The sequence below is a fragment of the Podarcis raffonei genome, chromosome 5, assembly GCF_027172205.1.
Source record: "Podarcis raffonei isolate rPodRaf1 chromosome 5, rPodRaf1.pri, whole genome shotgun sequence".
NCBI classification, from domain to species: Eukaryota; Metazoa; Chordata; class Lepidosauria; order Squamata; family Lacertidae; genus Podarcis; species Podarcis raffonei.
This window is the reverse complement of record NC_070606.1, coordinates 101,725,657-101,794,926: the sequence shown is the minus strand read 5'-3', so window position 1 is coordinate 101,794,926 and position 69,270 is coordinate 101,725,657. Positions and strand designations below refer to the sequence as shown.

Here is a 69,270-nt window from a genome sequence, read left to right as displayed (position 1 = left end):
TGTTCTTAACCTGAAACTGTTCTTAACCTGAAGCACTACTTTAGCTCATGGCACCTCCCGCCGTGTGATTTTTGTTCTCATCCTGAAGCAAAGTTCTTAACCCAAGGTACTACTTCTGGGTTAGCAGAGTCTGTAACCTGAAGCATCTGTAACCCAAGGTTCCACTGTACCCAGAACAAACTAATTTGGTCTCTAAGGTGCTATTGGACAATTTTTTTATTTATTTCGACTGTGTCAGACCAACATGGCTACCTACCTGTCAGAATGTTCTTCCTGATGTTTAGTTGGAATCTCCTTCCTTGTAACTTGAAGCCATGAGTTCGAGTCCTACCCTCCGGAGCAGGAGAAAACAAGCTTGCTCCCTCTTCCATGTGACAGCTTTTGAGAGATTTGAAGATGCGTCTTCTATCTCCTCTTAGTTTCTTCTTTTCCAGACTAAACATACCCAGTTCCTAGATCACCTTGGTTGCCCTCCTCTGTATACCTTCCAACTTGTCAACCTCCTCCTTAAATTGTGGTGCCCAGAACTGGACACAATATTCCAGGTGTGGCCTCACCCCGCAGAATGGGGGTGACTGTTAGTTTCCTTGATCTAACCTCCTGAAAAACAGGCCTCTGTGCCTCCTTGCTGACCTGGACTCTGAATGTTCCCACTGGAGATGGGAAGAAGGTTCTGAAGCCCCCTTCTGCAGATCCAGGGGATCCACAATGAAGGCCTGCCCCTCGCGCTCCCCACTTCCTCTTCCAGCTGGGGCTCCCCAGGCAGGCTCTGCCCCTGAAGGGGGTGTGTGCATGTACAGAAGCTGGTTTGTTCCAGGGGAGCCTGGCTGGGGCAGAGCTCCACACCTGCGCAATGGCAAAATGGAGCTTTGCTTGGGGGGGGGCAGAGCTGGCCCAGGGTGTGCTGGTGCCAGTGATGTGCAATTGGGGAGGTGGACAAGTCAGCCAGCCGCTCTTGCACGGGGAGGCCAGAAGGGGCCCTGTTCCCCTCCCCAGCCCAGAAGGGCCCCTTTTGATGCTGGACAGCCTGGAAGGATTACGATCTGATCTCACTGCTGGCCCAGCCGCATCTCGACAGGGGTCTTATCAGCTCTGCAAGGCTGGTGATAACTCACCCCCCCAAGCCTGTGGCCTCAGGCCATTGTGTCTGCCCACTGGACAATGGGGCCGAGGGAGCCAAGGGAGGGGTCCCTGGTTTGCCCTCTCTGAGAGTCCACACGGCTCCTGCCCAGGGGAGGGGATGCACATGGCCCAGGACAATAAGCAGTTCTTGGGGGGGGGCAGCTGCTGAGAAGTCACATGCTGTGCTGCAGTCCGCTTTGTCTCCCCTTTTGTCTCCCCTTTGTGGGGTGGTTTGTTTCCCTCCTGATAAGATACAGGCCTGGGAGCCAGATAATGTTTTCCATGAGACAATGCTCACCCCCCCTCTTGTCTTTGCCCTTTGCAGAGTCCAGTGGGGACTTGAGGCTGTTGGGATCCGGAGGCAGGGCTCCTGGGCTGGGGGGTCCCCGTGAGATCCCAGAAGAAAGAAATAGGCAAGGAAGCAGCCGGCTGTCCCCCAATTCCCTGAGCAAGAGGAGAGGAGGAATAGATGAGTCCCTGAAGTCCAGTGGGGCGAAAACAAATTGGGAGCTGGGGACAATCTAAGGAAAATACTTGATCAAATTCTCCTAACCCAAAGTTATCAGCAGAGTGTTGAATTTGGAGAAAGAGCTATAACTCTGTCTGTCTGTCAGCAGCTGGTTCCCCCATCAACTACTCCGCTATGGGGTGAGAGGCCCCCCAGCTCTGATGTTTGCTCCACTGCAGGAGAAGCTGGCTCTGCATCAGGGCAAGGCAGGCAAAGGGGAGGGATCCACCAGATCCTGGCAGATCCCTTGCGGCACTTGCTAAATGCAGAAACCGGCACTGTTATGCTCTGAAGGATACATGGACCTGTGTGTTATCAATGAGTGAAGCATGAATGGCTACAGATTATTTTTAAAAAGGGGAATAAAAATACATTTCACACACCCCACCCCCAACTGAGAATGAGAGCTGCCTTGGATGCAAGAGCCTCACAGCCTTTCTTGGCTGGGGCCCTGGAGGCCGTGGCAAGAGGGAGCCACCTTGGAAGCCCAGGGCTTGAGGGCATTGGCTTCTTCGCTTTGCCACGGCTTCCTCCTCTGCCTCCCCCTCCCTCCAGCTGCTGCTTCTTTGGGCAGGGGTCTGCTGAGACACAGCAGGCAGTTCCTCAACCAAGCCCGGATCCTGAACCCAGAGCTGCTTAGGAGGAGCAATGGCAGAGCGTGTGTCTCTCGCCTGTTCCTGGATCCGTCTCTTGGCAGGTGGCCAGAAAAGACAGTGGGTGGGCGAGGCGGTGGGAGCTCCGAGGTGCCATGGTCTGCCTCTCCCCTCTGAGAGGAGGGCATCCTACCCTTGGCTGGGAAGTGGCATGGCCCTGAACACCTACAGCAAGGGGCCCAGAGGCAACCGGTGGGCCTGATCCAGCTGCTGCTGCTGCTGCTGTAGGGTCCTCCTTGTCCTCCGGAGCCTTCGGGCAGGCAGCACCCAAGTTGCTGCTGGTGCCCCCACAGCTTCCATCCCTGTGCCACGGGGCAAGGGGGCAGCAGCTGTCCATCAGCACTGGCAGAAAACCGACCCACTGCTTGCTGTGGCTTCTTCTCCCTTTCCCTCTTGGGGCCAAACTGCGCAGGGAGCAGCCCAGTTGGTGGCTGGGCACAAGGGGCGGAAAAGCCCGCAGGGGGAGTTTGCAGGCCACATCGCAAGGGAACGTGCGTGAGATGCGTCCCTGCTTGGAGTCGCCTTCATTGCAAATACATTTCAAGGGAGACTTGGCGTAGAATAAGAAAGCCGCTGTTTGTTATTGGAAGTGCGTTCTCGGCTAGGCAAGAGGACCAGGCTGGCTAACGGGTTGGAGAAACAAAGGCCGCTGTGTTTGCCCACTTCGTTCCCCGAGGGAAAGGGATCCAAGGTGACCTCCTTGCCACTGGTTCTCCAGAAGAGAGCAGGAGGCGGAAGGGAGAGGATGCCCCTCAGCCCACCAGCCTCAACTTTGCAGGACAGGTCAGCGCAGAGACCGAGGAATCGGAGTTCCCTCCTCCAGCTGCTATTTCACCCAACCTTCCCCCGCAAGCCGAGTTTGCTTCTCACTTTCAGGAGAAAACCCCCGCTTGGGACGCAGCACCACTTTAATTCTGAAAGGTCGGGTGCAGAAGCGCCACTTGTGGACCCAGTAGGAGATTTTCTCATGCTCTGAGGTCCCTTTTTATTTCTCTGTGAGAAAAAGACGGCATCAAGGAGCCCCTTCACAGAGAGTTTGGAACATCAATTAGCAGCCCAGCAACAAGGATGTTGTTTGTCCAACTCCTCTTTGCCGCTGAAAGACTTGGAGGGGAAGCAAAGAACAGCCCTGGAAAAGGAAAAAAACCACCCCGGATTTGCTGGTTGTAACACATCAATGGCCAGAACTATGTGAGTAAATATTGAAGCTCCCCATGGAAAGCAGGCCCTGCAGGGGGCTGGGGGTGGCACTCACAGCCCACTTGGATGCCCCTGGGGGAATCCTTCCCGGGGCTTTTTAAAGGGTCCCTCCCTGGAGGGATGCCAGGCAAGAGGCCAGAGAGAAAACATGACTCTCCTGAAGACCCCGGGGGGGGGGCGGGAGAAGGAGGCAGTGGCTGGAGGGGGGGGGAGGTCTTGCTCCAGGGGACAGGAGTCCATCCGGGGAACTGGGGCAATGATGCAGGCCGAGCGGGAGGGATCCAGCCTTAAGCAGCTCAATAGGCAAATTAATTCTCCACTGCTGCTTAACCTGCACATCATTTCCCTACACAGTTTTAATTGCACATTACCTTCTTTGCTGTCAGACTGATTTAGGGATTTGTGTATTCTTTATTTAAAAGATTAAGATATCACCCTCTCCTATGCACGAGATTGCTTAAAACAATTACCGTATTTTTTGCTCTATAAGACTCACTTTTTCCCTCCTAAAAAGTAAGGGGAAATGTGTGTGCGTCTTATGGAGCGAATGCAGGCTGCACAACCATCCCAGAAGCCAGAACAGCAAGAGGGATTGCTGCTTTCACTGCGCAGCGATCCCTCTTGCTGTTCTGGCTTCTGAGATTCAGAATATTTTTATTCTTGTTTTCCTCCTGCAAAAACTAGGTGCGTCTTGTGGTCTGGTGCGTCTTATAGAGCGAAAAATACGGTAAGTTCACAACCAACAGTAACACTCGGAAAATGCCCAGATCTTCCAGGATATCTCTTGGCAAGTGTGAAGTTTGAATGGAGGCCTCCAGAGGCGAACGTGATCCCTGTCTCCTTGCCTGAATTCCCAGGACGAGAGAAGAAAGGAGGGCCTGTTGTCTTTTCTTGCTGGGCATCAGGTTCCCTGGAAGAGGAGGTGCCTGATCTTCAACTGGTGTTCACCCTGGTCTCAGTTGTTTAGTCATTTAGTCATGTCCGACTCTTTTTGACCTCCTGGACCAGAGCATGCCAGGCCCTCCTGTCTTCCACTGCCTCCTGCAGTTTGGTCAAACTCATGTTGGTAGCTTCAAGAACACTGTCCCACCACCTCGTCCTCTGTCGTCCCCTTCTCCTTGCGCCCTCCATCTTCCCCAACATCAAGGTCTTTTCCAGGGAGTCTTCTCTTCTCAGGAGGTGGCCAAAGTACTGGAGCCTCAGCTTCAGGATCTGTCCTTCCAGTGAGCACTCAGGGCTGATTTCCTTGAGAATGTGTAGGTTTCATCTTCTTGCAGTCCATGGAAGCTAATCTGGAGCAATTCCAGCATCCTGTTCTCACAGGGGCCTGTGGGAGACCAGCAAGCAGGATTTGAACTCAAGAGCAACTGGTTTTTGGAAGCCTTGCTGCCTCCAACTGGGCAGGCAGAGCAGAGCCATCCTGGCTAGTAGCCCTCTCTTCCTCCAGGAATCTGTCTAATCCGCTTTTAATGCCATCCCAGTTGGTGCCCACAGTTAAACTATGTGCTGTGTGGAAAAGTCCTGTCTTTTATCTTCCCTGAATCTCCTGACATCCAGCTTCATTGGACGTCCGCCAGGTGTGCGGTCCAAGATTTGAAGGTGGAGAGTGGGAATGGGATGGACCGCTTTGTCTTGGCTGCCCTCGGAATTGGCTTGCTGAACCCAACGGCTATTTTCATGGAGCTGCTCTCGACCTGCCTGCCCCAGGAGCCTTGGCAGAAAGAAAGGAGGCCCTTGTGAGACGGGCGATGCCCTCCTTCCGACGCCAAGGACATCTGATTAACGGGAAGCGGCTCCCATTCATCAGGCTGGATTCTGTTTTGCCCCAAGGAGAGATCTGAGAGCTAACCTGGTCAAGAGGAGCCGATGATGGCAGAAGGCGGAAAGCCTTTGAGACTGGTGCCCCCCCATAAGTTGGGTCCCAGGCTGCCCGATGAGGATGCAGTCAGGCATCTCTTATAGTGTGGGTTTCTATTGTTAATGGAGAAATCTGAGGGCTCCCTCGGACAAAAAAGCAAGGACACCAACCAGGAAAATTGGAACAAAACAGCAGCCAGTAGGCTTGGTTCTTTATTGAAACTGTCGCGACAGGACTCCAACTCACTGCAAGACGAAGCAAGATGGAAGCCCCAAACAAAAGAGCCCCCAAACATTTATTAGCTGCTACTCCCCATGTTACACCCCCCAAACTACATCACTCATACATCACAGTTACATCATGAAAGGGGAGGTCTGGTGGCAGGAATCTGAGCATCCTGGACCCTGCCCCATGGTTCCCCTTGCCCTCCACCAAACACCCATCAAGTGTCACAAAAGAGACATTTACATTTCCCTGTTTCCCAGCCAAGTTACCAGGTAATCGCACCCTTTTGTCTTCATCTGGGTTTGTTCTTTCTGGAATGGCTACCTGTCTGGCACTCAGGTATCAGGAGGCCAGGGATTATCCCTCAGGCAGAGGGGCTGCTGAGGAGCTGAGCTCACATGTCTAGATGAATTTCTGAAGTTTTCCCTGTGAGCCAGTACATAGATACATTTATCATTTGGTATCGTGCAGCAGAGGCCCTTTGAATAGATAGGAAGAAACTGTGACAAAGTGTTTTGTGGGGACAAATCACAAAAGTCACAAAAGTGATGGTGCTGGTTTTGGTAGTGGGCTGCATGTGCATGATATCTGCTGGAGGGGCACCCCCCCCAACCTATACATGAATTCCTGCAACACTATCCTGTCAGCTGAGCAAGGGGCTGGGTGGGCATTTGGGTGGGTTGGTGCAGATCTGCCACTGGGTGAGCCCTGGCAGAGGGAATGCCAGCCCACCCTCAGAGCCCAGAGATCTCCCCCCATGGAAACAGGAGTTTGCAGCTGGCGGGAAGCTGGTTGGACTCCGTGACTCCGGGGTTGGCATCCATTATTCTGCGATTCTGCGTACCATGGTTGCTGTTGTGCCAGCGAGAAAGGAAGCATTCCGTGATCCCTTTCATCTACTCCATAAAGCTGCTTATGCAAGGACCTGTTTATGTGACCTGCTTAGCACAAGGACAGTCCGTTCTTCTGGGTCAGACCACAGCAGGCCCTCCCAGCCCATTGTCCCGTTTCCAAGATTCCTGCCGGGCGTCCCAAATCTTCACCAGATGCTGCACATGGAGCTCCATGTTTGGAGAGCACAGGGAACTCGCGTGGGATCAGACCAAGGCAGGTCCACCCAGCCGGGCAGCCTATCGCCTCCAGCCCCCCGCCTGATACTTCCAGGGAGCCTGCAAGGCGGACGAGGCCACAGCGCTTGCCCTGCACATGGCTGGTGTGCAGAGGGACAGGCCGTTCCTGAACATGGAGGATGCACTGGCTCACGGCTGAGAGCTGCCACCTCTTCCTCCTCGGAGAGTTTGTCTCATGCCCCTTCCAAGCCCTCCAGGGCATCCTTAGGCCAATATTGTGGTGGCAGCAACTTGTTGAAGCCTGTGGGGCAGTGGCATAGTGTGGGTTGCCAGGACCCTGGGGAGGCCAACGGACAGGGCGGCTCATGCACCCCCAACTGCCGGACAGTGACTGATTCACGCAGGAGGCGGCAGCCTTCATGGGAGAGGCCGCCTGTTGTCCGGAGATGCCACTTCCTGGTTTGTGTGGAGAAGCTGTGGTTGTGTGGAGGCATCTTAAGGATGTAAAAAGGAGTACTTAAATTGTAAAACAGAAAATTTAATTGAGGTAGGTGGCCGTGTTGGTCTGACGCAGTCGAAATGAATAAAAAAATAAGAAAATTGTCCAGTAGCACCTTAGAGACCAACTAAGTTTGTTCTGGGTATAAGCTTTTGTGTGCATGCGCACTTCCTCATCTGAAAGCTTATACAGTCATACCTCATGTTACGTTTGCTTCAGGTTGCGCGTTTTCAGGTTGCGTCCTGCGGCAACCCAGAAGTACTGAAAAGGGTTACTTTTGGATTTCACCGCTCGTGCATGCGCAGACATGCAAAATGATGTCACACGCATGCGCAGAAGCGGCGAATCGTGACCCACATGTGTGCAGGTTGTCTTCTTTTCATGTTGCGAATGGGCCTCCGGAACGGATCCCGTTCACAACCAGAGGTACCACTGTACCCAGAACAAACTTAGTTGGTCTCTATGGTGCTACTGGACAAATTTCTTATTATTTTTAGAATATTTAATAGAAATTACACACACACACACACACACACACACACAGTAATACCTCCGCGAACATCCGCCTTGTCTAGCATCCATTCCGGCGAACGTCCGGGACAAACCAGGAAGTACCGGAATGGGTTACTTCTGGGTTTGCTGCTCATGCATGCACAGAAGCACAAACTGCTCCATGTCTGCACACAGATGTGGCACTTTGCCCTGGGTCCTTTTCAGCTAGTGGCTGGGGCTCCAGAACAGATCCTGGTCGCAAAACAAGGTATGACTGTGTATAGCCATGTTCAAATATATAAAAGGATGTCACATAGAGGAGGGAGAAAGGTTGTTTTCTGCTGCTCCAGAGAAGCGGACACGGAGCAATGGTTCCAAACTACAAGAAAGAAGATTCCACCTAAACATTAGGAAGAACTTCCTGACAGTAAGAGCTGTTTGACAGTGGAATTTGCTGCCAAGGAGTGTGGTGGAGTCTCCTTCTTTGGAGGTCTTTAAGCAGAGGCTTGACGACCATATGTCAGGAGTGCTCTGATGGTGTTTCCTGCTTGGCAGGGGGTTGGACTCGATGGCCCTTGTGGTCTCTTCCAACTCTATGATTCTATGATTCTATGATTCTATGTGTGTGGGTGTGTGCATACACACACACACACACACACACGTATATTTATACACACACACACACACATATATATATATATATTGTTGTTTAGTGGTGTCCGCCTCTTTGTGACCCCCTGGACCAGATCACGCCAGGCACTCCTGTCTTCCACTGCCTCCCGCAGTTTGGTCAAACTCATGCTGGTCTCTTCATGAACACTGTCCCACCATCTCGTCCTCTGTCGTCCCCTTCTCCTTGTGCCCTCCATCTTTCCCAGCATCAGGGTCTTCTCCAGGGAGTCTTCTCTTCTCCTGAGGTGGCCAAAGTCTTGGAGCCTCAGCTTCAGGATCTGTCCTTCCAGTGAGCACTCAGGGCTGATTTCCTTCAGAATGGAGAGGTTTGATCTTCTTGCAGTCCATGGGACTCTCAAGAGTCTCCTCCAGCACCAGAATTCAAAAGCATCAATTCTTCGGCGATCAGCCTTCTTTATGGTCCAGCTCTCACTTCCATACATCACTACTGGACATATATATATATTTTACCTATATATATATATATATATATATATACATGTATATATATATATATATATATATATATATATATATATATATATATATATATATGTAAAATACCCCCGTCAGTCCAGCCCAGTCGCCGCCGACTCCCTTGCGCGGTCCGACTGGCTGCCCCCCGGGCTCCTTCCGGCTCCGCCATTCCGGGGCGGGGCGGGCGTGGGCGTTGCCGGGCAACAGCGAGGGGGCCGCGCGCCTCGCTCCTCCCCGCCGCCGGCCGGCGAGCGGAAGTGGGCGGGGCCGGGCGACGTCGCATCCGGCGCGGCGGGGCTGAGGCGCTTCCGGCGGCCGGGGGCGCAGGCGGAGAGCTGAGGCGAGCCCCCCCCCGCCGGTCCCTCCCTCCGTCGCCGAAGGGGAGCCAGGAGAGGCGGAGGCGGAGGAGGCCCGGCAGGGAGGCGGCGGCGGCGGCGCCTGCGCAGAGAGGACCCGGCCGGCGGCGGGCGTCGCGTGGGAAGCGGCTGACACGTGGAGGCCGCAGGTGGGTGTCGCGGGGCGGGGAGGGCCGGGCGGGGGTCCTGGCCGGGGCTTCCCTCCCGGGGCGCCTGTCTCGCGCGTGGCCCCGCTCGGGGACCTGAGTTCGGACGCCGCCGCTTCCTTCCCTCGACCTTCGCCTCCTCGACCGCTGCCTTTCGAAGGAGGAGGAGGCGGCGGGGAAGGGGCCGCGGCCTCGGGGGGAAGCGGCTTGGACAGGCGCCCCTCGGGCTCTCCGCCTCGGCTCCCCGCTTGGCTCTCGGCCGCGTTTCCCGTTGCCCCACGTGCCCGAGCAGGCGAGGAAATCTAGCCCGAGGCCAGACCGGAAGATGGCTGCGTGTTCCAAATACCTGGCCTCATCTCCTGTACTCACATTCTTAGTCGATTGCGCAGGTGGCAGGAAAATGAATTAATAGATAGACAGACAGATAGATAGATGGAGAACCCGGGAGGGGCACCGTCGGAGAGTTTCTCCTGCACAGAGGATTTTTGAGGGGATGTTTGCCGAGACCTTTTGTGGGGTTTGGCGAGTTCGCCCTGCCCTAGTGTGTTTGCCCCCTGGGCACGGAAGGATATACAACATTGCACAACTTAGCTGGCACAGATCTCCTGCTTTCTCTAGATCTTGCCGTGTTGGGAACTCAGAGATCTTCGTATGCAGAGTGTGCACAATGAAATTGCAGTTAAACTGCATGATGGTAAGATGTGGGAGCACCAGTGGCTAAAAATACCTGGGTAGAGAGCCCAGAGTTGTCGCTGCTGGTCCCCATGAAGGGCCTGCATGGAGGGGGGAATTGTGGTGGCCCTTCAGACATGGCCAGAGGGCAGCTCCCATCATCCTTAGCCATTGACCACCCAGGCTGGGAGTTGGGAATCCAGCCACACCTCTGAGTGACATCTTTCTCTCCCCCCTTGGCTTCAGGGGGAAGGGCAGTAGCTCAGTGGCAGAGCTCCTCCCTGCTCAAGGTGTGAAGGGCGCCAGGCTCCCCGGTATAGCGTGAGGAGACCCCCAGCTGAAAGTCCAGGCATCCCAGAGGTAGCCGGACCAATATAGAAAGAAGGCTGTTTCCTTCTCTCCTTGTGTTTAGATGGGCAGCTGAGGAACCTAGCAGGTCTCCCCAAAGAGGGTCTTCCACAACCCGGGTGCCACCAGAGGTTGGCACCGCTAATGAAGAGGGCACTTCCAGAACCAAGGTGGGCATCAAATACTCTGTTTCATCCAGGAACACTTGTGCCTGGGCTGCCACAACAGGCTTGATCACCTTGACCTAAAGCGGCCTGTTTGGCACCAGAAAACCGGAATTCACAGAGGTCCATTTGGAGCAATTCTGTTTCCCCCCACTGCAGGAGGGGGTCTTACTAGGATCCTTCCTGTGGTTTCAGGAAGTGGCCCTTCCCTTAGGGAGGTGCTGTCTGCTCCCACCACCCACAAGAGCCAAGGGTACCCATGGCCAGCCTCTCGCCCCAAAGGATTCTGTAGCCAGGCTGCGCAAGAACCTTGACCAGGATCTGTGGTCTTGGTCAACGCGTGTTTGAGCTGCTTTATTTGCAGAGTGTTTGCAGTGGGTCGCAGAGGGGAAGGGCCCCCGCCTTGCACACGAAAGGTCCAGTGTTCAGGCCCCAGTGGCAGCATCCCCAGGCAGGGCTGGGAAAAGACTCCCTGGCTGAAATCCTGGAGAGCTGCTACCAGTCAGTGTAGGCAGTACTGAGCTAGATTGTCAGTGCATCTGCCTGTGCTGATTTGCAAGAGATTTCAGAAGTATGGTGTGTTTATTTTGCTCTTTATGACACCGTGAGCTGCCTCTGGCAGGCCCTGTCCAAAAAGGTGGCAGCATAAATGATTTTGTACATATATAAAACGTTTCAGTCAATGGAGGTGCAGTTTGGATAGACTACCAAGATTCCTCGCAGCTTTGCATGTACGCCTTGGGTGGTTGTCTCAGCGCCAGAATAATCAGCACCAGCCCTCCAAGCAGCCGCTGTGGAAAAAGCTGCTCAGAGAGGCTTTGGAATCTCTTCCTTAACCCTTTCAGAGGCTGGGGGAGAGAGGCTTCAGGATCTTGGGGATTGTGTTCCTGAGCACACGGCTGGCCTAGGTGGGTTCGTGAGTCCCCCACAAGAGAAGCGTCCCTCCCTTGGCTCCCACCCTCCCACCAGCCTTCTTTGCGCATGCACGATGGCGCAGGGCTTTCCTTTTCGCTTGCTTTCTGCCAAAATGCACTTGCAGCAATTAGAGGTGCTTGTTAGGGGCGGCCGCTGGGATCCTGTCCAACGGGCTCTACTGGGAGCTTGCAGATCCTTGCCAAACTCCCTGGAGATTTTCCTCATTATGGGAGTTAAATTTACAAGGAATGGCAAAATGCAGAGGGAGTGATGACATACTGGGAGCAGGGACATTCCATTAGGCTCTGTGAGAACTTCCCCCTGTTGCTAAAAGACCTGCTAGTTCTCAGGGTGGGGGTCAAGTTATTAAATAACTTCTGAAGCCGATCAAAGTTTACTGGATTTCGGTGACTCACAAGTGCTAAGTGCTGCTTGGCCTTGAGTTGAACCTGCCTAGGAATAACCAGGGGTAAAGTGCGGGCTGAGGGACGCGGGTGGCGCTGTGGTCTAAACCACAGAGCCTAGGACTTGCCGATCAGAAGGTTGGCGGTTCGAATCCCCTCGACGGGGTGAGCTCCCATTGCTCAGTCCCTGCTACTGCCCACCTTGCAGTTCGAAAGCATGTCAAAGTGCAAGTAGATAAATAGGTACCGCTCCAGCGGGAAGGTAAACGGCATTTCCGTGCGCTGCTCTGGTTCACCAGAAGCGACTTAGTCATGCTGGCCACGTGACCCGGAGGCTGTCTGCGGACAAATGCCGGCTCCCTCGGCCTATAGAGCGAGATGAGTGCTGCAACCCCAGAGTTGTCCGCGACTGGACCTAACGGTCAGGGGGTACCTTTACCTTTAAAGTGCGGGCTGAGTGCAAAAGTTTGGGTTGCCTTCCTGCAGAGCATTCACAGTGCTGGACCACAAGCAGCTTTCTTTTTAAAAAGGACCAGACAGATTCATGGAAGAGGAGGGATGTCTGGCCTAGTGTACGCCGTGCGTATGATGCCTGCCAGACATCGTTGTGGGTGAAGAGGATGTGGCAACACACCTGCATAAGAGCTTCCGAGCGCATCTGCTTGCTGGAGTTGGATCTGGGGCAGGATGGGCCTCCTGGGTCCGTCCAGCAAGGCGGCTGTTGCACAGGTCAGCAAGGCAAGCGCTGGTGTGCCTGTTGGTCACATGTGGCTAGCAGATGGTGCAGAGGACATTTCTGTGGCTCCCTGGAGTGTAAGTAGAAAGGGGCATTATGCTGTAGTTATAATTTGCGTGGGAAAACATGGTGAGGACACCCTGTTAGGTTTTGGGGGCCTGCTGGGGCTGTCGAGTCAACCCTTCAGCGGTAAGCAAAGAGGGTCTCCTTCGCACATGAGCAATTCCATCCTTGGGTGTGTCATTGTGCAGAAAAAGGTCCAGTCAAAAATCTCTGTGGTTTTTTTCTTGGTGTGCCCGTCAGAAGTGAGTTAGAAGTGAGCCCTGCCAAGTCCAACGAGGACTTGCTCCCAAGTGTCTGCTGGACTGCAGCCGTAACGCGTGACCAAGAATCACAGATCTAGGCACCAGCAGTTCCTGGGATTGTCACAATCTTTGCTTTCAAATCCAGCTCGGTCAACCACCAAATGCGGCATGCTTTTCGCAACAGAACATATATTTATGTAAAGAATCCACTTTTTACGAATGTAAATACCATTTTGGTTTGGTGCTTGCTAGATACAATGGTCTTCCTTAAGCCTAAACTCTGAAACAAAAGCCCGCATTATACCAGAAAGCCCAAGATGGGAAGTGATAAAATGGGCATTGAGAGGAGGGCTTTGTTGAACCGATCTGGTATGCTTGCAAGATTTCCAGGTATTCACTGAGCAGTGATGTCATGCTTATTGTACCAGGTTTGTTAGTGGAGTAAAGTGTGAAGCTTTGTTTGCTGTTCAGCAACTGTCTAGCAGCAGAAGTAGTTTCTTGGGAGGAGGGTGGGGGGCTTGTCTGTACCAAGGCCAGGCAGAGAGTCGGGGAGTATAAAGTTGGACGGGGGTGGGATGGGGGCTGGAAGCCCAGGCTGGGAGCGGCAGCAGCAGCACCTCCAATTTGGCTAGCTAGACTCCAGCTGGAGGAGCCCCAGGCGCTGGGAGGTCACTTGCCCCAGGCATGAGCTCCTTTGCACCTTCTGTCCACAGGAGCCTCTTCAAAGGGCACTGGAATTAATCTTTGTTCGCAGGTACAAATAGTAACTTTTCAGAGACGTGCTTGGGTGGAAATTCAGTAGTCTCTTTGTATATACTGTACAGGAACAATATTTGACATTTCAGGCAAAGCAGAAATCCCGAATAGCAGCACCTGGAGGCACCAGTTGGGTGATCTGCTTAAACTGGAAAGGTCCACCACCCTTTCCCCTCGTTCCTGCACTCTCAGCATCACGAGGCCTCCTGACGACCTGGGCAGGTGCCTGCTCAGATGGCCATGCGTCTTCCCAGGGGGTTTGTCCCCGTGCCTTCCAGCACTCTGGGTGGAGGTGGAGCTGTTGGTTCCTCCTGGAGCGTTCTTTTTGGAGAAGAACCACAGGAAGAATAATATCAGTTATTACACAGCGAGATGGACAAAGCCTTTTGGGCCAACAGCTAGCATAGCAGAACGAGGGAGGAGGAGGAGAGAGGCACCAGCCGGGTAGAGGGGGGTGGCATCCTGCAGCAAGCCCCATGGGGTGTTTCAGAAAGGCCATCTCCCTTGGTGGCACCACGTCACTTCTGTGAGCGGAGCATTGCTGCGTTGGAGCATGACTTGCACACGGATGAAACTTGTAGTGGTGTTCAGGGAGCTTGGAGCCAAACTAGCTGTTGAAAAGCAGAACCGAAGATCCAGGCCATATTTCAACTCATCCCCAAACGGTTCTAGTTGTTGGCTGGCTGACTGCAGTAGCAGAAAAAGTGCTTATGGAGTTAATCCGGGCTGGACTCTTGATGCTCTTTCCTCCTCTTGACCAGGCGATGGAGTTGACCACCTGAAAGGGATCTGACCAGGGAGCCAGTGGCTGCTCAAGGAGGATAAGGAGATTGTGGAAAGCTGCGTCTGTCTTCACAGCAGAAGATAAAGGGCAGCTCCCAGTTGTGAACTTGCTTTTGCAGGAAGGGAGTCTGAGGAACTGGAGAAGGTGGTGGTTCAGGCTAGTGGTGAGCTGGGGAGGACAGGTGTAAAAATTGGGTTTGTGTGTGGGGGAGAAGTGTGCTTCTTGTGTTATAATAACCCACTTGGTGTGTCATTCAGTGAAGCTGAATGTGGGGAGATTCAAAAGAACGGGACTCATTCATGCACAGGACCTGCAAGATCACTTAGATCACCTGGGGAGAGTCTGCTTGCAGTACTGCACCCCACGAAAGGTCACAGAGTGATGACTCCAAAACAGGCATTTTGTGCTATTGCCCATTTTCCTTCCTCTTCCCCTTCAAGTGCCTTGTAGAGACAGCTGTTTCCCCCCAGGCCCTGTTTTAATCTGTAGGAATTCCCTGAATTCCTGTTTCTGTGTGCTTTTGCACAACCTCTTTACTGGTTTTGTCTTTTTTTGTTTTATTGGTGATGTTTCCTACTTTTACGCTGTATACTTCTTAGAGATACTAAGCCATTTAGAAATGTTTTAAGTAAATAAATACAGGACGTAGCTGAACTACCAAGAAGTGTGATGATGTACACTAACTTGAAAGCGGCTTTCGCAGAAGTTTAGACAAGTTCATGAAGGAGGAGGAGGAGGCTATCCATGACTGCCAGTTATGACGACTCCACCTGACCCCCTGCGCCAGAGCCGCTTTTCTGGGGAGTGTGAACAGGATGGAGCTGTTGTTCGGATGTGTGTCCTTGCTGTGGCCTTGGCTTCTGGCTGGTTGTGGTGGGAGATGCAGCGCTGGACCAGTTGGGCCTCCTTGCGTCTGGCCCCCTCGCCAGACTCTTCTTTCTTAATGTGCTTGTATCACGTCCCTGTTTATGTGACTCCCCGTAACAGTGAGGTCTAGAAAGATTGCAAATTCTAGAGATATTGCAAATGGAGACCCTGGAATCCTCGTGGCTCTCTTCTTTCTCCTGAAAGTCACGAGTCCAGGCCCTCGGTTCAAGTTCCTTGCCACCGTTGACTCTTGGCCTCTTCCAGGAGGGTTGGTTCTCCAGCACTGACCGTGCAGGGCTTCATATTTATTCCACAGAGCAAATGATAACGGACAGTCGGGCTGACTTCATCTGCGAAGTGCTGGCGCCCGTTTCACCATTTTTGTGTCTTGCATTGTGTGTTTACTCCGGTTCCGAGCACAAAGCTGCCCATTGTGTGAGCGAGGAAGGGTTTGGTCGGCTGCATAATATCCTCAATGCTTTTGGCGATGGAGATAACATCGGGGCGAATGTGCCTTGTGCCGGGGCCGGGGGCTTGGCCCCTCACGGGCCGTTAGGGCACTTTGAATAGAGGGGGCTGCGCCGTCCGTCTGGGGGCCGCAGACACGTCCTCCACCCCAGCCCCAGACCGCCTTGCAATTGTTGTGGGGGATGTTTTCCTTTTTCCAAACAACCCTCCGGGGCGAGGGGTGCCAAAAGCGCTCTTGATAAAGCAGCCAAAGCTGCCCTCTGGATGCTTTCTTATTTAAGGGTTGAGACAAAATAGTTCATTGGCGGGGCTTCCCTTGTAGATAGGGGCTGGCTGTTAAGAAGGGCTTCACGCAAGCCCCACTGATAAAAGCAGCTGCAGCTCCAGTGAGGCCAGTCCTGTCTCCTCTGGCTGCTGGTCCAGCGAGGTGCCGCCTGCCTGCCTCTGGCCCATCTTCTCCCTGGCAGGTGCTGTCCGGATGCTGCCCAAGAGAGGGAGGGCCCTGCTGGAGGCAAGAGAGGCAGACAGGTGTGTGTTGTGTCTTCTAGACCTGGAAGCAGCGGGAAGCGTACCAGCAAACTCGGGGGCTGCCGGGAAGGGGGTGGCCATGTGCTCTTGCTTCACCCTGAAGGTCTCGTGAGGTTTCTCCCACCTTGTTGTGCAAAGGGCCTGGCTGTTGGCCAACAGCGGCTCCTGGGTTTCTGAGGTCCAAGAGGTGGTGGGATTGTCTTCGGTTTTGGGAGTGGACTGTTTTCTTCCAGAGCTCAAGCTTACAGGGAAACTTCGTTTTCATTTCTCCCCTTCAGCCTTTCAAGTTCACAATTTCAAAAGTTGGTGCACAATTTAAGAATACTCAGCAGTGAAGCCCTGTTGCTTATGAGGCAAGTGTAACGTTATTTCAGGAGGGGATTGAAGTATTATTAATTTCCAAGTATTTTCTCTCCTTTCTCTACCAGATGGTGATGATGATGATGATTTTTAACTTCCTCGTTGCTTTCTGACTTGTCTTCTGCTGGGAGCTTGTGGTTCTCTTACCTTTGAGTGGATCTGGGGAAATGGCATTCTGCGTTACGGGACAAAGCAGGGCTGGCAACAAGACCCTGCCTCATGGAATTCCCCTCTTCCCTGTGCCAGCCAGTGAACTGCGCCCTCCTTCATTCCATTCCCATCTGACAGTCAGCCAGAAATCTGTGGTTCATCCTTCTTGGGCCGCTTTGGGGGCATTCTTAAAAATACCTTTTGTCCTTCTGCAAACCTTGGGGTTCTCCTCCACCCGCTGGCGCCTCTTGCCATTCTAGATTCATAAGGCTCAATTGCCACTTATGCCGGAGGAGGACATTGTTGGCCTCGTGTGGCCTGAGGTGGGAGCCTCTGTCTGTTCTTAAGCACTTTGTCTTTCCTTTTCCGGTTCTCCCCTTTTAAGGGGTCAGGGGAACTCATATTCTTCATTCCCTGTTCCGTTAATGCTCTTGTCAGCCTTTGCAAACAGCTGTGCTGGCTGGGGCTGATGGAACTGCAGCCCATGCACCTCTGGCTGGGGGCACCAGGCGGGTGAAGGCTGCTTGGGGAATTCTCCGTCCTCCATGCAGTGAAGCTGCTGCTCTCTGGCTGGCTTTATGGGTGACCTCCGCAGGGTGCAGAGTGAGGCCAGGAGTGCTGCTGCTGCTGCTGCTACCTGTCATTTGTGTGGTTGCAGCGCCAGTGGCTGTTGCTCTCCTGGAGCGGCTGGCATCCGTGAGAGATGCGGGCTCCTCTTGGGCTCACGATGCCCCTTTGCTCCAACAGTCTTTCCTCCTCTTTCTCCTAGCCAGTGTTAGAAATGAGCCAGATGCCAGGCACGTCTACTGACTGGCGCGGGTCCACTTGCTGCGCCCAGGTGGAGGTCTCTGGATGCCTGGTTGGCAACTGGGGAAGGCCAAAAGTCACTGAGAAATTTCCCTCAAAGCTTTGGAATGGTTGTCTTCTGGACCGTTTGGCTTGATGTTTTCATGTGCTGTAAACCGCTTTGAGATTTCTTCTTTAAAATAGAAAGTGCTATTGAAATGAAATGAATAATAATAATAACTCCATCATTCCACTGTGGTGACAGCAACCTGGGTTTAAGGTCATTTGGGGATTAGGTTATATATCTGAGTTTCTAGCCCTGCTGCTTGGTCCCGTGGCCTCACCTCGGCTGTGCTGGAAAAGGAGCAGCCGAGCTGTGGCCGTGTGCAGAATAGTTGGTGGGTGTGAACCCTTGGCAGCCGGGAGGGAGGGCGTCTGGTTGGGAGTTTGTGCCCCTCTGGAGGCCCTGCTCTCATTCTCTTGAAGAACTTCTGAGGGTGGGGATGTTCAAAGAGCTGTGGGCAACTTGGGAACGGAAGCGGAGATGTTCTCCTGCCAGCTCTGTGAGTCCTGCAGATGTTCTCAGTGAGGTTTGCCCAGGAAGGCATCGCTGGGCGCGCAAACATACCCAGGGATGGAATGGGTTGATTCTGGTGCCCTTCTTTGAGCTGGCTGCAAACTTTGATGTCGCTCTTGATTCTTGAGGCATCTGAAGCCTTTGATTTGCAGAGTGAAGAAGAGAGGGACATTTGCCTTGGCTGGGCGTTTGAGCCCAAAGGGCGGCAACTCACGCATCCTGTGCAAAAAACCCTTTCATAAATTTAGGGCAGTCAGCAAGATTTATAGAGCTATTTCATCTGGTGGGGAGAGAGGACCGTGTGACCCTTTGATTCCAGTGCAAATGCCTGGTGACAAGATGACTTCACTCTCAAAAGGCAAGACCCACGTTGACTATAGAGCGTAGTACACCCTCCCTTTTATAACATCACCTGCAAAGAAACTCTGCACTGTTTTGAAGCTAACAGTTAAACTCTGGAGGCTTCCTTCAAGGGGGCGGCACCTTGGTCACTTGAAAACACTCAGCCATAGGTAAGTAAGCACAGGAAGTCAGCTATTTCCCATGGAGGCATTTTTTGCCCTTTGGATCAGCTTGTGGACGCTGTGCCAGGTTTCATTCTGAAAACTCTTGTCTTTCGCAGGAGAGGAAGTTGTAGCCTAAAATGAAGGTATGGGTGCCCTTAGGCCTGTTCAGCATTTTGTACATATTCTGAGCTTGGTTTTGTGGTGTAGCAGAAAGTGGTCATCCCAGGGATTTCTGTGCACCGATGGTGGCTGGTCTGATATATTCGTAAGATAGAAAGAAATTCAGCATGCGTTGTGGAAAAACTGTATGAAAGCAACTCTCTCTGTCTCCCCCCCCCCCACCCCGCTTGCAGCTCCAAGTATATGTGGAGCCAAGCTGAACTCTTGAGATGTTTCCAGAGGGAGGAGTGAGAACAGGGATTTGGCTGAGTGTCTCTCAGGGCAGTCTCAAGTTCTTCATAACTTTATTATTTATAAAGCACCTGAGATTAGGAGGCCCTATACAAGAAATTAAAATACAGCAGCCCCTGCCTGCAGGTTCCTCATTCTCCTCTGCCTGGGAACAGCTTTCTGCTCTTCTGGAAGCGTTGTGCTGCTTAGCGTTAGCCGGTTTGTGATGGGGGTGCATAGTTAAACTCTGGAATTCACTCCCCCAGGACCACCATCTCAGGGGGCTGGAAAAGAGTTTTGGCAAATGCATGGAGGATAAGGCTGGCTGAGGCTTCCAGGCCCGGTGGCTGTGCTCTGGCTCCCTAGTCAGGGCAGAGGACTCTTGTGCTCACTCCTGCTTGCAGGTTTCACGCACGGTTAGAGCAGGATGTGGGCCTAAGTGGGCCACGGGCTTGATCCAACCCCAGAGCTCTTCGGATGCTCTTGCGAAGATCGCTCATGCAGTGGGGATGCAGAGCTATGCAACGTTTATGGACAGATGTGAAAATAATTCAAGAGGTTATAGGAAATGTTTGCCACAGGTGGAAAGATTAACTGAGGTGTTGATGGGGAATTTGCTAGGCGAGCTGGAATCCACGGTGACAAGAAACAGGAAAAGTCCTGTGAAACCCTCAGCTGAAGAACTCAGGCATTAAAATGTGGAGAGTCTGGGTTCTGCTTCATTAGCAGGGTGGTTAAGGCATGTGTGGGTCAAGAAGGAACATGCTGGCCACTCTTGTGTAACAGCTCTGGGTGGGTGGAGAGGAGGAGAGTTTGAGCTGCTTTGCCTCGTTGGAAACAGCGCTGGCTAATATTTCACCTCTTGGTGTATCTATCTATATATCTATAGACAGATAAAGATATATAGATATAGAAATATTTGAAGAAATGCTCATAAGGAAAGCATTACAAGAACACACAGAATTCAAGGTTTGCTTAGGAGTTTCACTCTCAAATTCTGCTGCATCTGTTCTGTTGGGATCTAGCTATAAACCTCCGTTTCTCCTGCCATGGTTTTCCTTCTGGTTGGGGCTGCAGTTGGCAGCTGACACTTAAGCAGACTTGTGCACAGAGCTTTCCGCAGTGTGTCACACAAGCGCTCCTCCAGGGTCTGGAAAGGAGTTAGTTTAACCTCTGGTTTGCTTGTAAAACTGAATTGCTGTGTCGTGAAATGATTCATGTCTGCAAAGTTAGGGAAGCTGTGCTTGTGCTTGGTGTGCGCCCTTTGGTCTGGGGGGGGGGGCGTCCTTGGAGAAAGTGTTGGCAGTGGCTGCAGGCTCCCCAAATCTTGGCGATATGTTTCCTAAAGGCTTCTTTCTCCCTTTCTTTCTCAGCGCAGGTCCACTGGTGTCTGATCCCGTCACGCTGAACATGGAGAATGAGGAAAAGCTGGTCAACAAAGGCGAGGAAGATGAGATGGTAATTGGCTTTATGGTTTAGTTGCTTCCTTTTCAAACAGGGAGCGGAGCCTTTCCTTGCTCTCTGGAGTCCTCCTTGTGAGGCTTCTCTGTCTGCAAGCCCAGGACCTCTGAGGACAGAAGGGCTTTTTTTCCTTGACTGAGAAGATGCCAGGAGCCCCCTGCACAGAAGACTGGCTGCCAAGCTGTGGTGTAGTGGTTAAGAGCAGTGGACTCGTAATCTGGTGACCCGGGTTCGCTTCCCCGCTCCTCCACATGCAGCTGCCGGGTGACCTTGGGCCAGTCACACTTCTCTGAAGTCTCTCAGCCTCACTCACCTCATAGAGTGTATGTTGTGGGGAGGAAGGGAAAGGAGATTGTGAGCCACTTTGAGACTCCTCAAGGGGAGTGAAAGGCTGGGTATCAAGTCCAAACTCTTCTCCTTCTCCTTCTTCTCCTGGTTCCCTCGAGGGTCTGGGGCATGGCGCCCGCAGGGTCCCACCCCCTGCCCCTCCCTCCACGGAAAGAAGCCTCTTTTCACCATAGACAACTTTAGCTTGCTTTTGGCGTGTGTGATTTTGGGGTCGGCTGGGGTTATTGGCTGGTGGGGGGAGAAGGTTGTAGCATGTGCGTGTTTGTTCCCATAGCAGTTTCCCTGGTTTGCAAATGTGCCCACAGATCCCACAGGGTTGTTGACCCCTGGTGTGGGGTCTTCGCAGCAGCTTTGCCCACACAGAAGTACTCCCCCTGCCTCTTTCCTCTCCTGACTTTGGTGTTGGGATCTGAAGGATCTGGCCAAGCAGGGAGGGAGGCGATGACAAGGCCAGGGAGGGAACCCAGTCAGATGGGCAGCGTATAAGTAACATGGTGGTGTTGCTGTGAGCAGGTGAGAAATGATGTCTTTAGTGTGGCTGACCAGGAAAGGGATGGCAATGTCAATCCCGGCTGCGGCAGCTGCAGGAAAGGCAGATTCCATCTCCTGGATCTTTAGGGAAAGGGGCCGGAAATCAGGCTGCCAATGTCATAATGTCGTTGTGCGCATCTGTGGTGTGGCCCCCCTTGGAGTGCCATTCATTGCGCCTCAAAAAGGAAACTGTAGAGCAGGAGGAGCTTTTGAGCAGGGCAGCTGAGAGGGGCTGGAGCAGCCGCTCTAGGAGGAAGCTTATGGCACGTTGGGCTTTGGGGTGTTGAAAGAAGGAAGGGGGGCCTGGCACAAGTTTATAAAATGAAGCCTGGTATGGAGAAAGTGGGCAGGGGGATTCCCAGGACGCCTTCTGGTCGGTATTGAGGGTTTGCTTTGTCAGGACTGCCCCACCTTTCCCACCCCCTCTGTTGCTGTCGGAGCTCACAGAGCCTCCCTGCAGCTGCTCCGGACAGAGTTCTGGCCCCGATTTCTTTCCATCTTCCTGTGGGCTCCCGCTGCTTCCGTTTCCTCTGCCGTGTGACAGTGGAAAGAAGCATCTGGCCGCCCTCCAAGTACCTGCCTGCTTGCCTCCCTTCCCTGCCACTCCCCCCCCCACAGCTCTTCCAGACAGTAAAATTCTGCCCAAGTTGAAGAGAGGAGGGTCAGATTCATTTTCGTCGTCATCTAGCGTGTTTCATTTCAGCTGGGCCTGATCCAGAAGTTTCAAGTGGGCTCCTCTTCTGAGGCTCAAGGTAGCCAGGCCAAGGCAGCCCCCTCTGTTCTGCCGTCCATCTTGGCCTCTTGCTGTGTGGAGGGGCCTGGAAGCTGCTCAGGGCCTCCTCGCTGGCTTCCAGTGTCCTTGGATTTTCTGGCGGTGGAGAGCAAACCAGAGATGTGGAATTTAAATACAGAATTGCAGAGTTGGAAGGGAACCCCAAGGGTAATCTAATCCAGCCCCCTGGCAGTTACGCCCTGTGCCTTTACTGCATGTATCTCATGCACAGAAGTGTTTCACTGGCCTGGTGTCACAGCCCTTGGCAGAAAGCTCACTGTCTTCTGACACTCTGTCCATCTGTGGGTTTCTGGGGTTGAGCGCACCAGCTGGAGCTTGCGAGTGAGTAGGTGGGCGCTTAGAAACACAGCTGGTGGAGAAATCTTGAGGGCCTTTCCCCCCGGGGAATCAGCATCACTCGAGCACAAAAGCAAACTCCCTTCTTTTGCCAGAAGAGATTTTTCCAAAATGTTCTCAGTTGCCCCCCAATAACTCTGCTTTGGAACTCAGACGTAGGCTGGAGAGGACTCACTAGGGACATGTTCCTGGTCACATTTCCCCCCCGGCTGTTTTTCTGCCCTCCTCTCACCCTGGGTGTTTTCCCCGCTGTCACTTGGTCAGCAGCCGGACAGGGTGACGTGTGGCTTCTTTGTCCTGCTCTCCAGTGGCCAGCAAGAGTCTGATAGGACCTGCAGCTCTTGCAGCAGACGGTGTCCGTGTGTTTCGCAGTTGCCCTTTCTCCTTGGCACAGATAGGTGGCTGCCCCTGGGCTCCTGCCGTGAAGCGAGCGACCTCCAGGAACCTCCCTGGTCCTGCCACAGGGAGGGAAAGCCAAGCAGACCAGAGTGGAGGCATCCTGAGGCTCTTTCTGCCCACGCTGCCAGCTGTGCCATTGCCTTGGTCTCATTTGTTCCCCTTCTTCCCTGCAGAAGATCTATGGCTACACGTTTTGCCGGTGGAAGATGGTCCTGGTGGCTGTGGGGGTGCTGTGCACGGGCGGCTTCCTCCTCCTCCTCCTCTACTGGATGCCTCAGTGGCGGGTGAAGGCGACGTGCAGGAGGACTTCCCTCCGAGGCAGCAAAGTGGTTCTGCTGCGGACAACAGTGAGTGCCGCCCTCTTTGGGAGGGGGGGTCCCCAGGGGGATGTGGAGGACCAGGCTGGCCGTGGCCTCTGGACAGGACAGGCTTCTCCCACAAAGCTTTCTTTGCATGGCAGGAGGAGCGTCTGATCCAGAGGCTCATCTCCCTGGTTTCTGCCTCCCCGCCTGGCTTAAAAACTGGCAGGAACTATTTAATTCTTGTGGAAGCTTCCGAGGGGTCAAACGGGCTTGCTCTTCAAAAGGACCCTGGGCTTTGGACTTCACATGTGATCTGTGCAGAGATCTCCTCAGCTTAGGGACTGGCCACCACCCAGAAATGACCAGTTGCATGTCTGTCCAACTTCGTACAGTTCTGCAGTCTGGCCAAGCGGTGCCTTCGCGGGCCGTATTCACAGCCTGGAGCTGGTTTTAGAGAAGCGCCGGGTGTTGTAGAAACACAGAGTGGCCTGGCCCCTCCTTGCAGGCTCAAGAGGAGAGGGGAAAGGGGCAGACTTTGCTGGGGGAGATGGGAAGAAAGCAGAAAGTAAATTCTATGCAGAAGCCTGCCAGAGGTGCTAAAAGGCACCTCATTATTAAATCTCATAAAATCACAGAAATGTAGAGGGGACAGCAAAGGTTGCACATGCGCAGAATGTCCCTTTGCCTTCTGCATGTGTTTGGGTCCCTACAAGGTGTGGAGGAAGCTGGAAGCAAGAGTCCCTGCGTCTGTATCATAGGGTCTTGGTGAACTCTTAGCGCCTGAGGACAGTCATCTCCTGAAAGTGCCCCCCCTTTGCTTAGCCCAGTGGTGTCATCCTGCCCCCCCTTGAGAGGTGTAGTCTGCCCCCCACTTCTGGGCTGGGGCTCCCTTTACACACCTGCCTAGAGTCATGTATAGTTAAGCACCTGCTTCGCAGATATCAAATTGCCAGCGATGTTTGTCAGATCATCCGAAGGCGCAGAAGCTCACTGTTTTGTTCTGAAAGCGCTCTCTCTCTCTCTCTCTTAAAGGATGAATTCCAGACATGGTTTTGTGCAAAGGTTCGCATTGTGCTTTCTTTGGGGCCCAATCTGTTGCAGACTCCAAAATATGCATTGGAGAAGATGACAAATGGCTGCAGTGGTCATTTGGACATCAACCTGGCTGAAGAGGGCGAAAATGATTTGAACAGACGATCCCAGGCTCACCTACAGGAGGTAGGAAAGTTGTGGGATCGACCTCTGCATGGCAGCCTCCAATGGGCAGCCTTTATCCATGTGCCTTTGCCTCCGCCTAGTGGTTCCTTGGGAATGGCTGCTATGCACAAAGGCAGCTTGGGGGGAGGTGGTGGGGCTCTGGTGCGGGAGCAGACCCTGAAGAGGCCTCATCCTTCCCCTCCTCTCAGCGGCTCTGAGTGGAATGCCAGCATGCTGCAAGGGGGAGCAATGAGCCCCAGGCAGGTTTGTGGCCGCAGGCGTGTGAGGACCTCTGATTTGAGAGCCAATGCAGTGGGCATAATTAGATTATTAAGCAACAAAAGTGGCAGTCTGGGGCAGCTGGGACTGCAGACATGTTTTTCATTTGACTTCCAAAATGGTCAGCATCTCAGTTTGCTTTTATGAACAGTCACTGTCAAGTCACAGACGCTGACGGCCTCCTTGTATTTATGCGTCTTCCAGATCCGTTATTTCACCCACCACAGCGTGAAGTATTTCTGGAATGACGCCATGCAGAACTTCAGCTCCATAAAGTAAGAGCCGCCGGCTGTTTTTCATGCCTCTTTGCCGAAAGGACTTTGGCTGGTGATACCTGTGTGTGTGTGTGTGTGTGTGTGTGTGTGCATGCGCGCTCATGCTCCGTTTGATATTCTCCCTTTCCTTTAGGGGTCTGGATGACTCCACTTCCTGTTCGTCAATCCATAATGAACACAGCGCAGGGCTGACCAAGGGGATGCGAGATTACAGGTACACTCAAACAGAAAAGTTGGGGGGGGGGGAGGTGTACAGGAGCCTCTCAGGCAGCTATTTCTTGAAAATTGAGCAGTTACTCTCAGTAGTGGTTTTGTGTATGGCAGTGCACTGTGTAGTGGTTAAGGGCGGTAGTCTCGTAATCTGGTGAACCGGGTTTGCGTCTCCGCTCCTCCACCTGCAGCTGCCGGGTGACCTTGGGCCAGTCACACTTTTCTGAAGCCTCTCAGCCCCACTCACATCACAGAGTGTTTGTTGTGGGGGGGGGGGAGGGAAAGGAGAATGTTAGCCGCTTTGAGACTCCTTAGGGTAAGTGATAAAGTGGGATATCAAATCCAAACTCTTCTTCTTCTTCTTTGAAGTGCAAAAGGGGTGTGTGTGTGGAATGTTTGCAATTCAATCTCTTCCCCCGCCCCGATGCAAGGCCTGCCTTGCCTTGAGCCCCTGGGTCTGGGGGCCTCCCTGCCTGCCCTTCAGCTGGGGCTGGGGGAGCCATTCTGGGTCGCTGGGTTTTGCAAAACACCAAGCTGCCTTCTCACCATTCTCCCCCCAGCTGCTGCCGCCGCTGCCCCCTTCTTAGTAATTTATAGATTGCTGTTCATGTTAGCAAGCAAAACACTTCTGTTTTTTAGAAATATTATTTTTATTTATTTGGCTTCTGTTTTTCATACAGAAAATTATTCTACGGAGTAAATGAAATTGCCGTGAAAGTGCCTTCCGTTTTTAAACTTTTGATTAAGGAGGTAAGAATTACATGTGTCTTTGTTTGCGAGAGAGAAGGAGAAGGGGGCTCCCACCTGCTGCTCTGTGGGATCTGGCCTGGGGATTAACTGTGCATGAAAGGGTTAAAGGCTATGGAGGGGAAACCTGCCTGGATTTCCCCTCTGGTTCTGGAGACTTGCAAGTGCAGCTCTAGGTTTCACCAGATAGGTTGGAGCAATTGTGGCAGTTTGTCTGCCTTGGGGGGGGGGTGGTCTGTCTGTTTCTGTGCTTTACGTGGGCCCTTTCCTTCTCAACTGGCAAGTGTCACGTCCGTTCTCCATGAGCCGCAAGCCTCTTAAGGAAAGCCAAGCAGACGGCAAGGCTGTTCTCTTGCCCAGGCCTGACATTATGCCAGGGCATTCAAGTGGCAGATGGTTGTGTGCTGCAGTCGCCAGGCCTTGATGCCACGGAAGACCCAGGGCAGGTGGTGGGGATGGGCAGTGTTGGAGTGGCACCATTTGACCGAGGTGGAAACTCTCTTGGGGGCCTCGGAGAGATAGGAACCAGCAGGTGAAATAGAAATAGAAATATCTTTATTGTCATTGCCCCCTCTCAGGGACAACAAAATTACTTGACTGCTCCATAAAAACACTAATTAAAACAATACAGTATAATACAGCAAGGAAGATTAGATGACTTTCAAAGTCCAGGCTTCCCATTCAGGGCCGAGATCGCTCTGGAGAAGAAGCTGTTCTTAAGACGGCTCGTTCTTGTCTTCATCGTCCTGTATCTCCGTCCCGACGGCAGGAGCTCAAAGAGACAGTGACCAGGATGCGATGGATCTTTTACTATGTCCAGTGCCTTCCTATGGCACCTTGTGGCATAAATCTGCTCTAAGGTGGAGAGTGGGCAGCCAACAATGCTCTCTGCTGCCTTAACAACTCTGCACAACCCCATCCTGTCCTGGGTAGTACAGCTTCCGTACCACACACATAAGCCATAAGTGAGCACGCTCTCAATGGCACAGTGATAGAAGGCAAGCAGCAGTTTCTGCGGAAGATGGTTTTTCCTTAGAATTCTCAAAAAGTACAGTCTCTGCTGCGCCTTCTTCACAAGCCCCCTTGTGTTGACACTCCAGGACAGATCCTCTTGTAATTCAATGCCCAAAAATCTGAACGTTGTTACCCTCTCCACACAGACCCCATCAATCAAAAGTGGCTGGATATTGCTCTTCTGTCTCCTGAAGTCCACCACAAGCTCCTTTGTCTTCCTTGTATTTATGAGCAAGTTGTTAGCTCTGCACCACTCTGTCAGCCGCTCCACCTCATCTCTATAGTCCGTTTCACCCTCCCTTTCAGGGATGAGCCCAATCACGGTTGTGTCATCTGCAAATTTGACAACCCTATTACTAGGGTGAGCAGCGACACAATCGTAGGTGGCGCCAGGTGCTTGGCCCCTTCTTAGACCACTCCTGTGCCCCCTCTGTGGCTTGTGGGGCCCACTTGCCCACCCTCCACTCCTTAGTTGGGGACACATTTGAAGGGCAGTCAGAGCCCCGCTTGCACAACGACGCTTCTCCTCCTCCTGTCCCTGTGTGGCCCCCAAATCTGCTCCAGAGAAACCCTCAACCCCTGGAGCAGATTTTGATGGGTCTGCAGGACAATCGAGGGGGAAGTTCCATTGCACAAGCGGAACAGCCACGTTGAACGCAGCCTTTCGATCTTTGCATGCGAGCAGAGGTGTGTGTGAAAGTCAGATCCAGTCAAATTATCCTGAACCTCAAAAGAGGATGTTCCTCTTCCAACTTCCTTCTTGGGTCCTACGTGCTTTTCAAGGGAGAAGCACCACCTGATGGCCAAGGGGAGAGCAAGGGGGCGCAGAGGCTTCTCGGGTGAAGTCCTCAAGGGCACCATTAGCGTCCACTGAGCTGGCCCGCCCTGCCAGGAGAGGAGGGGAGCTCTGAATCCTTGCCATGTGCTCTTCTGGCACATTTTTCACTCCCCTCCCACGCAGACCAGGATGGGTCTGAATTCTAAAAATGTATGTAATAGGAGGCCATGAAATTCTTGACCTTCAGCACCAGAGAGAGGAGGGCGGCTCCTTCGTGCAAGAGGCATAATCCGTTGCTTTGTTTTGTTTTCTCTCTCTCCCCAGGTCCTCAACCCTTTTTACATTTTCCAGCTGTTCAGTGTGATCTTGTGGAGCACAGATGAATATTACTACTATGCAGCAGCCATTGTGATAATGTCTCTGATCTCTGTTGTTAGCTCACTGTATACCATCCGGAAGGTGAGTTCCAGGGCTGTTTTTGAGCGCCTGCCTGCCTGCTTACCTGTGGCAGGTGAGCTGCTGCCTCGGTACTCCCCTGGGGCTGGCATCCCAGCGTCAAACTTCCGCTTCTGTGGCCTGTTAAGGTTTGCTGCTCTTGAGTGCAACTTGACCCCCAGCGGGTGGGGCTGTAGTCGGATGTTGACTCTTCTCCTTCCCAGCTGAGGGTGCGGCTCTGGAAACGCTTTGCAGCCTGCAGAGCTGAACCGGCGTAGCTTGAAATCTCCTCACGTGTTGTGACAGCTGCACATGGCGACTAGCGGAGGGTGGGAGGGGGGCGGTCAGAAGGGCAGCCGGGTCTTCTGAAAGATGTGTGACTCTGGTGGTGCAAAGTGCTGGCTGGGGGTGAACTAAGGGGCAGAGGAGGCCTTGCCCAATTCTGCCCAGCCCTCTCAGAGGGCGGCATCCAGGAAACTAGATCCGTCAGTGCAAGGATATAGGTGGGTGCTGTGGAACGCCCCCCCACTCCTTTCCTGGTGTAACCCCCCCCACGCCTGCCCCAGTCCTGCTCTGGGAGGTTAGGGGAGGAAGAGGAGAGGGAGGAGACGTTCCATGGGGCAGGCAAAAGCCCTTGCACTGATGGAGCTATTTCGTTGGGGGCTGCCCAGAGTCCTTTGGTTGGGAGGAGAGAAGATTTGGAACTAGATTCCAGCACACAAAAATGGTGAAGGTACCCACGTTGGCCCTAAGAAAAATGTCAAAATCCATAGCTGGGCAATACATCTGTTAGGGCAACCAAAATAGGGCGGGAGCTTTTGAGGGTCCCAGAATGGAGCCGGGGGGAGGAGGAGGAGGAGGCAGGTGCCACTCGATGGCACCCTGGGCTCTGCAAGCCACTCTGTGACGTTTGGGTTGGCCTAGTGCTGGCAAGGCTCTGGCGAGTGTGTGGCAGAGGCGAGGGGGCTGGAGACTGAGCCAGCGACTCCTGGGGTTCAGGGCAGGGGGCAGTGCTGACTGGCGGGGGTTCAGGAGGCAGGACCACTCGGAGATGGAGGGAGAGGCTGATCAGGTGGGGGGGGGGACCACTGCTTCAGGGGAAGGGGCATTGGCCCCTTCCAGAACAGGCTGACCTCCTGCGACTTGCTTGGCATTTCTGCCAGCCACAAGTCTCTTGCCTGGATAGGCCTCCTGTTTCTTGCTGCTGCTGCTGCTGCTGCTGCCTGCAGGCTGCTTTCTTGCTCCGGGGCTCCACTTCCTCCACAGTGCTTGAGGGGTGGGGGGCAGGGATGCAGCTGGGAGTCACTGGCCCATCCCCTTAGTGCCCCTTGTGCTGCTGACTAACGCCCCCTCCTCTTCTCTCCCCAGCAATACATGATGCTTCATGACTTGGTAGCTGCTCACAGCGTCATCCGGGTGTCGGTCAGCAGAGCAAACCAAGGTAGGTTGGGGGGGGGGGCTGTGCTTATTTGAAAGGGAAAGTGGATCTGCCGCCTTCCTTGTGGGGAGGGGGCTTCCTTGGAGGGAGGGGCAAGTTCTCGCCGGACTTCTCTCCCAGGGGACTGTCCTGGCTGGGCCCAGGGGTGGGGTCTGGCCATAGTGGACCCTCCAGGAAGCACCAGTGGAGTCCAGCAGACCCATTTCTCCCTGTATAGGGAAGTTTTTAATGTGCGATGTTTTGCTGTGGTTTTACCATATTTTGGAAGCTGCTCAGAGCGGCTGGGGCAACGCAGTAAGGTGGGCGGCAAGTAAATAAGTAAGACTGCAATCAGCTAAGTTTCACTTGCTGGTAATGCATTGAAATGACTAAGCAGGGCTAAGTTAGGTCTGCTAATAGCAGGAGGTCTCTTCTGAGTAATACTTCCTTGCTCACCGGCCGGGGTCTCCAGAGAGAGGCTCTGCAGCGCCCCCTCCTGCGAAGGTGTTTTCAGTCTGCAGCCCTTTCAGACTACAGTCTCTCTCTCTTGCATGGTCCCCTGGGCCCCTCCTTCTGTCACTCGGTCTCTCCTGCCCCTTCTCCTAGCTGGGGTGTGTCTTGCACTCCAACCTTGGATAGCTCTCCCTGTCCCAATCCCTGAGGGCTCTCCCGTGGGCCAGGGGTCGCTCTCCTAGAAAGTAGCTCCCTTGGAGAGACGCCAGCCAGCCAGCCACTCTGGGCCGAGCAGAAGAGCAGCCAGAGCAGCTGCCGGGCCAGGATCTCACCCTTTGCTTCTCCCCGGCCTCCAGGCGTGGAGGAGATCCTTTCCACGGAGCTGGTGCCTGGGGACGTCATTGTGGTCCCTCTGAACGGGATGATCATGCCTTGCGATGCGGTGCTCCTCAGCGGGACCTGCATCGTGAACGAGAGCATGCTGACAGGTAACGGGGAGGGCCTGGCGGGGCCACGATCCGCAGCTGGGACCTGGGCGGTGCTTCTGGGGCTTGGGATCTCCGCCCTGTCAGCTGTGCCCTTGTCTCGTTGAAGGCGAAAGCGTTCCCGTCACAAAGACCAACCTGCCAAACCCGACTCAGGAGCCCAAGGGGGGCCTGGCGGACGAGGTGTACAGTCCCGAGGGGCACCGGAGGCACACCTTGTTCTGCGGCACGACCGTCATCCAGACCCGCTTCTACACCGGGGAGCTGGTCAAAGCCATCGTGGTCAGGACAGGTGAGACAGAGCCTTCTGCACAGGCAGCAAGTGTGTGTTTCCCCTCCGTCATGTTCCCTGGGGATCTCTGCAAATATGCTGCACGGCATCTGTAGGAGGCCATCCTGGGCACGGGGCCCAGCTCTTTATTTGATTGATTTTGGGGTTTCTCTCTCTCTCTCTCTTGCTAAGCTGTGATGGCTCATAACAAGTTGCAGCATCTGACCTAGTCTGGTGCTGGCAGCTTTGTGCAGTGCTGAGGCTGAGGTGTCCCTCTAGCCTCCTCCCTCCTGCCTCTCCGATGCTGCCCTCAGGGAGTCTGTGCAAACACCAAAAGCAGCCTTTTATTGGCCCGTGAGCTCAGGGTTGCCTGCCCTGAACGTAAGAAGGTGCTGCAGGATCAGGCCCACAGTGGCCCATCTAGTCTGTAGCAAGCAGGATCCGAGCCCAAGAGGCCTGTCCCCTCCTGCAACCAGTTGGCAGAAGCACCGCTGCCTCCGACCGTTGTGGCTGGCAGCCAGCCCTCGCCCTCTCCTCCATGGAAGCTGGCAGCAGGGTCTCCCCAGGGCTTCAGACTTGGAGGTCTCTTCCAGCCCTACCTGCAGGTGCTATTCGGGACCAAAGCTGGGACCTTGGGCCTGATCCCTCCAGAGGGCACTTGCTTTCTCCCTCCCTCGCCTCCTCACCTTTGGAAGATCTGCATGTCTCCGTTGATGAAGCCCTTTCTCCTCCCTTGTAGCTCTGAGTGACTTGCTTGTCCTTGAAGGTGGGCTTCTGCTGCCTGCCCAGAGACAGTCATAAACAAAATGCTGCATTGGCTTTCTCGCTCCTGGGACTTGTAGGTTTGCGCTTCCGACCCCATCTCTGAAAGCCTCCTTGCTTCCTCCTAGGCTTCAGTACTTCTAAAGGGCAGCTGGTCCGCTCCATCTTGTACCCGAAGCCCACGGATTTCAAGCTCTACCGAGATGCCTACATGTTCCTGCTCTGCCTGGTGGGGGTGGCAGGGGTCGGCTTCCTCTACACCATTGTCATCAGCATTCTCCACAAGGTAGGAGGAGGAGTCCCACCCCTTTCGTCTCCTTGCCAGATCCATCACAGGCTGGGGGGTGTGTGTGTGTGGTTGCTTCAGCCCCCCCTCCTTCACGGTCTCTAGGCAGAGCCACATCTGGGCAAACGCCAAGTGAAGCTGTCTGGGGACGTGGATGTTCTTTCCCCTTGCCCAGCCCCAGATGCAGCACACCTGCCTGCCGCATGGTCTTCTTGACCCAATCCGGAAAGCTCTCTGAGGAAATTGCCAACTCACATAGTTCCCACTTGGTTGTGCTCAGCATGGATTGTCAGTTGTTAGTTTTGCTAGGGCTTCCTTTTGAAATACGGTGGTACCTTGGTTCCCAAACAAAAACAAAACAGCTCCCAAAGGCTGCAAACCCAGAAGTGTTCTGGTTTGCGAACGTTTTTCAGAAGCTGAACGTCCAACGCAGCTTCCGCTTGAGTGCAGGAAGCTCCTGCAGCCAATCAGAAGTCATGCCTTGCTTTTTGAATGGTTTCGGGAGGTGAATGGACTCCCAGAATGGATTCAGTTCTAGAACCAATGTTCCACTGTACCAGAAAGCAGTGCTACAGCCCCTGGTCCTCGGATGTCTCTGGTGTGCGCAATGCTTGTTGCAAAACCTGCATCTCAGGAGCATGAAAAATGGCCTTCTCCCAGGTTTGCATAGCTGCCTGTCTGCTCTGGCAGACGGTGCTTCCACAGGACCTCTGGCAGAGAGAGGAAAGTGGGGGGGGGCTTTGTGCCAGCAGCTGCCTGGTTCTGGGACATTCCACGCTTAAAGGAATGCTCCCCATCCCAGCTCCCAGTTCCCCTCCTTCCCCTGGTACAAGGTCTTGCCAGGGTGAAACGGTGCTGCTAGATCAGCAGGCTGCAGGTGTCCAAAGGCAAGGCAAAAGCATTTCTCGGAAATGCCTCTGGCGAAAGACGTGGGTGCTTCCCACAGCACCTGCTGCAGGAATCTCTCAGCGCAGGCGTTTGAAGGGCTGGCTGAACTGGACCCAGCCTGGCCTCTGGGCAGCCAGCGGTGAGTGACCCTCTCCCTCATGGGTAGGCAAACTAAGGCCCGGGAGCTGGAGCTGGCCCAATTGCCTTCTCAATCCGGCCCGCGGACGGTCCAGGAATCGGTGTGTTTTTACATGTGTAGAATGTGTCCTTTTATTTAAAATGCATCTCTGAGTTATTTGTGAGGCATAGGAATTTGTCCCTCCCCCCCAAAAAATAGTCTGGCCCCCCACAAGGTCTGAGGGACAGTGGACCATCCCCCTTTCCTGGCCCCTGCTCTCACTCATCTTCCTCCTCTCCTCTCGCAGGTCTCAGCCGACATCATCATCATCGAGTCTCTGGACATCATCACCATCACGGTGCCGCCCGCTCTTCCTGCCGCCATGACGGCGGGGATCGTTTATGCACAACGGCGGCTGAGGAAGATTGGCATCTTCTGCATCAGTCCTCAGAGGATCAACATTTGCGGCCAGCTGAACCTCGTGTGCTTTGACAAGGTGCAGATCATTTGCCATTTTCCCTTGAGAAATTCTGAGCTGAGTTCGGGATGAGGCTTCTGAGAGCCTCCTGCCACAGACTTCAAGGGGGCGCTTGTGATGCTCAGTTGTGCGGAGTGACGCAGACGGGTGTGTTGTCCTGAGCTGAGGCCAGACCCAGGAAGGGACAAATGTTGGACCCTGGCGTTTTTCTGCTTGCTTAGTGCCCCTCGGGAAGGTTCTGGGCAGGAGATTAATTCAGTAAGATACCTGCAAAGAAGCAAGTCACAGAGAGAACGCACTTGTGTTGGGCGGGGATTAGAAGGGTTTTTTCAGCTTCATTGCCCAACAGATGTGAAAATCTTTTAATAAGCATCAGGAGAGTGTTGATAACTTTTTAGGAAGCTTGTGCATAAAGTAGCCAGGGAATTCTGATGTCACCCAGTGAAGAATTCCTTAGTGCATGTCTTTGGCCAGTGCCCAGATTCCCTCACAGCCTGTAGATGCCTGGTTCTGCTGAGGTGGGTGTTCTGTGAAGCTGCTGGGGGGCGCGAAAGGCTGGAATGGGAGGAAGGAAGGAGGAGTTGCTGGTCTCTGGTGGAGAGGCCCTGCAGGCCTGTGACTTCCTCTGGGATGGCTGCTGGAGGCGACTGGAGGGGAGGAGCCTAAGCAAAAGAACCAGCCAATAAGAGCCTGAATAGCTATTGCATGTAGAATGGCAGCGTGGGAAGGGACCCCGAGGGCCATCTAGACTGACCCTCTGCAGCGCAAGCGCTCCTTCCCCGCTGTATCCGCATGAGCTTGCCTTTGTGGGGGTTGCCACGTATGCAGTCACTCAGAGTCAGCCCTCCCCTTTCCCTGGGGCCTGCAGGTGTTTGGCCTTCTCCTCTTCCCCTTTAAGCCCAATCCTTCATTCCGCTTGAGCGCGCAGGCGGAGTGGGAGGAGGACGGAGAGACCACAGAGCCATCTTCCTTTTTGCTGGGGGGAAAGAAGAGCGGAGTTTGAAGTGGCACAGCTTAGAGGGAAAGGTTTTCGGTGCTTTTGTAAAACTCTTTGATGACTCCTCCTCTGAGGCTATTATAGCCACAAAAGCATGGCTTTATTTTTACTTTTTGGTTTTCTTCCAGGGCCCGGTGATCCTACCCTGCACCCCTTCCCTGCAGGGTCAGAACAAAGCAGGAGCAGCCAGCCCTCTAATCTCTGAATGCCTTGCCTTTTGCTTCTAAAATTGTTTTTCCTCCAGAGCTGATCACAGACCTCCTTTGATTTAGGAAAAAACAACAAAGCGAGTCGAGAGGCAGGAGATGAGGGAGCCTTGGAAAGCAAATCCTGCAGGGAGCTTGAATTCCTCTGGCTCTTCTTACGCGGCTAATTAATTTTAATGAATTGCACTTGCGTGTTCTGAGGGGCTTAGAGCTGGGCAGGTTGCCTGGGGCGAGTGCGGCGATTTCAAGGAAAGCCTTCCCTTCTGCTCTGCAGAACCTCTCCCTTCCACCCGCGGCTGCTTTTAGGGGTGGGAGGGAGGGGCAGGCATTGCCAGGCTGACAAATTCACTGCCCACCGGTGCCAGGCGGCCAGACCTTTGCCACAGTCCTGCTCTTGGCCTTCTGTAGTTGCACAGGGATAGCATTTAGAAATTCAGCTGCTGCTGTTGGCATAGATTGTGATCCCTCTGAGCCCAACTTGACTGGACAGAGGGGCGTCTGTCTGGCTCCCTCCCCTCCGAGGGTCCTGGCTAGTAGTTTCACAGCCTTGCAGCAGGGTGCGAAAATAATTGAAACGGAGGTGTGAGGAAGGTGAAGTATTTGCAGAAGCTCCCCTCTTCCTTCTCTTTTGGCCTCCCGCTAGGTTAGCACACGGGGCCAGGGGCTCCCTTCTGGTTCCCAGGTCGGCCTGCTCCCTGTGGGGTTAGTCCTGTGCCTCTAGACACATTTTGAGACTGCGCTGCCTGTTCTTAGGCCAGTGGCCAAATACTTTGCTCAGTATCTCTGGCTCTGCTTTTCACGTGTTCCTTCTCCCCTCCACAGACAGGCACCCTTACCGAAGACGGCCTGGATCTCTGGGGAATCCAGAGGGTTGAAAACGCTCGGTAAGCTTCTTCCGTGGAACGTCGTCCGCCATGGGGGCTTTCTTACTGTTAAAATAGGGCCATCTGGCCAAACCAAAAGGGACCGCGTGCGCTCTCCTCTTGGCAAGCACCCAGTTCCTCTCCCAGGCTCCTCAGCTGGTCCTTCTATGCTCTGCCACCAGGTGCCAGGGCTGCCCATCAGAGGATGCCAGGGGAGCCCCGTGAAATTGTAGGATACAAGGCAGTTTGCAACATAAAAAAACAAAATGAATACACAGAATATGTAATGTAGTAACAAAAAAGCAACACCCCCCCCGCCAAAAAACCCCACAATTAAAAAGCCATAGATTATTTAACCAGCCCAAGGCCTGGGAGAAGAAAAACGTTTTCACCTTGCTCCTAGACATGTAGTGCAGACTCCAGGCAAGCCTCCCTGGGGAGAGCATCTCACAAGTGGGGAGCCACTGCAGAAAAGGCCTCCTCTGCCACCCCATGGCCCCTTGTATCCATACCAGCGGTGCCCATAGGGGATGACAGTTCTTCCTGGGGTGGGATTCCCTAGGGGGCGCTAAGCGGCTGGAGGTGTAAATGACTCTCAGACCTTGAAAAGCTGGCAACCCTAGATCTGTTGAGTTTCTGTTAATTGGTTCTCATGGGAAACTTACAGATTCTGGCTTCACACAATTAACTCAAGGCAGTGTCAATTTACTCTTGGCAGAAAGCCAAGGTCAGCTTGACCTAGAAACTACTTACTCTGATTGGTTAACGACCAGCACTCAACTATGTTATCTAGGGATTGCTAGCACAGTGTGATGTTAGGTGTGTTAGGTGTGTTAGGAGTAGGAGTGCTGTGTATGGTTAAGAGAGAGAGAGAAAGAAAGGATTTATTTTGCTTTGTTTTGTATGCAGAAACTCTGCTGGTTTTATTTTTCCTTTTAATAAATCCTGTAAATAGTTATTCTGAGTCTAGCTGACTAGTCATTTCCACCTCAACTAGCTTCTTCGCTGTGCAGGAAAACTCTGCTACGTTTGGGCTAAAGCCATTAGAGCTATGCCTGACACTTCAAAGTTCCATGAGGTTATGGGTATTGTGCTGCCAGCCTGAGTTGTGGTGGTGTCAGCATCAACAGCGTTGGTTCCAGTAGTTCCAGAAGTTGTTGTTCCTGTTGGTGCAGCAGATGGACACTGGCTGGTTCCTGACTGTGGTGAGCTGGTGACGCAGTGGACACAAGGACAACAGCTGCAGCGTGTGAGTGCTGGGTGCTGTGGTTCCTGTTTTCTCTCTCGGTGATCGTGAGTAGCTGGTTCCGGGTTCCAGGGACATCGCTCTCAAGATGGCCTCACAACCAGTTCAGATGGCTTTTGAGCGTCTGAATGACTCCAATTACTTGCTGTGGTCGGAACGCATGCAGGCAGTGCTGCAGAGGGATCGTCTCTGGCAAGTGGTGAGTAAGTTTCCTGCAAAGCCTGATGATGAAGACCTCGATAAAGACCAAAGAGCAAGGGCCACAATTGTCTTGGGGCTGGAAGATTCCCAGTTGCCGTATGTGAGGGGAATCAAGTCAGCTAGAGGTGTGTGGCAAGCACTTAAAGAACTCCATGTGCGTGAGACAGCGGTTTCCAAGCTGTTCATTCGCAAGGCATTGTACAAGGCAATGTTACAGCCTGGGGTTACAATGCAGGAACACCTACACAGTTTACAGTTAAAGTTTGCTGCGCTACAGGAAAGAGACTGTGCATTAGACCAGCAGGAGAAGGTGGCTATTATTTTGAGTTCTCTCCCGGAAAGCTGGGATAATTTAGTTTTGTCTCTAGAAGGCATACAGGAGCGTGATTTATCAATCAGTTACGTTACTGGGCGTTTGATTGAAGAGTGGCAGAAGAGGCAAGAAAGGTCGTTGGCTGCAGAGGCTTCTACAGGCGGGCGGTTTGGAAGGAGTTCTCATGCCGTGCCAGGGGTGAAGCAAGAGCAGCGTGCCGGTGAGGAGTCTGCGTTTGCTGTTAGGCGTTGTTTTCGATGTGGGTCTTCAGCGCATCTAAAACGACAATGTCCTGAGTTGGTCAAGTCTCAGTGGCCGGTGCAGGAGCAGAGACGAGATCAGCAGCAGCAGCAGCGTAAAAAGAAATTCTTCAAACGAAAACAGTCGGCTCAACTGGTGACCGCCGAGGTCAAGATTGCTGATGAGAAACAAGCTGTCTGGGTGGTCGATTCGGGAGCGTCTCGGCACATCATAAATTCAGATGAATTGTTTGTTTCCAAGAACTCAGCACAGCGCAGCCAGGTGGCTTTAGCAGACGGAAGTACTTCCGAAGTGATTTCGGGGGGTGCAGTTTTTGTTCCTTGTCTTCGTGAATGCCTGCAAAATGTACTTTGTGTGCCTTCATTAAGGAGCAATCTGATGTCTGTAGATTGTTTGCTAAAAGCTGGGTTTAAAGTGTATTTTGAAGGAGACAGTTGCATTATTAAGAAGGCTGGTGAGATTTTAGGCACTGCTAAGTCAGAGGGAGGCTTGTTTTGGCTTAAAGCAGGATCTCAAGTTGCAGCAGTAGTCAGTAAATCTCAGCCTGCAGTGAATAACAAAGCTATACATGACAACTGTGTGCACTTATTGCATAGGAAAATGGGGCATGCTTGCTGGAAAAGTGTACTAAAAATGTCTGAATTGGCTGATGGGGGTAATTTAAAGAGTTGTAACAAGTACCTTGATTGTAATGTTTGTAAAAAGGTTAAAACCCACAGAGTCTCTTACCCCAGAAGTGACAGAGTTAGTGAGTCACCACTACAGCTGGTTCACATGGACGTAATTGGTCCATTTGCTGTAAGCAGGGGTGGATCGCGTTTTTCATTAACAATTGTGGATGACGCCACACGTTATTCTTGGGTTTTTCCCATGAAGAATAAGGGTGACGTGTTCACTAAGTTTAAAGGCTGGGTGGCATCTGTGGAAAGATTTCTGTCCATTAAACTCAAAATGATTCAGACGGACAGAGGTGGCGAATTTATGTCAAATGCTTTTAGAGATTGGTTACAAAAGCGTGGCATTGGGCATAGAAAAACGAACGCTTTTTCCCCAGAGGAGAATGGCGTTGCAGAGCGAAAAAACAGATCTTTACAAGACATGATGTTTGCCATGCTTGATGATGCTGATTTGCCCATGTCTTATTGGGGGGAGAGCATGCTCACCGCGTGTTATCTCCAAAATAGGCTCTTTCATCAAACAATAGGTACAACCCCGTACTTTAAATTGTTTCAGAAAAAACCCAAAATTGACCATTTGCATGTGTTTGGATCAAAAGCCTGGGTGTTAATTCCAAAACAAATGAGGAAGAAGGGAGATCCTAAGACCAAACAGTTAGTGTTTGTGGGTTACCAGGAGCTGGGAAAAGGTTTCCGCTTTGCTGAAGGGACAAATGGCATTGTGATCTCCAGGAATGCCAGTTTTTGTGAACATAGTGGCTGGGAGAGACTACATGCCAATACTGAGGTTTGGTTTGAACCTTCCCAGGAGCTTCATGACTCTGAAGGTAAACATAGAGAATCAGAGTCTGAGGGAGAGGAAAGTTCAGATAAGAGCTCTCAAGAAAGTGGAATTAGCCAGAGACCAGTTGCTAAGCAACAAAAGAGAGGTCGTAGTTCTGAGGAGGAAAGTGGGTCAGAAGAAAAATTTTCTCCCAGAAGATCTAAAAGACAAAACAAAGGAGTGCCTCCAGTGCGTTTTTCTCCAGATACTGCAAATGTGTTTAGTGTGATTGCAGAACCCAAGAGTTTTCAGGAGGTGTTAAAGTTACCAAAAGAGGAGGCAGAGCTCTGGAAACAGGCAATGGAGGAAGAGATGTCCTCTCTGAATGAGCACAAGGTTTTTACACCAGTAGCAGCGCCTGAGGGGGCAAAGATTGTAGGCTGCAGGTGGGTGTACAAACTTAAACCTCTGGTGACAGGAGAGTACAAATACAAAGCTCGTTTAGTGGCTCAAGGATACTCTCAGAGGCCTGGAAAAGATTATGACGAGACTTTTTCCCCTACTGCTAAGGGGGACAGTGTAAGGCTGATTTTAACGCTTGGAGCAAAGAGAAAACTCCTGTTAAACCATTTTGATATCCAGACTGCATATTTACATGCATCAATATCAGAAGACCTGTATCTAGCCGAACCGCCTGGTTATGAGACAGGTTCCAATAGAGTGTTGAAATTAAACAAAGCTCTATATGGTCTCAAACAGGCTGCAAGATCTTGGAACAAATGTTTCCATGAGGCCTTAGTGTCATTTGGTTTCAAGCAGAGTACAGCTGACAATTGTGTTTATGTACGTGGTACAGGCAGTGATCAAGAGTTTTGTCTGATTTATGTAGATGATGTATTGTATGCCTGCAAAACAGATAAACAAACTAAAAGGTTTGCCAAGCAATTGTCCAGTAAATTCAAAGTGAAAGACTTAGGCCCGGTTAGGACATATCTAGGGTTGGAAGTGTGCTGGGCCCAAGATGGCAGCTGCCTAATTAGTCAGCAGAACAAAGTTAAACAACTACTGACTACATACAGGATGCAGGATTGCAAAGGGGCAGTGGTGCCTATGGATCCAGGTTTCATAAAAACACTTCATACAGACGAGAGTCCTGAATTTGAACATCCTGATGTATATCATTCTGTAATTGGAAGTTTATTGTATCTAGCACAGTGGTCCAGACCTGATATTAGCTATGCAGTAGGCATATTAAGTAGATTGGTCTCAAAACCCACACTAAATGCCTGGAAAGGGGTAAAACAAGTTCTGAGATACCTCAACCAGACAATTGGCTATATGTTACAATTAAATTCTTCAGAGGATGAAATGTTGAGTTGCTACTGTGATAGTGACTGGGGAAATTTGCCAGATAGAAAATCTGTCACAGGACTAGTCATAATGGTCGGTGGAGCTTTAATCAGCTGGCGGTCACGCAAGCAAGACGTTGTAAGTGTGTCATCAACGGAATCAGAGTACGCCGCGTTGAGTGAATTGTGCAATGAGATGATTTATTTCAAGCATTTGTTAACAGATTTAAATGTAAATTGTGGAGAACCAGTACAAGTTTACATTGATAATCAAGCTTGTATAACCTTAAGTAAAACAGAGGGTTTCAAATCGCGTTCCAAACATATCTCTGTAAAATACCAAAATGTGCGTTGCTGTGTACAAGACAATGTAATCACCTGTACTTATGTATCAAGTGAAGAAAATGTAGCAGATGTGTTAACTAAACCATTGGCAAAGGTAAAGAACAAACGAATGTGCAAGGGTTTAGGTTTGCTGGAAAAATAATCTCCTACATAGGTGTATTTGATGTTAATTGTCCAGCAGAATCTGTGAGGGGGTGTTGAGTTTCTGTTAATTGGTTCTCATGGGAAACTTACAGATTCTGGCTTCACACAATTAACTCAAGGCAGTGTCAATTTACTCTTGGCAGAAAGCCAAGGTCAGCTTGACCTAGAAACTACTTACTCTGATTGGTTAACGACCAGCACTCAACTCTGTTATCTAGGGATTGCTAGCACAGTGTGATGTTAGGTGTGTTAGGAGTAGGAGTAGGAGTGCTGTGTATGGTTAAGAGAGAGAGAGAAAGAAAGGATTTATTTTGCTTTGTTTTGTATGCAGAAACTCTGCTGGTTTTATTTTTCCTTTTAATAAATCCTGTAAATAGTTATTCTGAGTCTAGCTGACTAGTCATTTCCACCTCAACTAGCTTCTTCGCTGTGCAGGAAAACTCTGCTATGTTTGGGCTAAAGCCATTAGAGCTATGCCTGACACTTCAAAGTTCATCAGTTTGGTTGACTTGATTGAACTGAATAGTTTTTGATGGATTTTGAATAAATGGGCAATTAATTGTTACTGTTACAAATTTTACGGTGTTCATCTCTTCCTTAGTGGGACTAATGCTTTTTATAGGGTAGGGGGCACTGGAGATGAGTCTGTGGAACTGAGGGTGTGGCGGCCCCAGAAATCTCAGCAACTGAACTCTCTAATGCTCTCTAATTATCAGTTGCTGGCAGCTGCAGGAGGGGAGGTCTGGCTCCTGTGCTTAAATCCTTCTGCCTGGCCCCTGTGAGAGCAGGATGCCTTTGCCTGATCCTGCAGGCTCTCCTGGTGGTCTCAGGTTCAGCTGGTGCCCTTGCAAATGTTGGTTCCAGATAGAATTTATCCAGCTTTTTTACTGAGTGGAATTTGGCTTTTCTATCGGTCTAGTCTGGAGGCCTAGGGAGGGAATCGGACCTTCCCAGAACCAGCTCACCTGGCTTGTGAATGACGCTGTCTTCCCAATCTTCTTCTTTTTTGGCATCTAGTTTCCTCTTGCCAGAGCAAAGCGCTTGCAGCGAGAGCCTCGTCAAGTCGCCTTTCATTGCCTGCATGGCAACCTGTCACTCCCTGACCAAAATCGATGGAGTCCTTTCAGGAGATCCGCTTGACTTGAAGATGTTTGAAGCCACTGGATGGGTGAGAAGCTGGCAGTTCTCCTATTGCCTGCAGTTTGGTTTGGGGTTTCAGACTCCGCAGGTGCAAATGAGGCATGGGTTTTAAGTGTATGTGACCCATTAAGAGGTCTGTGGCTAAGGAGCAAGATGTAAGTAAAATGAATAAATATGCAGCCAGTTCTCCTTGTGGTCCGCTTCTTGGGATGCCGGAAGCTTTGCAAGGCAGCAGCGCCACCCGAGCCGTTGATTCCACCCCTGAAAGGTCATAGGGTGAGATTCACCTTAAGGAAGTGGACTCCCACACCTACCTTGGCAGGGGGGTCAGGAGAACCCGCAGAGCAGCACACAGTGGGAGGAAGTGGTGGGTTGTTCCATCTGGCAAAGGGGAAAGGGACGTTCTGTTGAAGAATTCCTTTCCACCTTTAGTTGCAGACATGGAACTGTTGCATGTCACATGTCTGTTTACATACCAGCACAGCTTGCTGGGAACTTCCATTGTGTGTATAGCTTTTGCTTTTCCCGTTCTCTCTGAGACTGCACGAGAGAGAGACGACATGTTTCTTTGTCCTGATTTATGATTAATAAATCCATAGTTGTAGTATGCTTCCACAAGCCTCACACCTATTCTGTGTGCGCAGTTCTCTCTGCTGGTATAGTGTGCCCTGGCTTTGAAGCCTGGGTCGCTGATTTACGTCGGAGCAGAGGCAGATGGGTCTTTGCAGCAGGTCGGCTGGAAGGAGACGATCCAGCTGGGGCTAGCCAGCTGGCCTTGCGACCCTCTGCATGCCGACACGTTCTTCACGCAGCACAGAGTTAGACTGTGGAACTCCCTCCCACAGGAGGGAGTGATGCCACCAACTTGGGATGGCTTCAAAAGAGGATTGGACATGACACGGAGGAAGGGGATTGCTGGCTCCCGGCCAGGATGGCTCTGCTCTGCCTCCACGGTGCTTCTGAATCCCGGTTGCTGGAAACCCCTGCAGGGGGAGAGAGATGCTCTTGGGCTCGGCCCGCTGCTTGCAGGTTTCCCACAAGAGGCACCTGCTGGGTCAGAACAGGATGCTGGCCGGGAGGCGGTTGGGGGTCCCCCCCCTTTGGCCTGATCCGGCTGGGCTCCTCTCTTACGCTCCTCACACTTGGAAGAGGGCGTCTCTCACATGTGTGTTTCCTTCCTTCAGATTCTCGAAGAAGCGACGGAGGAGGAAACCGCCCTCCACAACCGCATCATGCCCACCGTGGTCCAGCCACCCAAGCAGCTTCTTCCCGACCCAAAGCCGGCAGCTGACAAGGAAATGGTAGTTCTGCGCAGAGCTTTCCCCCACCTTGCCCCCCCTCCCGCAAAGCAGGGCTGGACCCTGGAGCCGGAGGCCTGTCTTGGCCAGGGAGACCTGTGGCCTGTTGTCACACGGCTGACCAGTCCAGCTGTGGGGGGGCGTTTTCGGGGGGGGCTTTCCCTATAGATGTCTCTCAGAGGAACCTGATGGTTGGAAGATGGGGTGCTGGGAAAATGCTGGTTGGGCAGTTGGACAGCTGATAGGAAGCTGCTTTGAGTGTCTGCTGCTGGAGAAGCTGAGCTGCCTTCTCATTCTTCTGGAAAGCAGTTGGCGCCTTGTTTAGGGAAGCTTTTAATGTTTAATAGGTTATTGTATTTTAGTGTTTTGTTGGAAGCCGCCCAGAGTGGCTGGGGAAACCCAGCCAGATGGGCAGGTTATAAATAATACATTATTATTATTATTATTATTATTGCAGATAGTAATGATTTTATATCTTCTGTCCCCTCTCCTCCCACCCCCTTTGCAGGAGCTCTTTGAACTTTCGGTGAGTGTTCTCCCCCCCCCGCTTCCCTTCCTGCCCCCCTCCCTTCCTCTCCCCCCTTGTGCAGGCCCTGACTCCCCCCTTCCTCTCGCTCGGTTAGGCCAGTTACGAGATTGGCATCGTGCGGCAGTTTCCCTTTTCCTCCGCTCTGCAACGGATGTGCGTGGTGGCCAGAGCCCTCGGGCAGAAGAGGATGGATGCCTATGCCAAAGGGGCTCCGGAGGTGGTTGCCGGACTGTGCAAGCAAGAGACAGGTACAGGGAGAGAGGGCTCCTTCCTCCCCCCCCAACCTTCACTCGAAAGGCGCTTCTTCTGATCCCTTTCCTTCCAATCCCCTTCCAGTGCCCGTGGATTTTGAGAGGGTGTTGGAGGAGTACACCAGGCAGGGCTTCCGTGTCATTGCCCTTGCTCACAGGAGGCTGGAGTCCAAACTGACCTGGCACAAAGTCCAGAATGTCGCCCGGTAAGTTGGCATCCCAGAGCAACGCAGTCCCGCCTGGCAGGAGCGCTGGGAGTGAGCGGGGGCAGGTGCCCATTTGAAGCCGTGTGACTCCCTTGCCCTGTGGTGGGTCACAGGCGGCCTCTTCACTCTTCCTTTGGGCTCTTGGCCCTGGTCCCTCCAGGCTTGGCCCTCCTTCCCCTTTACACCTTCCCAGGCACCTCGTGGGCAGCCTCTGATCCCTGAGATTTCGCTTTTAACCAAAAAGTCACCAACAGAGCTGTTTCCCACCAATTTGTCCAGTTAATTCAGTTTTTGAAAGAAGCCTAAACTAGTGTTGAGTGATTTGTGCCTTTTGCAAGGAAGTCTTTCTTGAACCTCCTTGCGGCTCCCGTAGCCCATGGTGTTGCCTTTCTCAAGAGCCTTCCCAAGGCTCGGCCTCAGGCATTGGCGGGCAGCACTGCTTTGCATAACGCCCTGCTTGTGGGATTCACACCCCGGGCCCATCCGCTTCTAGGCCAAGTTCAAGGTTTTGGGGTTTAGGACGCAAGTCCCTGTGCAGGTTCCTTAAGGGACCTCCTTTTCCCTCGGCCATTGGGTCCCGTGGGGGAAGGCCTAACGTGGCAGAGTCCCACTTTGCAGTAGCTGGGAGGGGGGCTTTCCGATGCACCTGCCCCTGGTCTGTGGAACCCTCTCCAGAAACAATGGGAGACATGTTTGTTCTGTCCACCTTGTCTAGCTCAATGAAAAGGTCTCTATCATTTTTGTATTGTTTTTGAGTCTTTAGGGTGGTAATACTACTTTTTAAACCGCCTTTTTATTTTTAAATCTTATGATATACTTGTGGATCACAATGAGATGCATGTAAAAGGGAATTTAATAATAATAATAATAATAATAATAATAATAATAATAATAATAATAATAAATAGTAACAAGTGCAGTTTTACTGCTTTTTCACCCAGTTTGGACAGAGCCTTTGGAGCTGTTTGTGGGCTGCACAGGATTTTCCTGCCATGAATAACGTGTTGGCCCTTTGCAAATTGTCCCTGGAGTGACTTTTTCTTGGCAGTGCATTGGGGCCTGGAGGGAACTGTAGTTTTCCTAATGGTGTTTTCTGCCTTCCCCCCCTTTCTCTCTCCCCCCCCCCCCGTTTTGCTGCAGAGATGCCATTGAGGGCAACATGGATTTCCTGGGTTTAATTGTCATGCAGAATAAGCTCAAGCAAGAAACCCCAGCTGTGCTTGAAGTTCTGCACAAAGCCAATATCCGCACAGTCATGGTGACAGGTTGGTGAGCTGCTGTTATGAAGCCATTTCAGGCTGCCAGGGCCTCAGCCAGGCCAGGGGCTCTGTGTTCTTCTTGTCGTTGATGATATTGATGCTGCTGGAGTTTGTATTCCAGCGCATCCCCCTGCAGCCGAGTTCTCTGGGTGGCCCCCTCCCCTAGCCAGACTCAGAGCCCCTCCGCCCCCCTCCCCAAGCCCCTTCTTCTGTCTACAAAGGCAGAAGCAGGTGGGGTGGAGGGCGGTCCTTGTGCAGCCGCTCAGCAGGGCTGTGTAGTCCAGAGAGAGGTGTTACACTGAGATCAATGGAGCAACCTTCTGTCAGTGGTTCCTTTCCAGTGATCCCTGCATTGTGGCGGGTTGGGCTAGATGACCCCCAGGTCCCTTTCAGCTTTGCAATTTTGTTTTTTTTTTGTTTTTTTTAAATAATTTTTATTACAGATTTTTATAACAGCACAAACATATAACAAATACATAACCAATCAAAAAAAAAAACAAAAAAAAAACAGAACAAAAAACATGTACCATTTCGTATCTTAGTTTCTTATACCTTACTTCCCCGACTTCCTCATGCCTCCCTTTTCTGTATTCCAAGTTCTTATCAATTACTCAGCAAATCTTCCCTTATTTTAATTAAAATTTGAACTAATTTTCCTTATTCTCCTTGTCTTAACCATTGCTAATAGTAACCATTTGCTTTCCAATCCAACATCATTCTAACTTTCATTAATTTTATAATATTTCTTTAAATAGTCCTTGAACTTTTTCCATTCTTCTTGCGCTGCTTCTCTTCCCTGGTTTCGGATTCTGCTCGTCATTTCTGCCAAGCCCATGTAGTCTATCACCTTCATCTGCCATTCTTCCAGTGTGGGTAAATCTTGCGTCTTCCAGTACTTCGCAATGAGTATTCTAGCTGCTGTTGTGGCGTACATAAAGAAAGTTGTATCTATCTTTAACACCCCCTGGCCGACAATACCCAAGAGAAAGGCCTCTGGTTTCTTGGGAAAAGTATATTTAAATACCTTTTTCAGTTCATTATAGATCATTTCCCAGAATGCCTTAATCTTCGGGCACGTCCACCAGAGGTGAAAAAATGTACCTTCCTTTTCCTTACATTTCCAACATTTGTTGTCAGGCAAATGGTAAATCTTTGCAAGCTTGACTGGGGTTATGTACCACCTATAGATCATTTTCATAATATTCTCTCTTAAGGCATTACATGCCGTAAACTTCATCCCGGTGGTCCACAACTTTTCCCAATCAGCAAACAAAATATTATGACCAATGTCCTGAGCCCATTTAATCATAGCTGATTTAACCGTTTCATCCTGTGTATTCCATTTCAGCAGAAGATTATACATTTTTGACAAATTCTTAGTACTGGGTTCTAACAATTCAGTCTCCAATTTTGATTTTTCCACCTGGAAGCCAATTTTACTGTCCAATTTAAACACTTCATTTATTTGATGATAGTGCAACCAATCTCTCACCTTGTCTTTTAGTTTCTCAAAACTCTGCAGTCTCAGTTTATCCCCTTCCTTTTCCAAAATTTCCCAATATCTTGGCCACTTCGGCTCCATATTTAACTTTTTAACTGCCTTAGCTTCCATTGGCGACAACCACCTTGGGGTTTTGTTTTCCAGCAAATCTTTATATCTGACCCAGACATTTAATAGTGCTTTTCTGACAATATGGTTTTTAAAACTTTTATGTGCTTTAACCTTGTCATACCACAAATATGCATGCCACCCAAAAATATTGTTAAAACCTTCCAGAGCCAAAATGTCTGTGTTTTCAAGAAGCAGCCAATCTTTTAGCCAGCAGAACGCTGCCGCTTCATAGTACAGTTTAAAGTCTGGCTTTGCAATTTTGTGATCCTTCGAGATTGCAAATGGAAACGAGGAAACAGCTGATCCAGAAGGGGGGTGGGGAGGGATGGCAGAGTGTAAAGAATTAGAAGGCGAGGAAGGGCTGGCCAGGAGGCGAAATCGAGGCCCAGCAAAGCATGCCATGATTTTCTCTGCAGGTGACAACATGCTGACTGCCATCTCTGTGGCCAGGGACTGTGGGATGATTCTACCTCAAGAAAAGGTGATCATTGCTGAAGCCCTGCCCCCGAAGGATGGCCAGACCGCCAGGATCAACTGGCATTATGCAGATGCCCTCGCCAAAGGCACCGATTCCCCACCAGCCATTAACTCAGAGGTAACGGCAGAGCTCTGTCCGGGGGGGGGGGAGTTGCTGTTCTCTCCCCCACCCAACCCATACTGTGGACTCTTGGAGCCCAGCGTTATTCATTCATTCATTCATTTGTTCCACAACATTTAAACACAGCATGATTGTAAAAAAAATTCAAAGCAGTTTACAAAAAACAAACAGACAAAAAGATCAAGAAAAAATGCAGCAGTACTTTAAAATGTACAAAAAGTTAAAACAAGTTGAAACTGTGACCAGCTTTCTAAGTATATCTGGGTAGGCTTGCCTAAGCAAGAATGTTTTTAGTCCAGTGAAGGCGTCTGCCTGAGGTCCAGAGTGTAGGAGCTGCCAGACTAAATGATCGGTTTCTTTTTTTTTAATAAAATATTTATTGAAATTTTACAAAAACATAGATTTACAAAATACAAAAAGAAAAAAGAAAAAGAAAAAAACATACAAAATTACGTAAAAGAGAAAAAAGAAAGATAAACATACAAAGTACAAAAAAAGAATAGATACAAAAGAGTTAAAAACAAGCCCATTTTTTGTAACTTTAAACTCATTAGCTTGTTTCCTTGACTTCCTCACACCTCCCCTTTTTGTATTCCCATTTAAATAATCAGATCAGCAAATCCTTACCCTCTTTCGTTTATCTTAACTCTATATCTTAACATATTATAGCTCTATATTTTCATCCATTATCAACTCATTTTTGCATATTCTCACTAACTTTGTTGCTAGTGCCTCTTATTTTCAATCCAACATCATTTTTAACATTCATTAATTTTACAGTGTTTCTGAAGATAGTCTTTAAATTTCTTCCAATCTTCTTCCACCAACTCTTCTCCCAGGTCTCGGATTCTGCCAGTCATTTCCGCTAATTCCATATAGTCCATCACCTTCATCTGCCACTCTTCCAGGGTGGGTAAATCTTGTGTCTTCCAATACTTTGCAATGAGTATTCTTGCTGCTGTTGTTGCATACATGAAGAAAGTTCTATCCTTCTTTGGCACCAATTGGCCGACTATGCCCAGGAGAAAGGCCTCTGGTTTCTTCAGGAAGGTATATTTAAATACCTTTTTCATTTCATTATAGATCATCTCCCAGAAAGCCTTAATCTTTGGGCACGTCCACCAAAGGTGAAAGAATGTACCTTCATTTTCTTTACATTTCCAACATTTGTTATCGGGCAAATGATATATTTTTGCAAGGTTGACTGGTCTCATGTACCACCTGTATATCATTTTCATAATATTCTCTCTTAAGGCATTACATGCCGTAAATTTCATACCGGTGGTCCACAACTGTTCCCAGTCTGCAAACGTATCTGAAGTATCTGAAGAAGTGTATCTGAAGAAGTGTGCATGCACACGAAAGCTCATACCAAGAACTAACTTAGTTGGTCTTTAAGGTGCTACTGGAAGGAAATTTTTTTTTGCAATATCTTGTGCCCATTTAATCATAGCAGATTTAACCATTTCATCCTGCGTATTCCATTTCAACAGCAAGTTATACATTCTTGAAAGTATCTTAGTTTTGGGATCTAACAATTCTGTTTCCAATTTTGATTTTTCCACCTGGAAGCCATTTTTTTTGTCCAAATTATAGGCCTCTCTTATTTGATAATAATGAAGCCAGTCTCGCACTTTATCTTTTAATTTCTCAAAACTCTGCAATTTCAAATTATCTCCTTCTTGTTCCAATATTTCCCAATTTTTCGGCCATTTGGCCTCCATATTGAGCTTTTTCTGAGCCTTCGCTTCCATTGGTGACAACCACCTTGGGGTTTTATTTTCCAGTAAGTCTTTGTATCTTATCCAGACATTGAACAATGCTTTCCTGACAATATGGTTTTTAAATGCTTTATGTGCTTTAACCTTGTCGTACCACAAATATGCATGCCACCCAAAAACATTGTTAAAACCTTCTAGGTCCAAAATGTCTGTGTTCTCAAGAAGCAGCCAGTCTTTCAACCAGCAGAATGCTGCTGATTCATAGTAAAGTTTAAGGTCTGGCAGGGCAAATCCGCCTCTTTCCTTTGCATCAGTTAATATTTTAAATTTTATTCTGGGCTTCTTGCCCTGCCAGACAAATCTAGAAATATCTCTCTGCCACTTCTTGAAACAGTCCATCTTGTCCAAAATTTGCAATGATTGAAATAAAAATAACATTTTTGGCAATACATTCATCTTTATAGCTGCAATTCGACCCAACAAGGAAAGCTTCAAATTTGACCATATTTCTAAGTGTTTTTTCACTTCTGTCCAACATTTCTCATAGTTATCTTTAAATAAGTTTAAGTTCTTAGCAGTCATATTAACCCCCAAATATTTTACTTTCTTAGCTAATGTTAAATCAGTCTCCTTCTGAAACCTCTCTTTCTCAATCGGTGTTAAGTTTTTCTCAAGAACTTTAGTTTTTGACTTGTTCAGTTTAAATCCTGCCACATGACCAAATTCTTGAATCAGTTCTAATACTCTTTTCGTACTAGATTCTGGCTCCTATAACGTCAAAACTAGGTCATCTGCAAAAGCTTTCAATTTATATTGTTTGGCTCCGACCTGAATACCTTGAATCAGACGGTCCCTTCTAATCATATTTAACAAAACCTCCAGGACCGAAATAAAGAGCAATGGGGAAATTGGGCAGCCTTGTCGTGTCCCTTTCTCTATCTTAAATTCCTCTGTCATCACATTATTGACTATTAGCTTAGCCTTTTGTTCTGAATAAATTGCACTTATACCATTTTCAAACCCTTGACCCACCCCCATCCCCCGAAGATTTTTCTTCATAAAATTCCAAGAAATATTGTCAAAGGCTTTCTCCGCATCTATACAAATTAAAACTGCTTTAGTATTAATGTTCACTTGCAACTTCTCCAATATGTTAAGTATGTTCCTCGTGTTGTCAGACAAGTGTCTACCTGGGAGAAAGCCAGCTTGGTCCTTATGTATCTCTTCCACTAATACTTTTTTTAATCTATTAGCCAAAATATCAGCAAAAATTTTGTAATCCACATTGAGCAGGGATATGGGGCGGTAGTTCTTAAGTTGTGTCTTTTCAGACTCCGTTTTCGGTATAAGTGTAATGTAGGCTTCCTTCCACGACTCTGGCGCTTTTTCCCCCTCCAAAATTTCATTACAAACTTCCTTTAGTGGCTGAATTAACCAATCTTTCAAAGATCTATAGTATTTTGAGGTTAAGCCATCCGGCCCTGGAGATTTACCCAACTGCATATTCTGAATGGCACCTTCTACCTCCTGTTCTGTAATTTTGTAATTCAGCATTATCTTATTTTCTTGAGAGATTTTTTGTAATCCATTTGTTTTTAAAAATTGGTCTATATCAAACTCTTTCTGTGGCCCTTGTGTATATAACTCTTTAAAATACCTCTGGAAGCATTTTCTAATTTCCACTGGATACTGAATGTTCTTTCCTTCCACTTCCAAATTAGTGATAGTATTGAGCTTTTGTCTTTTTTTCATTTGCCAAGCTAACAATTTTCCACATTTATTAGCCGATTCAAATGTCTTTTGTCTCATTTGTTTAATTTTCCATTCAATTTCCTGGTTCATCATCTTTATATATTGCACTTGATATAACTTTATGTCTCTCAGAATCTCTTGTGACTTTGGTTTCGCTCTTAGTTTCTTCTCACCCTCCTTTATTTTTTCTAAAATTTTATCTTTTTTTCCATTTTGGGCTCTCTTCTTTATTGTATTCTGTTGGATCAGAAACAGATTATTCTTTTTTCAGTAGTAGTATTCAAATTTATCGCTTCTCGGCCTTTTGGCTAAGATCAAGTGTACTAAATGATCGGTTTCTTGCAAGTGCAAACTAAGTCTAAGGTGCCCCGGTAGAGCTGCCAGGTCTGTGGGTCAGGCTGACCGAGGGGGCACATGTGGGGTCAGGCCATCTCATAGGTGAACTGGTCCCAAGTTGTGAAGGGCCTTCTGTGCTAATGCCGTGAACTTGGCCCGGTAGCAAATGGGCAGCCAGTGCCGATCTCTGAGCCCAGGGCTTCTCTGCAGACAAGGCCTCCCTCCTGACAGCAGTGGTTCTGCAGCATTCAGCACGGACGGCAGCTTCCGGCTCCAGCACAAAGGATGTCCTGCATGGAGCGCATTCTGAGCGGGGAAGGCACTGGTTTGACTCCTTGGAAGGGAGACAGGCAGCGCTTTCCACACCGGTGCCACATCCCTCTGAAGAGACATTCCCTCCTGCCTGGAGGACGAAGGTGGAAGGGCTCTTCTAAGACGGCCCTCGGCCCTTGCAGCTTTTCCTTTTCCAAAGGTGTTCCTCGTAGCATTGCTGCTTGACAGAGGAAATTGGCAGCCGTTTCTCAGGTGAGCCTGCGAGCTGATGACCCTTGCTGTTTTGTCGCAGGATATCCCCGTCAAATTGCCCCCCGAGAGACTCGAGGACTCCCACGTGACCAAGTACCACTTTGCGATGAACGGAAAGTCCTTTGCTGTCATCCAGGAGCATTTCCAGGACCTCGTCCCAAAGGTCTGTATCTGGAGCAGCTCTTGGGGTGGCCAGTCAGTGGCAAAACTCCCATTGCCGGGAGATGAGCGGGAGGGGAATCATGAAACGTCTCTTCTAACTTCCTATTTCACTCTGTCCTGGTGGCATTTCCCCTGCTCCCCCCCCCACTTTTCTGATGTCTCAAATAGAAAAAACCAGATGAGATGATGACTTTGCAGAAGAACATTTAATATTCTGTTTCCTCCCAGGATGAGCAGGAGCTTTTGAGAGCTCTGTGCTGCTGTTTCTGCCCATTGCAGCGTCGCATGGAGCTCAGTATTGCTCTGACAGCCGTCTTGGCTGTGTAACCAGAGCTGAATGCTAACCAAGTTCATGTTTCCTAACTAAAAGGCAAAGTTTAAGTTTGGGAGCTGCTAAGAATAAGCTAACCCTGCTGCATAAAAAACTGAGGTTTCCATGTCTCCACCATGCGCTTCCTTTTCTAGAAACCTTCAGGAAGCTTCCAGGCGAAGTGGTTGCATCACGACAACACACTTGCCAGGCCTCCTGTGTGGCTTGCCACTGAATAGCCGTGTTGACCAGTAGCCACTGATAGCCACCTCCCACCCCCAGTTTGTCTCACTCTTTAAAAAGCCATGCCACCAAGCCACCAGCTGCAAGTCCATGATGCATTTGGCATGTAGGACATTCCTTTTTCCCTCCTGAGTCTCCTGCCAGCCCCACTGCATTGGCCAGCCCAGAGTTCCTCATTCATTCATTTATTTCTGTCCCACCTTTTCCCCCAAGGAGGAAATAATAATAATCAGCCACCTTGAGCTTGGAAAATGGGTGGGGTAGAAATGAAAGAAATAATAATAATAATTTTACTATTTATATGCTGCCCACTCTGGGAGGCTCCCAACAAAATATTAAAAACACAATAAAACATCAAACATTAAAAACTTCCCTATACAGGACTGCCTTCAGAAATAGTAATCATTATTTTAGTATTTATATGGCACATGTTTTTCCTCCCCCCCAAACAAAAATTAATACAACAACCCTGTGAGGTGGGCTAGGTTGAGAGGCAGTGGCTAGTCCCCAAGGTGGCCCAGTGAGCTTCATGGCCGAGGGGGATTTGAACCCTGGTCTCCCAGGTCCTAGCCTGACCCTCCAGCCTCTACACCCCACAGAGACTCTCCTTCCCTAAACGGAAATGCCTTTGTCTTTCCTCCCTGGGATAGTTTTGGTTCTCCTTCTCTGCACTTTCCCCAGCGATCTCCTTTGGAGGCACCAGGGGTGTGCCCCGTATTTCGAGAAGCATTGCAGGAGTTTCCCAGAGTGTGAAATGCGCCCCGCCATCAAAATGCTTGTTCTCTGCCCCCCCCGTTTTAATTACGTTGCTGAGAGCCCCCCTCCCCTGTTTTTCAGCTTGTGTTGCATGGCACAGTGTTTGCCCGTATGGCACCGGACCAGAAAACCCAGCTGGTGGAGGCTTTGCAAAACGTAGAGTAAGTATCCCTCTAATTTTGACGCTGCTGCTGCTGCTGCTGCTCTTGCTGCTGCTTTGACCCGACTCTTCAGGCAGCCCCAAAGCTTCTTAAAACTCTGAAGCCGCAGTTCTCTGGTTTAAAGGTGAGGCTTGCCCTTCAGGGAGAAACCATGCACTGAGTTAGGGGTGTTGCCCCTTCCCTCTGGGCCAGGGAGCCAGGAGCCAGTCTCCAGAGGTCAGCCCAGGCCACACCCCTGACCTCTTCCCAGTCAGGGATCAAGCTTCAGCCTGCTTGGGGGCCGGTTGGCCAGTCCTCTTGGCACCAAAGGGCCACTTTTTAAGAATCTGCCCCTGCCCTTCCCCACAGTGCCTGCCCCCTAAGTTGTTGGGTCCTGTCTCTGGGGGGCAGGGGGAGACAAGCATGGAGCTGCTCTCCCCTGGACAAGTGCAGTGTGAAGAAGAGGGCCGTGGGGTCTTTCTCGAGTCAGAAGGGTCAGGCAGAACATCTTGCCCACCACCTGCATGTGGTGCTTGATGCCATGCAGAGCTCTCTGGCGCCCTCTGACGGGCACAGCAGCACAGCCCTCTTGGGGAAAACGCACCCAAGTTTCAGTTTCTTACTGAATGAGTCATTACCCACAGCGTTAGATGACATTTTTGTGAACTGGAACTTGCTGTGGAACTGATGTCAGAAGCCACATTCAGCTCAGCTCCTTGAGAGTGTAGTGAGAGCCTCCTGGATGAGGCTGGTGGCCCAGCCAGTCCAGCATCCTCTTCTCTCAGTGGCCACCCAGATGCCTCCAGATGCCATCGAGATTGGCAGCCCTCGCTGCCTCCGGGGGAAGTGAGTCCCGTAGTTTAAGTCTGTGCCGTGTTCTGAATCCTCCCGCATTCGGCTTCATGGGAGAGAGGGAGAAAACTCGTCTCCATCCACTTTCTCGATGCCATGCACAATGTTATCATTTTTGGCCCCCTCAAACGCTGTAACGGCTCCTTGCTGTGAAGAGGGGGGGGCCCTGGGGGCCTTGCGTCCCAGCCTGTGTTGCAGATAAGGCTTGTCGCTCCGGCAGTGGCTTTGCCAAGCAGCCGTGCCCCCTTGCCTGGCTCTGTGGGAGCCTGGAGCAGCGTGGAGGCCTCTCTCTCTCGCTCCAGGGGGCAGCAGCGCTCTTCCTCTTCACCATCTCTGGCTGCCCGGCTGTCACTCGCCCAACGATGCCAGGCAGCCCTGCTTCTTCATCACAGCCAACAGCGGTGATTTGGGTAGCAGCTTCTTGTCTGCTTTCTTGCATGTAAATGTGATTTTAAATGGCGCTTTTCTGGATGTGCCCTGTTCTGAGGCCCAGGTTTCTCTTCCCGCTGGGAGTGACGCCCAGGAACCATCTTTGCTGCAGCTCAGGATTCCCTGGTCCTGGTCCTCAGCCCAGACGCCAGGCAGCAGAAGCGGGCTCACGGGGGGGGGGGGGCTTGCCTTTAGGCCGAAATGCTGTGGGGTCCTGGCTCTCCCTTGCTTCTTCACACAACGCATGGTGAAACTATGGAACTCCCTCCCACCGGAGGCAGGGATGGCCATCAACTTGGGTGAATTATAAGAGGAGGAGGCAGATTCATGGAGAGGGCTAACAGTGGCCCCTAGCCAGGAAGCCAGCGAGGGGAGAGTTGCTCTTGTACTGGGGTCCTGCTTGCGGGTTTCCCATTGGGCTGCCCTGGGCTGGTGCAGCAGATTCCTCTTGCCTTCTCATGTTCTCCCCCTCTCTGCTCTTGCAGTTACTACGTGGGCATGTGTGGCGACGGGGCAAACGACTGCGGGGTGAGTAGCCTCTTCCGTTTCCACGCGATTCTCACCCGCAGCTCATTCGCTGCACCGGGAGAATTAACCCTTTCCTTTCTGCTCCATTTGCGACCGGACAGGCACTGAAGAGGGCACACGGTGGCATTTCCCTCTCGGAGCTGGAGGCCTCTGTGGCGTCTCCCTTCACCTCCCGGACACCCAGCATCTCCTGTGTGCCAAGTCTGATCAGGTAAGGGCCGCTTGGAGGGTCTTTCAGGTCCCGCCTGGGCACAGCCGCCCCCCTCCCTGAGAGGTGGGGGTGCCAGCCAAGAGGAGGGCCTGGTGGAGGAAGTCCTTTCCCTTTGGGGAGGGATGCCAGGTCAGGGTGAAGCACGGCAACAGCAACCGAAGCCCAGCACAGAATAGCCACGGGTGGTCAAGCCTCACTGGGGGTCCTGTGTCCAGTTCTGGGCACCTCAGTTTAAGAAGAATATCAGTGCGGCTGCAGGATCCTTGGCAGGTGGCCATCCAGCTTCTGTTTAGAAACCTCCAGCGAAGGAGAGTCCCGCCTTTCCAGGGAGTCCATTCTCCTGCCCACCAGGAAGTTCTTCCTGAGCTCTTACCTGGCCTCAGGTACGCAGTTCTTGACTGTTTCGCCATGTGGATTTCTTTGTCTTCACAGGGAAGGCCGGGCTGCTTTAATAACCTCCTTCTGTGTGTTCAAATTCATGGCTTTGTACAGTATTATCCAGTACGTCAGTGTCACCCTGCTGTATTCTGTGAGTATTTGAGTCCCCCCCCCGCCCACCCCCATGGTGGGGCTTCGCAACATTGAGTGTGTCTGTGAAGCTGTCCTCCTCTCCCTTTGATTGGCTCCGAGGCACGAGCTCCCACCTGCTTTCCTCCTCCACTCTCACCTGATAGGCCCTGAACAGGTGAGGAGCAGCAGGGAGAGTTTCACGGCCATCTTTCCCCTGCAATGGCTCGTCCCTTGTGCAAAGTCTGTGGCATTCTTTGCTTCTCTCTCATCTCCGTTTCAGCCAGAAATGCTTCATGGCAGGTGGTGAAATGGGTTGGGGGGAAATCACCTTGCAGAAGGCCTCTGAGCAGGTTCCTGGTGGAGGTGGGACGTGAGCTGCCGAGCTTCCAAGAAGCCTTTAGCTGGCCTTCAGGGCATAAAAGAAACCTGCTTCCATCCCCTCTGAAATCCCCCTTGCGGTTCCCTTGCAGATCCAGAGCAACCTGGGAGATTTCCAGTTCCTCTTCATTGATCTCGCAATAATTCTGGTGGTGGTCTTCACCAGTGAGTATCCTTCTCCCCGCCTCCTCCAAGGCCGCCCTCCCTTTCTGGGGCAGCTTTGGCCAGCAGGCCTTTCTCCTTCACCAGCCCGAGCAGCTTGCAGAGTTGGGAGTCCTGCAGAATTCATTGTGAAGCTGATGCACAGGAAACAAGGGATACCCTTAGAAAGGGGGAGGCAACAAGCAATTTTGCAGCTGTAGATCCCAAACCCAGAATCCCAACTCCTTGCCCAATTCTGGTGTGTGGTTTCAGGGGAAAAGGGGGCTTCAAAATTCAAGTTTCTATGCGTCACCATAGCTCCTTTCCAGCCTCCCCTGGCAGGTAGCCTTGTGCAGAGCGAGCAGCTCTGTGCTCCTGAGTTTGCCTGGTTTACTTGGTGCAGCGCTTTGCTCGTGGGCTGTGTGTTGGTTCTCCCTTTGGGTTTCAGCTCCTTCTCTCTCCACAGTGAGCCTGAATCCTGCCTGGAAGGAGCTTGTGGCACAGAGGCCGCCCTCCGGCCTCATCTCGGCTCCCCTCCTCTGCTCCGTCCTCTCCCAGATCCTCATCTGCCTTGGCTTCCAGACACTGGGCTTCCTGTGGGCCAGGCAGCAGCCCTGGTATGAGACCTGGACCCCTCACTCAGAGTAAGTTGCTCCAAGGGGCCACGCCTGGGTCCATGGCGGGGGCAGGAGAGTTTCTCTTTGGAATCTATGGGACCCCACCTGCCCTTGGCGGACCACGTCCTTTTTGATGGTGGAGGATGTGTGTGTGTGGGGGGGGGGTGGTCCAGGAGGAACCATCTCAAAAGTGTCTGCCTCTTAATTTTGTTTTATTTCTTATTTCATAAAATTTATGTACCACTTGATTGTATATATAAGAAAAAGCCTCAAAGTGGTTTACAGAAAGAGAAAACATTTATTTATTTATTTATTTATTTTTTTAATGGTATTTATTAACGTTTCAAAGAAATTGCAAAAATAGAAAATATAAAATAAAAAATAAAAAGAACAAAAAATACAAAATATAGAAAAATAGAAAACAGTTAAAAACAAACCAGTCTTTCCATATCTTATCTTTCATTTACTTATTTCCCTGACCTCCTCACACCTCCCTTTTTTGTATTCTAATTCAATAGTTGTTTATTTATTTATTTAGACTCCATGCTAGTCTGTCTCAGAAGATAACAGAGGAGTGGGCCTCTGATTTAAAATACTCAAACAGATTAAAATGACCACAACTTTCCAGGCACCTGGACAGGCTTGTCTAAACAAGATGGTTCAGAGTCCAAGAGAGGCGCCTGTTTGATCTCCATAGGTAGGGAGTTCCAGAGGGCAGCTGCTGCCACACTAAATGATCTGAGTTCTTACAGATGAAGAGTGGGGCCCCTGGGGCCCCTGTAGCAGCGCCACCTTCCGCCAAGCGAAGCGATGGAGGGGGTGCAGGTGGGGTCAGGCGATCTCGCAGGTAGACTGGTCCCAAGTTGTTAAGGGCTTATGTACTAATAGCAACACTCTGGGTCCAGTAAACAGTAAAAGCAGCAATCATAGCAATAATAATACTTTATTTTATTTTGTCTTAACTAGTTGGGGCATCTTTTTACTTGCTCAAAATTGTTTGTTTTTTTAATTGATTGATCTAATATAGTTAATTGCAGCCCTTGAAACGATAGACTTACTTTCTCTAAGGACATTTAGGAGTGAGTTTGAGATGGACTTGCTGGCACCTCTCTGGGCCCTGCTGGCCTTGTCTCCGCTTGCTGGAGAAGCACCGAGAGATAGGCAGACAGACAGACAGACAGACAGACAGACAGACAGACAGACAAGTGTGTTAGAGATGCTGTAATTCCACCCCCCCCCCCAGACCAGCCCATCCCTATAGAAGCCACCGTCAAAGAAGATAAAGAAGATTGGTAAAGCAAATTAGTGATCTATGCAGGACATACTAGATAATTTGAAACCCAAGAAAGAAAAAGGACATTGATTTTTAAAAGAGGAAATGCTTAATGCATACCTTACAGGCTTGGTGTATAGGCTTTTACACTGGTTGAACTTTTAAAAGTCACTTGCAACAAGATGAATAAGGTTTTAAAGTTGGACTGTTAAGAATGTAAGATTTTATGGATGTGCATGAATAAGCGTAAAATAATGGAAGCAGGAGGGGGAGTGGAGGGAAGTCAATGAAGATGTATGATTTAAATTTTTGATTGCAATGTTCTTTTTTTGGTTTTTTGTTACGATATTTTATACACACACACACACACACACACACACACACACACACACTAATTCCTCCCCCCCCCCCCGGGTTTTGCAGCGCCTGCAATGTTTCTAGGGGTCCCTTTGCCAACGCCTCGCAGCACAAGAACAAGACCCTCCACGACGAGCACAACATCAGGAACTACGAGAACACGACGGTCTTCTTCATCTCCAGCTTCCAGTACCTCATTGTGGCTGTGGCCTTTTCCAAAGGGAGGCCCTTCAGGCAGCCTTGCTACAAAAACTGTACGTGTGCCAGAGTTTGGCCTTGGAGGGAGAAGGGGCCCCAAGCCAGAGCAGCGCTGATGGGAGGGGGCTCTGCAGGGGGGCATTTCCTGCAGGCACCCTCACGCTCCGTGGGGTTCAGCTTCCTTGCAGAGGAGGTGCTGCCATTCTTTGATGCCCCCTGCCCTGGAGAGAGAGAAGCAGTCAGGCTCTCGCCTCTGCTGGCGAAATTCCTTGCCGGAGGAGGGCAGAAAATGGCTGTGATTAGAGGGGCAGAAAGGAGCTATTAAAGGGCCTGTCGAAAGACCCTTCTCACTTATATATTGTGTATATTAAAATGGATAGCCGCTTTATCTTGTCAAAGGCAACCAACAGCAGCCAGCCAGCCAGCCAAGACCCCACATAGATACATTAGAAGCAAGGGGGGCAGGAAATCTAATACATTAAGAACACCCCACCCACATCTAAGAGGCCACAGATACAGACGAAAGGCCTGGTTATAGAGTAATTTTTTCTCCTGGCGTCTAAAGAGAGTTAGTGATGGTGCCAGGCAGGCCTCCCTGGGAGGAGCAGCCCACAAGTGGGGAGCCACTGCAGAAAAGGCCCGTTCTCATGTTGCCACCCTCCAGACTTATCATGGAGGGGGCTCTTCTGCACATTGGTGGGTGTTCTGGGAAGACTCCAGTTGGGCAGGGAGGGAGAGGGGGGCTCCTTGACTCCGAAGGGGTCAGGATAGGGAACGGGCTCCGGGAGATGCAACCTCTCAGCCTCCAAATTACGGCACAAGGAGATAGTTTTGCAGGGCTTTGCATGCTCAGAGGTGTCTCTCTTCTCCCCCTTCTCCCTCCCCTGCAGATCTCTTCGTTATCTCTGTGATCGTTCTGTATGCCTTCGTCCTTTTCGTCCTGCTGCATCCCCTGCAGCCCATCGACTGGTTCCTTGAGGTAAGCCCAGAAGAGGCCGCCCTTCCATTCCCTGGTGCCAGTCCCAGGGCCTCCCCCCCCCCCAGGGCAGCGCAAAGGGCTCCCAGTCGCTCCCCAGGCTGGGGCCGTGAAACCCCTTTGCCATAGGATCTTTGACGGTTTTTACAGTAACACCACCTGAGGCTTCACATGCATCAGGAATATCTTCTCCCTGCAAAATCAGATCAACCCCTTGGTGTGAGTGAGGGACTAGCTGCTCCTTAGAGGCCTTACAGAATTCCCCGCCCCAAAACATCTGTCCCTGCTGCCTTTCCAGTTCCTACATGCACCAGTGACTGGGTCACAAACTGCCATGTAAAGGCTCACTTCTGTGAGAGATCATTATAAAGATCTGAAGCAATTATGGGGTGTTCTGAGGCAGCGTTTGAATGTATATTAGTCTCTCCCCCTTGAGTCCACACATCATTAGAAATTTAAAAAATCATCCGCCTGGGAGTGCTTTCTAAGCTAATGCAAGAAAACGGTGTAATCCCACTCTTGGGGATGTTTTCTCCTGCCAAACATCTATTAAGACTTAAGTCCTAGTTTGAAATAATACCTGAGGGATCCTGCTGTCGTCATGTGGCCTCAGAATCATCCCCAATCCTCTCCATTCAGAACACGCTCAGGATCCCACCAGGTGCCTTTCCATGAAGTCATACAACTTTTTAAGAGTAGATGGTAGAAATTTGGCCTGGCCCAAGTTAGGGACCTGGGGAAGCACAGAAGCTGGATTCTTGGGCCTTCCATTGTGTGCATCGTCTCTGCTTGCCCTTTTCACGCTTGCACACGCTCGTCTCTTCTGCTTTGCAGCTGGTCTGCGTGCCGTATCCGTGGCGAGTCCGGATTCTCCTCATCGTTGTCGTCAACGCCTTTGTCTCCCTTCTGGTGGAGGTGAGTCCTGGCAGCGTTTGGAGCGCTTTCTCTGGCCAGGTTGGAGACAGTGGCTGCGTGTTTTCTGCTTAAAATCTCGGTCCAGCAGGCAGGGTTCTGATTTGCACAAAGCCCCACGAAGGGTTAGGGGGGGCGTTTCTTTCAGACCCTCCTTTGTCAGTGCCAGTGTTCTGGGATGGCGGGTGTTGGTGGTGGACCCTGTGAGGTGTCTTAAGTATATAACCTATGCGTATTTGTTCCATTATTCTGCCCTCCACTATTTGCTCAAGAAGGGGGGGGGGGAGCAGGGCACATGAAATCCGTCAGCCACCACCTCTCTCTGGCTTCCGGATCCCAAAACATCTAGCGTATCTGTGCAGCCACCGTGACAGGAAATTGCCACTGCCCCACATGCCACATTTCTTCTGCGCTCTTCCCTGTGCCCACTCCCGGCTGTGCCAGAGCCCCAATTCCGCCCACGCTCTGGGACTGGGAACAGCCAGTCAGCCCCTCAGTGATGAGTTGGAAGCCCCTGGCAGGTGGAAGCGTTGAACGGATCTCTGCCTGATCTCTGCCAGCCCAGTTGTTGGAAAACATCAGGCCAGTCAGTCAGGAGAAGTGCAAACAAGGACACGCTTCTCAGTCCAGGTCTGACCAACAGAACTGAAAGGATAGTTTGGGGTTTGCCCCATAGCGAGGGGGAGAGTGTCGCTCTGGGGCTCAAATCCCACTTGCAGGTTTCCCATTTAGTTGGCCACTGTGAGAAGAGGATACTGGGGCAGGTGGGCCGTGGGCCCGATCCAGCAGGCCCTTCTGATGTCCTTCCCTCTTTCCACGAGGCCTGGGCCAGAGACCCCACCCAGGCACCCCCCCCCCCCCGCCTTTCCCAAGAGCCGAGCGTTTGCTAGTCCTGCCCTGAGAGAGAGAGGCCTTTGTGCTGCTTTCTTCTGCCCCGACTGTGCTGTTGTTGTGACCTTCTTCTCGCTAACCTGCAATGATGGCTGCTCTTCTTGATTCTTCCTCTTCCCCGGAACACACCACAGAATTTCCTCCTTGACACCATCCTTTGGAAAGTTGTCTTCCACCGAGACAAGCAAGGGGAAAACCGCCTAGGCTCCTCCTCCTCCTCCTCTTCTTCCTTCTCCTCTTCCTCCCACCCATCACAGGTTGGAACACTGTGCTTTACTCTCCCTTGTCCACGCATGACACCCTCACGGCTGGGGACGGGGTGGGTTTGTATGCTGGGGGGCGGGAGGGCCCACGGAGTTTGCCAGCCCCGGGGCCCGCCGGGTGCCTTGGCCCACAGCTCCCACCAGTCCCAGGCACGCTGCGCTGGCTGGGGGGAGTTGTAGCACAGTGCCTGCTCCGACCCCTCTCTGGAGCCCTGCAGAGCCAGGACTGCCAGTCGGGAGACCAGCCTTCCTCGCCCTCGGGACCCCAGAGGTGGTTGGACTACAACTCCCATCATTCCCGGCCAGCGTGGTCAGGGAAAACGGGGGCTGCAATTCAGAAACATCTGGGGATCCAAGGCCCGGGAAGGCGGAGCCCGGGGTCCGACTCTGTGTCCACCCACTTCCTCTTCAGAGGGTATCAGGTTGGGCAGGTCTGGGGGTCTCCCTTTCCCTAAGCCTGTGAATGTCTTGCCAGTGTCCTTAAAGGGGGGGCTTTAAACAGCCTCCTTGTGGTGCTCACTGAAGGCCAGGGGGGTCCAGGGGAAGGGGGGCTGTTAATTTGCATCAGGGCCAAGTTTTGGGGTGTTGGGGTTCTCCTCAGGGTCTCTGCCGCCCCCTGTCCCTTCCCCCAGAAAGAGCAGGGTGGCATACGCGTTCATCACAACAACCCTGTGAGGTAGGTTAGGCTGAGGAGAGCAGACCCTGACGGAGGGAACGTTTCGAACCCAGGTTTTAAGGATGAAGTGGGGGAAAGCTCAGGGCAGGGGCTGCCCATCTCCCGCCCCAAGGAGAAGAAGGAGGGGTGGGGTGTTCCCCAAGGAGATCCCTGAAGGGGAAGATCTCCTGGGCTCAGGAGCAAGGAAGCTCTGCCCGGGTCAGGCTGGACCACAGCTGCTGTTGTTCTGGATTCTGACTGGGCGCAGCTCAGGTGATGTGACACCCGCCCTCCATGTCAGCCACAGGCCTGCTCCCAACTGCTGAAATTCAGGCAGCCTGAGAGCTATAGATATATAGAGACAGGGTGAGGACATGGCGGCTGGGCAATGTGTGTTTGGTGGCAGCAGGCGGGCACAGAGAGTGGTGCTTCACACCATGGCCTGCCACCTCCAGTCCTGTGGCTCCCTCAGGCACATGTTTCTGGGGCATCTGGCACTGCACTGCTGCCACGGGGCGCTGCCTGCCCTGGGCAGGTGGGGGTGCACCTGGCCTCTGCCCTTGGCTGTGGGGTCTCACCCTCTCTCTCTCCCTCCAGGAGGCCTTGGGGTGCTGCCGCGGCTGCGCCCTCCCCTCGCTGCTGGGCTTCCGGAAGAGGAAGAAGCCCCCGAAAGCCAAATACGTTCACTTGGCCCAGGAGCTGCTGGTGGACCCCGAGTGGCCGCCCAGGCCCTGCACCACGACGGAGGCCAAGGCCCCCCCTGCCCACCAGAACGGCGCCTGCCAGGTCATCACCGTCACGTAGCAGCAGCCTGGCTGCTTGCCCTCTCTGGAGACACTTCCGCCTGCGGAGCACTGGTTCGGGGCCCTCAGGCCGCCCCCCCTCGCCCCCCTCCATCCCTGGAGTTCAGCGTTCCGTCGAGAGAGAACTTTTCACAAGCAATGCAAAACGTTGGGTGTTTTTCCAGCCGGCTTCTCCGAGCCTCATTCCGCTGGCCAGTTCTGGGCTCAGGCTCTGCTCCTCTCGCCCCTGGGGGCAGATCTGGGCTCAGGGCAGCCCTGGCATAGCGCTGGTTCCTTCCACCTCGGAGGCTGGCCTGGGGGACTTGTGGAGCCCAGCAAGGAGGGGGTGAGTTGCCCTTACCAGAAAGTGTGGGTGTTGTGTGTGTTTGCCAAGCTTGGTGCTGGATGCCTCTGGTCTGCAGTGCGCTGCGGAGCCTGGCCCCGGCCACCTTGCGTGGAGCAGAGGGTGCCGGACGTCACGGTTAGTTTCCAAGTCCCCTCCTGGCACCCCCTGCTCTGTGCCAAGGCCCAGCAGTCCCTGCGCCCGACTCGGCTTCGCTACAGACTCTGTGCAGGAAGCAGGCAAAGCATCCGCCACGCTGGCTCAGCCATGTTCCTTATTGAGAAACAGGAAAAAGAACTGCTCCACCCTCAGCACCAAGTGCTTTAAATCTGCTGAGGCCACGCTAGGTCTCTGGCCTGTTTACACACACGTGTGCGCGCACACTGAGTTGCTCCAGGGGCCAAGGATCATTTGGCTACTCCTGGCTCCTGGGTGCCAAGGGCTGACCCCCCTCCCTTCCCCAGGCTCTGCCTCCATCCGCAGAGGCCCCTTGGCTTCTGTGGCTGGGCCTCCCTCCGGCCGTGGGGCACCCACCCCATCTGTGTGTGGGGGGGTCTTTGCTTTTGAAGTTCAAGCCCAGGGGCCCTGATCCTGCCCTGGGGCTGCTGATGCCCATGGCAGAGAGGAGCCTTGCAGAGGAGCCAGCCCACGCATTGGGAGGGGCACCTGCAGAGCCTTCAAGGAGGAAATGACCCTCCGCGGACAGCGCCTCTGGAGCGGCAGCAAAACAGCCGGGTCCATTTCCTGCCGTTTTATACCTCAACAAAAAGGTGTTGGAAGCAGCGTCTGGGAGGCTCCTGGCCCCCGAGTCCTCCTCTTGCAGGGGCCTGGCCCCCAAGGGGGCAAACGCCTTTGGCCTCTGCCGCCTGCTTCCCTCCCCGGCTGCCGGGCGTCCTTCCCACCTGGTGCTGCATCATGGAGGGGGGTTGGGATCTGGTGCTCTGACACCTCGGGGTGCGAGTGCGAGCTGCCTCCTCTCGCTGGAGCAGGTTGACGTAGCCTACAGCAGCAGCAGCAACTTTCTCTCTCTCCCCTGTTCAAAATGCACGGTTATTTTGCTTAAAAAGAAGGAAGAGATCCATGAAGCTATGCATCTTTTGACCTTGGGACTGTGACTTGGCCAGCACTTCATCTGACTGTACAGTAGCTCCATTTGTGTGTGAGAGAGAGGCAGAGAGAGCGTGTTGCGTTTAAGGAACAATGCAGGAGAAGTCCTGGCCAGGGGAAGGGAAGGTGTGTCTGTTTCAAGGAGTCTCGCTTGCCGCCCCCGTGCTTCCCAGGGGAAAACTGCTGGGAAGCAAAAATCTGGGACTGTCCTGGGCAGCCAGGTCTCACTAAGGATCTTTGGGGCTGGGAGAAGCCATTTGTCAATGTGGTGGCGAGAAGAGATCTGGCCTGGGAGTTTGGGGCCCGTTTGCTTTTGGCCTCCCTGAGATCTGGGCTGGGGTTTAGCCACTGTTCCTCTTGGGGCGAGCTTGAAAAAGAGGTTCGTCTTCTGGCCTCCGGAATCCAGCTTGCACGCCAAAATTCTGAGTTGGTATTTTTTTAAAAAATAAATAAATTGAGGACTCCTTTTCTTGCTGAATCTTCCTCAAAAGCTTATGAATTCAGGTGAACAAGATGGTTTAATGGGGCCCCTCCAACACTCCGGAAAGTTGTTTTGCCTTTCTGCAGTCAAATCCAGGGTCACGTCGAGAACTTGGAATCTGAGTTCCTTATTAAATTATTTGCGTTTTGTGGACCTAAAGTCTAAATTTGTCCTTCTTTGTGTCAGGATTGTAAATATGGCCAATTAAATATTTTTAATTTAATTTTAATTATTATTATTTATGCACATATCTAAAGGACTAGCTCAAGAGAAGAATAACCAGATTTTAAAATGATATATATAGATATATATCGGGATCCCTCAGGGTTATTTTTAAAGCTTTTATCTTCTTCCCTTACCAGGTAGCTAATGATACGGTCATAGGATCTCTGGGTGCCCCTTTCCATGTGCCTGTATGTCTTTGGGGGTAGCGATGGGGCACATCTCTCCCCAGTCAAGGCTTGCACATGCGACTGGGGACGGCTCCCTGGGGCTCCAGCCTTCACGGTGGAGCCTGAAAAGTGTGTGTGTGTGTCTATTTGTGCGTGTGCCCTTCCGGTTATTAGTGCTAAAATTCTACTGTAGAATACAATGCAAAAAAAGCCACTTGATTCAAAAGTGGAGAATCAATTTCTTATTGCAATCTTCACATTGGATACTTTTGAACAAAATTGCACTCATTTTAAAATTTATTTATTTTTAGTAGAGAGCATTTATGAGGATTGCCCTCCTAACTGGATGAGTTAATCTACTGTAGTTATCAGGACTGTGTCTGCACAGGATCCGAGTGAAAGAGATGAAGAATCCTTTTTCTTAAATGCTGCAAGTTCCTTCTGAAACGGTTTCCTCAGTTGTCTCAGGCCTCGAGACTTGAGAAGAGCTCCATGACTTTATCCCTCAAAAATCCCCGTTCCGAAATGAAATGTTTGTATATTAGAATACAAGTTTTATTTAATGGCTCCGTCTGACATGCTAGCTTTATGCCACATAATGTCAGGCTTTTAAAAACCCCATTTCCAATGAACTTCTAAACTCTGGGGTCGATGACGCAGCCCCACCGCCAGCTCCTCAGGTTCAGTTGATGGACGAGACCCGGCGGTCTCAGAAGGTTCCAGAAACCGGCCCCTTCGTTCCAGGGGCGCCGGCCGTCTTCCTCCAGGAAATGTCTGTTTGTGCTGCTTTTATAAAGGTACCGGTTGTAATAAAGGCATTTTGTGTCATTGTACATAGTCATAGCCCTGTAAAATCTTTTGTGTGCGTGTGATTTAAGCTATTTGAAATAAAGTTGTGATTCGCTTGCCCTTTCCATCCCCTGCCCCTTCATTTCCCTCCCACCACGGAAAAGGAGTTTTCCTCCACTCTCAGGTCCTCCCGTAACCCGGGACTCTCTCAAGCCGTTCTCGAGAGGAAACCTGTTGGTTGGCCTTTCTGGCAAGCTGAAGACCACGGTGTCGCATGGCTCCATTCCGGGGGAAAGAGATGAAGTCATGTGAAGTGGTCAACATGGAGCTTGCAGAGATCTTGCAGAGGAGGGGGGCAAAGGCGAAATGAGCCGCGGCCGATGAAGTCACTGCAAAAAGGGCCAAGTGATGTGATTGCGGACAAATGAAAAACCCAACTTTGCCTGCCTTGAGCTGGGCGGCGGTGGGGGAGACTGGTTTGGCTGTTGCTCAACCTGGGAAGGAATCTTGTGCTTGTGAAAATTACACCCAAAGAACACAAAGTTTGAGGTTTGCTAAAAAGCCTCAGCGAGCAGGTCATGGGGCTTGTGCAGGAGAGAGAGGTGGGCACCCACAAACTCATGGAGGGGGAGGGCTGTTGTGGCCCTGCTGTGCCATCATAGATACGCAGAGGAGGAAGGGGCACCCAGGGTCATCTAGGGTCATCTAGTCCAACCCCCTGCAAGGCAGGATCTCCTACCAGACGCTGCTCTGCAAATGTGCTAGCTGCTCCACAACTAGACCTGGAGGCGGCAAGGCTTCTGGATCCCAGTTGCTGGAAGCCATGGGAGAGAAGAGGCTCTTGCAGTCGCATCCGACTTGCCGGTTTCCCACAGGCCACTGTGAGAAGAGGATGTTGCGCTAGATGAGCCATGGGCCTGATCCAGCCTGCTCTTACGCTCATTCCTGGATCATGAAGGCTGCAATGTATGTGTGCATCCCTCCTGTTCTGGAGGGCTGAGCCTTTGGCACAAGAGTCGGGCAGTTTTCTGGATGCTTGGCCGAGGCTGCAGTTTTCAGAAGACCTTTGTGGCTTCCTCTGTTGGTGGCTGAGTGGAGCCGGCTTCAGATTTGGCCTGGCGGGTTGCTGACCGGTGGGGGGGGGAGATTTGCAGACTTGGGGCTGCCTGAATATATTCTAGCTCGCCCCACCCAGCAGAATTTGGGTTTAATGACTTGGTGGTTCCTTTCCACCTTGTGCCAAAGACCAGCTTCTTGACGATGCTTGGGCTGAAGGGGAAATGCAGAAAGAGCCTTGCTGAGAAAGTGCTTTTTGTCAACTCTCACATCCCCTTTCCCACAAATGGCCAACCTGGTGTCCTTGGGAAGCCCCCCAAGCAGGAGGCGAGCCATGGGGGCCTCCCCCCCCAGGCTCTGGAGTCAGAATTATAGGGTTGGAAGGCACCAAAAGGGTCATCAAGAGGGGGGTGACCCCAGAGAGCTGGAAGCCAGGACCAGGTTGCTTTTCTCCCTCCTGCTTGCCTAGGTTCATCCAACCCCTTCCAAACCCCACCAAGGGAGTGGTCGCTGCCCCATCTTGGGCTGAGGGGTCCCATTGCCCGGTTGAGACTTTCAGGTTTTCATTTCAGGATTTATTCCCAGAGCCGCTTCATAGCTAACCTTTGTGGAGCTGGCCGGTTTTGGCCCAGAGTGAGAGGCCATGTGGGATCCTGTGGTTCACGGCTGATTCTTCCCCCATGATGCGATTCCTCCTTTGTATTCATTGCTGGGTCTTCAGCCAGAACCGTTTATAAGAAGGTTCACTTAAATGAAACCTGAACCCTCTGAGCTGAAAATCTGAGGATGTTTCCCTGCTGGGATAACTTGGTCCTGGCATCACCCAGAAGGAGGAAGTGTGCTCAGCAACCTTCTGAGCATCAGATTAGCCCAGTGATTCCCCAAGTGTGTGGTGGCGCCCCCTGAGGGATGGGTGCTTAAAGGCAGGGGGGCAGGGGGGCGCTGGAGGTATAAGTGTCTAGCAGACAAACAGCTGGTATCACTAAATCAAGCTCATCAGTTTTGTTGAATTAATTAAATAGTTTTATTCCTGCATTGCCGGGGGTTGGGCTGGATGACCCTTGGGTCCCTTTCTGCGATTCTATGTATTGGACTTTGAATAAATGTGCACTTAATTGTTTCTGCTTTGAATCTTAGTGTCATGCAAAGTGATGTTCTGAATACAGCTTTTTATAGGTTAGGGCTGCAGGTGCCAGGGAAGAGTTTATGGAGCAGCCAAGGGGGCAGGGGCCAAAAGAAGTTTGGGAACCACTGGCTTATCCTGAAGGAAAGTCAGCGCAGGTTGAAGAGCAGTCTAGGAAACCTGGAGTTCCCCACTCCTTTTCCCCAGGCAGACGCGTCGGCCTCCAGAGCCAGCAGAGTTACAAACATCCTCAGTTCTTTCCAAAAGGGCTGAGTCCACTTCCGAGCGTGCATTGCATCAGGCAAGTAGGAAATTCCAGCGTCCTGTTGATTTATACCCATTGACCTCTCAGGGCAGGATTTGCCCCCCAGGGCTGCTCCTCCGCTCCCCCTTTCAGCCAAGAGGAGTATTGCAGGGCTACTGTGTCCTTAGAGACGCTGCTCCAGAATTAAAACCCATGACCTTCACTGGGCATCCTCACCAACCAGACCCAACAGGAACCAGAATTACAGACCTGGCAGTTGGGCTTTTGTTTCTGGCTGATAA

At 51.4% G+C, this 69,270-nt stretch overlaps 1 protein-coding gene across 2 annotated transcripts; it reads left to right on the top strand.

Annotated features, from left to right (window-relative positions):
• The first annotated feature begins 9,114 nt into the window (after nucleotides 1-9,114).
• On the top strand, nucleotides 9,115-63,475 carry ATP13A3 (ATPase 13A3). Of its 2 annotated transcripts, XM_053390886.1 has the most exons (33): nucleotides 9,115-9,285; nucleotides 20,368-20,452; nucleotides 23,036-23,209; nucleotides 24,197-24,382; nucleotides 24,845-24,915; nucleotides 25,049-25,129; nucleotides 25,806-25,875; nucleotides 27,989-28,123; nucleotides 29,468-29,540; nucleotides 30,326-30,457; nucleotides 30,564-30,746; nucleotides 31,616-31,773; nucleotides 33,087-33,275; nucleotides 35,283-35,344; nucleotides 41,640-41,790; nucleotides 42,947-43,063; nucleotides 43,569-43,586; nucleotides 43,684-43,837; nucleotides 43,926-44,046; nucleotides 45,187-45,311; nucleotides 47,334-47,512; nucleotides 51,890-52,012; nucleotides 53,402-53,481; nucleotides 55,227-55,269; nucleotides 55,371-55,480; nucleotides 55,913-56,009; nucleotides 56,461-56,533; nucleotides 56,976-57,153; nucleotides 58,823-59,010; nucleotides 59,845-59,933; nucleotides 60,765-60,845; nucleotides 61,868-61,990; nucleotides 63,249-63,475. In XM_053390886.1, exons 2-33 carry the CDS (start codon nucleotides 20,405-20,407, stop codon nucleotides 63,453-63,455), a joined length of 3,819 nt encoding a protein of 1,272 aa, XP_053246861.1. In that variant the 5' UTR covers nucleotides 9,115-9,285; nucleotides 20,368-20,404; the 3' UTR covers nucleotides 63,456-63,475. The 2 variants fall into 2 exon arrangements, with proteins under 2 accessions (XP_053246861.1, XP_053246862.1); XM_053390887.1 differs by lacking the exon at nucleotides 61,868-61,990.
• The last annotated feature ends 5,795 nt before the right edge of the window (nucleotides 63,476-69,270 follow it).

Excerpts from the sequence above, each read along its gene's own strand:
- ATP13A3 (XM_053390886.1), top strand. The coding sequence starts at position 20,405 with ATGGAGAATGAGGAAAAGCTGGTCAACAAAGGCGAGGAAGATGAGATG. Across the intron at positions 30,747-31,615 it reads AGCCATCGTGGTCAGGACAG|GCTTCAGTACTTCTAAAGGG; the intron begins GTGAGACAGAGC and ends GCTTCCTCCTAG. Across the intron at positions 61,991-63,248 it reads CTTCCTCCCACCCATCACAG|GAGGCCTTGGGGTGCTGCCG; the intron begins GTTGGAACACTG and ends CTCTCCCTCCAG.